The 71,476-nt window shown below is 40.3% G+C and overlaps 2 protein-coding genes across 2 annotated transcripts in view; one reads left to right on the forward strand and one right to left on the reverse strand.

Annotated features, from left to right (window-relative positions):
• The first annotated feature begins 3,325 nt into the window (after positions 1-3,325).
• On the forward strand, positions 3,326-55,797 carry TBC1D9 (TBC1 domain family member 9). The gene is made up of 21 exons (XM_071555705.1): positions 3,326-3,763; positions 20,707-20,817; positions 26,825-26,943; positions 28,373-28,601; positions 30,085-30,346; positions 31,436-31,643; positions 34,319-34,525; positions 36,201-36,371; positions 36,820-36,970; positions 38,450-38,664; positions 40,415-40,532; positions 41,428-41,713; positions 42,409-42,538; positions 43,438-43,536; positions 43,650-43,718; positions 45,058-45,298; positions 50,019-50,084; positions 51,345-51,431; positions 52,304-52,378; positions 52,516-52,616; positions 53,564-55,797. The coding sequence occupies exons 1-21, from the start codon at positions 3,637-3,639 to the stop codon at positions 54,287-54,289; spliced, it is 3,798 nt and encodes a 1,265-aa protein (XP_071411806.1). The 5' UTR covers positions 3,326-3,636; the 3' UTR covers positions 54,290-55,797.
• Positions 55,798-60,688: 4,891 nt separating this feature from the next.
• Positions 60,689-71,476, reverse strand: part of ELMOD2 (ELMO domain containing 2) — a 10,806-nt gene continuing 18 nt past the window's right edge. Inside the window, exons 1-8 of the mRNA XM_071555706.1 lie at positions 71,137-71,476; positions 70,011-70,039; positions 69,315-69,409; positions 68,421-68,550; positions 67,366-67,499; positions 66,724-66,792; positions 65,442-65,575; positions 60,689-65,038 (exon numbers count right to left, since the gene is read on the reverse strand). The exon at positions 71,137-71,476 is cut by the window's right edge and continues 18 nt beyond it. Coding sequence (XP_071411807.1) covers positions 64,881-65,038; positions 65,442-65,575; positions 66,724-66,792; positions 67,366-67,499; positions 68,421-68,550; positions 69,315-69,409; positions 70,011-70,039; positions 71,137-71,281 — 894 coding nt within the window. The 5' untranslated portion in view covers positions 71,282-71,476 and the 3' untranslated portion in view covers positions 60,689-64,880. The remainder of the gene's footprint in view (positions 65,039-65,441; positions 65,576-66,723; positions 66,793-67,365; positions 67,500-68,420; positions 68,551-69,314; positions 69,410-70,010; positions 70,040-71,136) is intronic.

Genomic DNA, 71,476 nt, shown 5'->3' on the forward strand with positions numbered 1-71,476 from the left:
CCTGGATATATATGTCTGCTGTTCCAACCTGAGCAAGGTGTGCATTTCTCAAAGATTATATTTCAACATTTGGATATTTTATCTTTGCTCCTAGTCAACTGAATGGCTGTCCTGAATCACCAGAAAATGATAGTTGGCTGCATCTAAAGAGGAGGTCTGTTGTAAGAAGGTCTTCTGGGGAATAAATGGTAAAATGTCTGCTCTATTTCATCTTTTTGCCTGCTGGAGTAGTGTTATTGTCCATTAGTCTGATGATATTACACAGAATGTTGTCCTTCTAGAATCATGTTTAATTTCTTCCCTGAGAGGCTTATCATTGCATGAAATAACTCCTTAGTTTTTATTGATAGCTGCACCTGATATCTTTAATTCATTTTTCAAAACTGAGTGTATGTTGAAGTTTCAAATCTAGTGGCATAGAGAACTTTTAACAGCCCACATACACAAACAAACACATAGACAAGCACTTTGCATGAGGGATAAAAAGTATGTGATGAGTATGCGGGAGGGGGTGGTGGTGGTGGTGAAATTACTTCAACAAAAAGGACAGCCATGAAAGCACAACACCTATTTTACATTACAGTGAAAGCAGGTAATGTTTCCATTTAAATGCCTTGACACTGTCTACAACACAGCAGCAAAAAGACACAATACAATCTCATTTTAAATGCCATTTACTTGAGTGATGATAATTTTTTTCTTTCCAGTTTTATTCTGATGTTCTATAATGCTTAAAGGAAAATAAATAGGAAATGTGTTAGGAGTTATGCTTTTTTTTATACCAGTAATATATGTCACCCTACTGGCATGTAAAACCAACTCATTGGCACTAATAAGGTGTTTTCAGTGCTTACAGTTTTCCATTCATAACTGTCTGTGCCCACTGCGGAAAAGCAGTTTAAGAATGGGATGCAGGAGAAGTGTCCAGCTTCTGATAAAGCTTTTTTTCCTTCTTGAGGGAAAGTGTACTGTTCACAAAAAAATGACCTTCCTCACTGCCTCCCACCACAGCAGAGTATCACATGCTTATTCTTTCCTAAAATGTTGGTGTGGCTTTAGTAGTTCTACTGCAGGTTGTTGCCAGTGCTGACATCACTAGTAGAGCCATCAGCACCCCAGGAGAACATGGGAGCATTGACAAGCCTTCTCTGTGTGGCATCCTGCCCTTACTAAAGGAATTTACCTGGAACTTTTGCCACTAATTTCAGCCAGGATAGAATTTGACTTTCAAGCTAATAGGCATAGAGTTTTTAAGTAGACTTCATTTAAACAAACAAACAGATGAAAAACACCCACAAAACCAAAAATCTGGAATTTTTTCTCAAAGCCATAAGAAACTTGCTTCAAAATTTTTCTTTAAAAATACTACCCCTAAAAAGGCGTTTAAGAGCAAGGTCATTTCAACAATGCAAAAATTCAACATAATCTCATTCTGTTTTAAATGCAGAAAGGGTGAAGAAGCTCTTCTGCATTCCCATTCAAAGACCAGCTGCCCACTAGCAATGATGATGGATATTCCCCATGGTGCAATGGAACTGAAAGAAATACTGGCAATTTTAAAGTGTCTATCAGAGATGATCACTTCCTTCCCCTGAACTTTTTACCTACACAATAACAGCCACATGACTGCTACCTCAGACAAAGAGTCATTTCTCCCATGATCACGTGTCCATCTCCACAGGATGAGCACTGGGCACCAGCTCCATGCCAGCACCAGTTGATGAAGGGCTAAGCATAGTGAAGCTACAGCCTGCTGATAAGTAGTACTTGGAATATGGTTTTGTTTCCTGTGGGGCTCAATTTACTCTTCTCCACATCTCTAACAAACCAAAGATAAGTATCTGACTGGATAGCAACAGTTTTCTAATTAAAGGGAGGCCAGTGAATCCAGTCCTTTCCTGACAACTTGGAAGTCAAACAGTGTTCAGAGTTGCAAGGGTAGAAGACATACGTTACCTATACTTATTACTGTTCCCTTTGACTGTGCCTGGCATACCTGCCAACTATACTGGTTTATTTTAGGGCTTTTCAGGCCCTCAGAAATTACCGCCATCTTAAGCAGTAGGCACAATGTGGTCTTCGGCAGCAGAGGTGAGTTTCAAATGTGGTTATGGGGCATAGCAGAGATGGGGCACTTCAAAGGGACTGCAGAAAGAGGACGATCTCACTGCCTCTGGTGGATGGTTTCCTTCAAAGCTGAGGCCAGAGCCCTCATTTCCTTTTAACACACTTCTCTGAGTCACAGGATGAGAAGGCCAAATCTTTCAAGGCAGGCAATTAAGAGAGGGAATCACAGAATGGTTTGGGTTGGAAGGGACCTTAAAGATTATCTAGTTCCAAGTCCCTGCCATGAGCAGGGACACCTTTCACTAGACTAGCATCGTCCAACCTGGCCTTGAACACTTGCAGGGATGAGGCATCTCCAGCTTCACTGGGCAACCTGTTCCAGTGCCCCACTACCCTCCTACTGAAGAATTTCATCCTAGTATCTAATCTACACCTGCCTTCTGTCAGTTTGAAGCCGTCACTCCCTGTGATACCACTACATGACATTGCAAAATGTCCCTCTCCTGCTCTCTGGTAGAATCATAGAATCATAGAATCGATTGGGTTGGAAAAGACCTCCAAGATCATCAAGTCCAACCCTTGGTCCAACTCCAGTCCCTTTACTAGTTCACGGCAACCAGTGCCACGGCCAATCTCAGTTTAAAAACCTCCAGGGATGGGGAATCCACCACCTCTGTGGGCAGCCCATTCCAATGCCTGATTACTCTCTCTGGAAAGAATTTTTTTCTGATCTCCAACTTAAATTTCCCCTGTCAGAGCTTGAGCCTGTGCCCCCTTGTCCTATTGCTGAGTGCCTGGGAGAAGAGAGCACCCCAGGTACTGGAAAGTGCTCTAAGGTCTCCCTGAGCCTTCTGTTCTCCAGGCTGAGCAACCACAACTCTCAGGCTGTCTCCACAGGAGGCTGGATGCAGCACCCCAGGTGGGGTCTCACCCGAGCAGAGGGGCAGAATCCCCTCCCTCGACTTGGCCGCGCTGCTTGGGATGCAGCGCGGGATACACTTGTCTTTCTGGACTGCGAGCCGACACATGGGCAGCTTTTCGCCCAGCGGCGCCTCGAGTACCCCTCGGCCGAGCTGCTCCCGCTCGCACCTCCCTCCCCGCGGTGTCCCCGCGTATCCGTGTCTGTGCCCGGCCCCTCCGCCCCGCCCCCGCCGCAGGTGGGACCGTGCCCGTGCCCGCGGCGCGCAGGTGCGGGAGCGCGGGGCGCGTTCCCCGCGCGGCGGGCGGGGCGAGCGGCGGCGCGCACGGCGCGGGAGCGCGGCAGTCCCGCGGGCTTTGTGCGGGAGGGAGCGCGGAGCTGATGTCACCGCTGCCCGCGGCGCTGCGGCGGGAGCTGCCGCCGCCCCGGGCCGCTGCAGCCGCCCCTCCGCGCCCGGCGGAGCGCGGGTAGGCGGCGGGGGTCGCGGGGCGGTGCGGATGCTGCCGCCGCCCCTCCGCCCGGTGCCCGCCGGTGCCCGCAGGGCTGCGCCCACGGCCGCGACGGCCGGGCATGGTGGCGGCTGATGCGGGCGGTGCGAGCGTGAGCCGCCCCCGCAGCCCGCCGGGCCCTCCTTTGTCCTCGCCGGGAGCATGTGGGTGAACCCCGAGGAGGTGCTGCTGGCGAACGCGCTGTGGGTGACGGAGCGGGCCAACCCCTACTTCATCCTGCAGAGGAGGAAGGGGCACGGCGGCGATGGCGGCGGCGGTGGACTGGCGGGTAAGGGCGGCGGCGGCGGGCCGGGGTCGGGCAGGGCGGGGTGCGAGACCCTCGGGGGCTGCAGGGGCGCTCCCCGCTCCGTGCGGGACCCTCGGGGGCTGCAGGGGCGCTCCCCGCTCCGTGCGGGACCCTCGGGGGCTGCAGGGGCGCTCCCCGCTCCGTGCGGGACCCTCGGGGACCTAGGCGGGGCTGCAGGGGCGCTCCCCGCTCGGTGCCCTCCCGGGAGGGGGCTCCCCGGGGTCCGGGCTGAGGCCGCTCCGCCGGTGCTCAGGTGCATGGGATACGCCGACATTCCCCTGAGGATTTACGCGCCGGAGCTTTGTGCGGGCGACTCCCCGGCGTTCGATGGCTCCGTACGTCGGGCTGTGACTTGCCCAGGTTCTGGGAGCGCTTTGTTGTTGGACCTCTAACACCTTTTCTTTAGGATATTTTAAACATCGTGCTGTAATTCACAAATTGGAAGATGTTTGCTTCGGCTTCTCCGTTTTCTCCACGATGTCCTTGTGAAGTATGTTCCCTGAATGCTTTGTTTCCGGCTGCTGGCAACTGGAGACGCTTTTGTAGATGTTTGGGTCAAATCACACACAAGTCTCAATAAAACTGTGTATATAGATTTGTCGAGACATTCCACCCTTTTTTAGGTAATGTATATGCATTTATATGTAATTGGAGATACAGAACCCAATGGTCTTTCCACTGGTTCTTCTTGAACTGGTACAGAATAGTCAAATTCATTCTCTGAAAACCTGTTCTTTTCTTCTTTACCCGCTTCCATGACAATGAGTACTTCAGGCTAAGCAAAATAAACATATGGACTACATCTGTATTTTGTTCAAGGTTCTGTACATATTTACCAGGAGTTTAAGTGTTTCTTCAGCCTTTGAATGCTCTGTGGACTTGTAAACAATTTATAATCTAAACTAAGGCATTACTGTGAAGTGTGTTTTCATGTAGACTGCCAAGGTCTTCAGTTACTTCAGTTCTGTGTGTTGATAAACCACCTCATTCTTGCGTGGGAAGTGACCAACAGCCACTCCACACTGGCTATAGATTTTTAAATCTTTTGAGTTATGGACAGGGTTATCAAATACATAAAAACATGTTGTGCCTTGAAAGTTCAACCCTGCTCTGTTTATTGAGAAATTCTTTTCAGGCTCTCCTTTCATGTATGAGATACTCATCAATTTTCCAGTCATTCCTGTTATTAGGGAAACATTTTGAGAATTTAGGGTGTTTTCTTCAACCTGTTTGCACAGTGCATATATACCTAAGTCTTCTAGCTGTGGTATGTAAAACAGTCTGATTGGTGATACCACTGTACAGATGGAGAGATCACTTTTGAAGATTTTGTCCTTGAGTGGGAGTAGGATTCATAAAATGTGCACTGCTTTTTTTGTGAAGGCCAGAAAAACCAGCAGCATTTGGTAAAAGTTCAGAATACAGAAACAGTTCTTTGTTTCTGCGTTTCCTCCCTCCCACTTGGAATGTAAATATTTGTGCACTGTATCCATTATTGTAGTATGTGAATGAAGTCTGTATAGTGAATACTATTTAGAAGACCAAATTTTTACACCTATTTTGGAAACTCCTTTCCATGTGGCTTTTATTAGTTCCTGTGCTTTGCCTGGAATTGCAACAGCTGTGGCATTAAGGTAGTAACCAAAGCCAGTTTCCAGGGGGTTGGTAGAGAAGGGCCATAAAAAAGTTGTAGCTTTTTTCAATATGTTGCCAAAACCATAACTAATCAGCCCCCCATTATTAAGTTATTGTGCTGTCAGTATTTAAAGGGCTGTGTGGGAACTGTTAGACCATGTGCTAAAATGGCAAGGTTTTTTGTCACAGTGGTCAGTAAAAGGTGGGAGAAGAAGAAAGAAGGATAGATGGATGGATGGAGAGTGTCCAGGCCAATCCCAGCTTGATGGGCACAGTAATAAGTGGAATTTAAGATTATTTGTTTTTCATGGAAATACTGGAATTTTACACTGGCTGTTCTAACAGCTGTGGTGTGCCCATTGAAGGCCAAGGCAGGTAGGGAAAGCCAGTGGATTGTTCTCAGTTGGAAAGACTGGTTAAAAGCAAGGTATTGAGGGTCCTAGCTGATGGTGAGGGTTCAGAATTAATTAAAATATCTGCTGAAACAGTAACCAGGATACATAATTTGCAGTAATGATAACATTTAGGGTGACCCTCTGCAGGTTCTGTAGATGATCATGATACTGTTACTGTCTCAGAGGTGCAGGTTATCTGGTCAAAAGTAAAGAAACGGGGGAAAAAAAAGAACCTTTTGTGGTTGGTGAGCTGGGGGGTTTTTTCTTCGTAAGTTTCTTTTCTGTAGTGACAAAATGCTAAAATTTGGTCCAATATAATCTAAAAAGTTATCCACCCACGAATGTGGTAGAAAACTTGTCCTGGTTGCACTGTGGGAAAACCAACTTATGTCCTTGAAAAAGGCTAGAAATACTGTATGAAGGACTTTTTACTGTGGTGGGGATGGTCTGAATTCATATATGCAAGAGAGGATGTAAATACAGCTGGGTTTTTTTTTGTGCTCTAACTTTTGCTGACTTGTACTTCTTCGTTATTGACTCGTGAAGTCATTTGTCCTGAACAGTAGAATGACAATTGACTTTAAAATGGATGAGATTATGGGGCTGATGATATTACATGGCTTTGCTGTGTAACTTAAGCAGTGGGTAGACAAGGAGAAGCATTGATTTACTGGCAGTGCCCTCAAATCTAGGTTTGCTTTGAAACCATCCCATCAGAAAACTCATCAGGGTTAAGTGTAATGCCCTTCTCTTCATCTGTGATTGTGTCAAGCTTCAAAGAACTTTAGTTGGGGCTGCTCTGTAGCACAGCTGAAGGAAGAGATTGAGTGCTTTCCTGTGGGTGAGGGGGAAGGAGAGGCCAGGACTGGGAACAAACCTCTCCATGGGTGGATGGAGTGTTGTGACTGTGAAAATGAGGCTGAAAGTGTTTGCCAGGGTCTCTGTGTTACCTGTTTTCAGGTCTTTTGACATGTCTCAGTGTAAAAGCAAGTATTTTATGTAGCCTTGGGGCTGGGTGACAGTAATTCCTGTTGGGTTTGTGTTGGAGCAGAAGAGCAGGACCGGTGTTATCTGTTCTCCTGGGTCCACTCTGAGTGCCGCAATCCTTTGCAGAAAAAGGATTATCCTTTGCTTTGGGGGAAGGGGTGAACAGTGAGCCCCTTCTACACTGGTTCTCTCCTCTTGGCCTTGGTTTGTGTAACAGTTGAACAGAGAAACACTCTTATTTAAATACTTGTTTGGGCATTGGAGACATTTTCCCCAATTATTTTAATATTGTATTGCAACAAGTTAAAAGAATTATGAAAATCTTTTTATGTGTTAGGGCAGTGCTGATTAGTGAGTGTTTAGGAGTCATCTCTGCTAACAAAATATGTTTGATAAACGGTTTATTCATAGATTAGACTATAAAAATCTTACTGAAGTAAGGTCTGGTCTCATTTAAATTATTGTGTCTTATGTCAGTACTGCTCACATCAATGTGACCTTTATTTGTAAGCATACCTTAATTGAAGGGTTGCTTGGTTTTTATTTTTCTTTTTAGCAAAAGGAAAATAGGAAAGACTTGTTAATTGGATTTTAAATTGGATTTTCATAGCTTTTCTGCAAACTTACATTGTCTTGTATCATTGCATTAATCTTCCAGGAAAAGACCAAAAAGTGTGCTTTTCTACTTTGAAAGTATTTGATGGTTGATGAACTTTCTCCTAAATTAAATTGTTTCATGCCTTGCACATAATGCCATGCCTGTATTTTGCTTCTCTGTGACCCTTGCTTGAGTGTTTCCCCTTTTATTCACCAACAGGGGAAAAGTATTTTCTTTCTTCTTATTAGTTTTCTCAAAGGTTCTCAATGTTTTTAACCTTCTCTCCTTGGTACATCCTCTGCTTGCTTCCCTGGGCAGCCTGGTAGTTTGGCCTCTATGAAAGAATTCCTTCTCCAGAGGAATCTGGTGTATTTATTTACACAGCAACCCGCATCAGCTGAAGCAGAGGTGTTGGGAGAGGATATGCACCCAGATCTCTGCCATCATTTGGGCACTATGGCCTGTGTGACAGAATTATTTCCATGGATGTAAGGATCTAGAACATAAAGTTTATAAACAAGTAAAAGACTCATGTTATTAAAGTATCTTGCATTCAGATGCAACAAATAGGTTTAAAAATGCCTCTAACTGCTTTCTGCTGTACTGTCATAATGTTTGCCAAACTCTTCTACCTGGAACAGTATTCCAAGGAATTGGTGAGACAGTGAATGGCAGTGTTATGAATTCACTTAGAGCTTCAAGGAAGAGAGACTGAGGGTGTGGTACAATTAACTTGTGGCTACTGTGCTCCCTTTGCGTGACAAGGCAAATAAATTGTTCTTAGCTTGCAAGAACTGTTTTTAGGAGTGAATTATTTTGCAGACAGGGTATATTTAATGCTTACAGCTGGGACAGTGCATGTGTGAGAGATGCAGTAGGAGTTTTTAAGTTTGAAATGTTGCCAAAGATGATTTCAAATGTTTAAGCAGAAGAGAGCAGATGGAAATTTGCTGGCTTCTGGTGATAAAAGAATCTGATGAAATACTGTCTTTCTCCCCAGATATTTTTGCAAAAGGAGTTATCGTTTAATTTCCACATTGGAATGGCAGAAAGGAGAGGTTCTGAGCTCTGCTGGCTTCTGTGAGCTTTCAATGTCAGATCTAATAGGATTTTTAATACTGTGACTGTTCTAAGTTGAAAGACTTTTCTGGAGCCTTGCTGGACAACACAATTAGTAGCTCAAAATTTGGAGATGGATTATGTCTTGCTCTCAACCTGTCAGTTCAGGGTTGAGGAAGAGGTTGCTTGAAAACCTGTTCATACTTAAAGTTTAGAAAAGCTTTTGGCCAGCATATCATCTGTCTGAACAAAGGATGGTACATGCTCTGACGGACTTGGCACTTTCTGCCCCTGTTGACTCAAGTAGTGAGGATTTTGCTTGGTACACTTGAGTAGAAAGCATGTGCCTTCTGATACTTGAAATGTAGCCTTTATCCAAAAGGATGCAATTAGCATAACAAATAGGGGTGATCGGCCTGTCTGTCAGCTCTCCCTGTTCATTTCGGCTCAGGGAGTGGAAGGGAGTCTCTTTGGTTCCACTCTGTCGGCTGGCAGCACACCAAATCTGCTCTGATGCTTCTGAGCTTTTCCTTAGGATCTGCTGTGGGTGTGTTTTCTTCTTCACACTAGTGGATTTCCACTTCAAGAGAACATGCAGATGTCTGGGGTTGAACTGCTGTTTGATTCACCAGTCTCTCTGTTGAATTCACAGATGCTTTCCCGGTTCCTCAGCTGGAACGTGTCTCACTTCCCGTGTTAATGTTTCTCCTGATCTCCAGTTCTTGCAGCAAGGCTTTGTTTGCACAGATACAGAGCCTGAGATGTTGCTTTGCTTTCTCTACTGTAATGCCTCTTGGTCAAAGGCTTCTCTTGAATGATACTTCACCTTCTACGCTGCAAGTAGTGTCACCTCTCAAGGCTTCTGAGCTGAGCTGTCATTTGCCACTTTTGCCTTCTGAAATGATGTTACTGCTTGACACATGGAATTCCAGGATGGAATCCTGCTGTTTCTCCTGAGATCTGTTTGTGGGAAACCCTGCTGGAAATGTCACACAGGATCAGAATAAAGCAATAAATGTCTAGGCCTCTTAGTGATTTCCAGCATTATACCAGGGTTTGTATTGCTTACATGGTTTTTGTTGTTGTCCTTTGGTCACACGCTGAAAGGTGTAGAAGTAGCACTTCTTCACATCAGTTTCCACATTTCCATCACTCCACTGTCCAGTTCTGCATCCTTGTAAGAATATATCATATTTCACAGAGGTTTAGGCCCTTGATAGTTTCAGTTAGAGTTCTGCAGAATTCAGAAAGGTTTCACAAGGTATGCTAGTATAGACTCAAATGCTTTTGGAACTCCATTAAAACACGTGTTCCTATACGAAATTTCTTGTAAATACTTGGTACAGGCAGAATCCCTTCATCTTTCTCTGGTTTTGCCTAGGATTTGTGAACTCTACTTGGTTTTTTTTCCTTCATAGTATCACAGTACATAAGCTTTTTCTTGTAACAGACAGGAGTTGTCACTGATTTTACTGAAGTATGAGGATAAAAAGTGTATAAGGAGCTGTAAGCATTTGGCTGAAATCATGCTTTTCTCTCTCTCTTTGATCACTAATCCTACTCCTGTTGCTTTATCAATGTTGATATTCAGAAATTACATCTGCATTTTGCCTTTAAATCTGGTGCTGAGATAGGTTCACATTCTGGAAGACTTTTTAGAAATCTTTCATTTGTTTTCTTTTCAAAGGATTCATTATAAGCATTTTCTAGGCCTGATTTCTGATTTTTTTTTTAGCCTGAAGTTTCCTAGTAAGGTTGTATGAATGTCTTCTACAGCAGCAATTTTAGTTTCAGCTGGTAAATTTTTATTTTTTAAATGTTCTTTCTTCACAGTCATGTCTTACGCTTCTCCTTTGTGTTTTCCAGTATTTTGTTAACCAAACTTAGTGCCATTTTTTAGTTCATCATCGCTCATTTCCCTGGTAAATTGCCTCCTCTAATAGCTTTTTGAAATCTCATCTATCTGCAGGTATTGAGCCAGAAGAGCTAGAATTTAAAGTTCTCTTTTTCTGGTGCTATGACTTCTTTTCAGGTTTAGCTTGTATTTGACCAAGCTGTGCTTCAGAACTGTTCATTTTTAGTCAAAGCTGAGTTTACTGTACACACTTCAGTTCTCAATTTATACCATTGATTTTGCTGACTACATTCAGTTTACAGTAATTTTTCTTAAGTTAGCATTGGTGATGTTTGTTTTGGGTTTTTTCTGTTTTGTTGGGGGGTGTGTGTTTGTTGTTGTTTTTGTTAAATGGCTCATCCTTAACTTGATTTGTTCTTTATTCTTATGTAGTTTCTCTGAATAGTGTATAGGTGGAGATGGAGTCGGTTTAGAGTTTGCTCTTGGATGAAATCTGTTTCTTTGCTTCTGCTACTCTGAGAGAATGGGGATGCTTAAAAGAAGTAATTTTGAGTGAAGTTCAGTGACTTCACTGCTGCTGTTTTGGTTACTGATATTTGATCCTGCTGTTTCTAATTGTTTGTTGTTTTTTTAACAAGCTTATGAGTAATTGTTTATATTGGACCTAAAAGGCATTTGTTAACTCCATTTGTATTTTTCTCACTATTTCTCCCTAATTTCATACAGTCTGGTGTTATTGATATGTAGCATGAAATTTATTTTCAAGAGTGTGGTTATTTGTTTGGTGTTCTGTCCAAATATCAGTTTCCTCTGTGTTGTAATCCTTCACATACTTGGAACTTCCAGAATGTCTTGTCAGTGCTCCTCTCTCTGTGTTCTACTTATGCTGGGTTTTTGTTTCAGTTCAAGTCTGGTAGGTTTGTTTCTGGGAACTTACTATTTGGATATATTATTGTGGGAGTTCTGCACGTGGACTTTTCATCTGCAAAACTGAGCCTCAGTGGAAATTCATTTTGCTTTTTTTGAAATTATTTTGCTTTGTGGGTATGTAGTGATAGACACAGACTGTAATGCACCTTCTGATTTCTTCTCTGTTGCAGAGAAAACCAGCAGATGTTTACAGCCTGGAATACTTTTGCTATTGCTTAGTAGATAACACGGACAAATATGGTTATACTTAGACTGCTTAGGGCCCTTTAGCTTGGCATAAGTTACAAAAAGTTCTAAAAGTGGGAAATCAACCCCATGAAATTTAGTTTCGAGTTAAGATACAGGTTTTTTACAGGGATGGTGACGAGTTGTTTGGAGACCTTGATAAGTACTGTGGTAGTCATTCAATTGCTGATCACTTTTAAATTAATATATTTGGAAGATAATCTGGTTCAATCACAATTGTTAAACTTGTAGGCTGGCTGAAACCTTTATTGTTTGTTTCTGCTTTTATCCCTCAGTAGTCAAGCCAGATTATCACATTGAAGAGCTTTTTTTTTTTCTATTAAAGATTAGTGGTTAGGTTTTCAGTCTTCCCTCATCTGTGTTTATCAGCCTGAAGAGAGAAAAAGCAAGTACTTGTTTTGCTGCTTTTCTTGGTAAATATCAATAGAGGGAAAGTTCCTCCTCAGTCAGTTGTGCTGAACATGTTTGAAAAGTTGTATGCAAGGGAAATGGTGGCTGAACAAATCAGTGCCCTATAGAACTGCATTAGTAGAAAGAGAGAGCAGCAAAGGCAGACATTGGAAAAACTTGACAAATCTTAATCTGAACACCTTAAGTTCAGAGGAAAAAATTCTTTTTCGTGATACCACATTACATGCCCAGATAAGCCAGTGCTGTATAACCCACATAGGGAGACAGTTTTGAAATAAGTCTTTAATTTTACCTTTGTTTATGTGAATGAACATCTGTTAAAAACCCCTAACCTGTATAACCCTTCATAAAGTTTTGAGGGCAGTGTTCACAATGGAGAGGTTATAGTCATACTTTTGTGGGTATTATTAACAGTACTGAAGGTTTAACACTGTAATTATTTTTGAGTGGTGTATAATATTTACTATTCTTATAGACTTTCCCATGAAATCAAATCAAATAGAATTGACCTCCGTTTGGAAAGGATTTGTCCATAGTGTTATCCACAGAGTTCAGATTGTTGCTGTAGGTTGAGTTTTGACAGACAAATAATTGGATGATTTCATCCTGTAATAACAAATGAGAGCTAATCACATGAGCTGCCTTGAGAAAGAATGGAAGAGTAATGATTCATTATAGCTACTAGGAAAAACAATAGCTTGTACTGTATGTTTTAGCTGTGTATTCTTAGGAGTTACTGTTTTTAGAGTCCAGGAAGTAATGATTAAACTTTAGGAAGAGTTTATTCATTGTCCAATAGATCGACATAAAACTGAATGCTCAGGGTGCAAATATGACTTAAATCAACCCTATTGATTGAGGCTTTCTTGGAAATCAGCTGACATCTACAGTCGAAATAGTTCCCTTGGGTGTTTCAGATTTATGACCACAGCTCATTATGTGTCTGTCTTACTTCAATGGAACAAGTAGGAGGTCATCATCAGCATACTTTAAATACTGAGACCCTTTACAGCAGTATGTTTTTGGTTCAGTGTTGGAATGTCACGATGCCTGTTTTGAAAACTTCTTACTGATGACACATGTGATGTTGCAAGTTTTCCCAGCTGTGGTGTTGAGCTCCTACACAAACAGGCTGCTGACATCCACAGGATTACTTGAGTGGCAGCTCATGAGCATGACTCCAAGAGTCACAGACTGACCTGTACTGTAGCTCAGGTCTTTTGCAGGATATACTTTTGTATTTCCTCTATAAAAAACATGTATGCTCTTTGTTTAGGCATTTTCTAAATAAAAATCTCCTATCAGAAGGTGTCTTGAGGGACTGTCAGGCTGTAGATTGTGTTCATGTAGATCTGGGAGAAGGATATGGGAGGGCAGGGCTCTGCTCCCAGGAGCCAGGTGAATAACACATCTGTGATCTGCCAAACTGGGTGGCAGCCTTGGGCACAGCAGTGGCACGAGCTGCAGAGTGACCTCCTCCCAGCTCTGGGCAAGGTGTGACCCAGGTTGCCATGTCACTGAGGAATGGATGGATCAAGGTCACTGCTGAAAGCGGCCCTGCTCCGAGGTTAAAGCTGAATGGGAAGCATCCCTGTCTGATACCGTCCCAAGCTTTTTGATGGTGCTTGCTGTGCAACAAAGCCCTGGCTCTTAAGCTTTGAAGTGTCATTGTTTATTATAATTCATTGGCTTCAGTGTTTTAATAAGGTGTGCCAGAGGTAATACATAACCCAGGTCCTCACTGTTGAATATGTAATCCAATTTACTTTGAGAACCTGGTGCATTTTAGCAGGTAAAACATGGAAAGCTCACAAATATAATTGTAACATTGCTGTCAGGGAGACTGTAGAAGGGTGATAAAGACTACTTAGTCTTTGTCTGTGTTTTATTTAAATGAAAATGTGACTTTCTGTGAGAAGAGGGTTAGTGTTTGTCATAAGAAAATCCTTTGGAAAAAAAAAAGATTGTTCCTGTGTACAGTGCATAAACTTCCTTTAAAAGGACCAGTAATTGATGTTTTCCAAAGAAACTTCCCTGTGAAAGATAAAAGAATAATCACTAGTTATATTGTAAAAGAAAGAAAGAGGAAGAAATATTCCTGCAGCAGAGATCTATGCCATGGATATCCAAAGAATCACAGATATTGTGACTTACTACAGGTATTTAAGCCCATGTGCTCTAAAGTATGTGTGTTTTCAGTGGGAACTTAAAATGTACCAGGCTGATCCTGCAGCAAGTCATCCCTTGATTTCACTGCTGTTTGTGGGCAGTTTGTAAGCAGACTGTAAGCCACGTGGAATGCTGATCTCCAAAGACCAGGGAGTGCAGTGGTGCTTGGAAAAAATCTGAACTGGCTGAAGCAATTGGCTTAGTTTTCAAACCAAGGTGACCTACCTTTCTGGAAAATATCCTTTAGTGAGATTGAAATAATTTGGCTTAAAAGAGGTCTGTGTTATGCAGGAGGTCAAGGCTTCATGTGATCATAATCCCTTCTGCAGAAAAAGAGGTTGAAAATTGGTTGCTAGTGTAAGGATATGAGTAGAGTACATCATAATTTAATGTGTAAATGCAGAATACTAATCTGTGCACTTTCTACAGAGGTTACAGTTAATGACTAAATGGGAGCCACCACTGAATGTGGTTAGATAAGTAAAATGTAGTGTGATTTCTTCCTTCAGCACAAATTGCATCAGGTAACTGAACCCCTTTCCAGTAATTCCCTCTAGTGCATTGTATGTCCTTCCAGTAACACAATTCAAGAGCAATTGTCCAGGCCCCCAGCCAGTTGTGGCTTTGTATTCCCTGGTTCCAGGTATTGCATATCACTGTTTTTCCTCTGCTAATGTCTATGTTTTACAGAAAAGAAAGAGAATATTAAGCAATTTTCTGGACCTTTACTTTAAAATTCAAGTTTGCAGAAGAGGAACCCAACTTTACTAAAAAAGTTGTGTCAAGCAAAATGAAGGTGTTATCCCTTCCTTTTCCCCTCCTGCCTCCATTATTGGTATGGTTTGGTTTCTCCAGAAATTTGGCAGGTGTCTGATGGGACCGTTCCTCAATACTTGGCTCCTTGGGCTTGAGTGCCTTCAGGAGTGGGGCTGTCTTCAGTCAGCCAGATGCCAATCCTACAAATTATACTGTTTGCTTTAAAACCTTTGCTCATGAGAACATCACGGTACTGAAAGGGCTTGCAGATCTACTATTGTTACACTGGGAATTTCTTCCCTTATTTCACTATGTAGTCAGAAACCTGATGAAATTATGGGAAAAACTTTGCAATCAGTATAGTCACATGATTTGATTGCCTGGGTAATTTACTGGCACTTGCCCAAGGACCTGTCTAATCTAAGGAATATGATTCTTTGTTGCCTGTTCTGTTTCTATAGAAACTCTCAGTTACTTAATTGCATCTGAAAAGGTACTTGCTGTATGAAGCATTAGTGAACTAATGAACAGCATTAAAATGCTGTTAATAGTTTTATTTTTTTTTATTTTCATTTCTAGTTCATGTAGAAATTCCTCAAAAAGATTATCAGCATGAACTGCTGTGATTTCGTTCTGGTTGCATCACATGTCTGCGTAGGAAAAAACCCATCATCATCATCATGGCTAGGCTCCACGAAGATTTCAGAAGGGCACTACCCACGCTTGCTGCAAGCATGCTGGTGGCTAAAAAGACCGATACGGGATAGGCAGGTCCGGTCACAAAAGGCACAGCAGAACGTCTCCCTAGGTGATATTGGCAAGGAACGGTTCTTTCTGCGTTGTCTTTTCTCCTCAAGACTGACTCTCCGTGCATTCTCAAAGAATGCAGCAGCATCGTGAATGGTGTGTCTCCAAGAATCCCAGTTGGAGGCCAGAGTGGACCATTGGTGGCAGTCAATATGGCCAAGGCTGAGGTGTTGTTTCAGGGAGTCCTTGTATCTCTTCTTTGGGGCTCCTCTCTTGCGGCAGCCGGTGGCGAGTTCACCATAGAGCACAATCTTCAGAAGGCAGTGATCCTCCATCCTGGAGATGTGCCCTGCCCAGCGCAGCTGCGTTCTCATCAGCATGGCCTTGATACAGCTGACCCCTCCCTGTTCAAGAACAGACATATTGGTCACGTAATCAGACCAGTGGATGTTTAGGATTGAACGGAGGCAGCGCTGATGGAAGCGTTCGAGAAGCCGCAGGTGGTGGCGGTAGATGACCCAGGATTCAGACCCATATAAAAGAGTAGACAATACAGTGGCTCTGTAGACACTAATCTTTGTACTTTTCTTCAGGTATTTATTGGACCAGACTATTTTATGGAGTATTCCGAAGGCTCTGTATGCCTTTGCTAGTCTGTTGTCTATCTCTTTGTCAATCTTACCATCTGAGGAAATGATACTTCCCAGATAGGTGAACTGCTGGACTGACTTAAGCTCTGAATTGCCTATGGTGATGTGAGGATGATGGAAGACTTCTTGAGGTGCAGGTTGGTAGAGAACTTCCGTCTTCTTCAGGCTGACTTCCAGCCCAAAAAGCTCAGCAGCCTCTGCAAAGCAGGATGTTAAGCACTGCAGAGCTGCTTCTGTGTGAGCGACGAGGGCGGCATCATCAGCAAAAAGCAGCTCATGGACAAGGTGATTCAGGGTCTTGGTGTGGGCCTTCAGTCACCTTAGGTTGAATAGGCTGAATAGGCTTCCATCAGTACGATATGGAATGTAGATGCCATTTTCTTCATCGAGGTCTGCTGTGGCTCTTTGGAGCATCATGCTGAAGAAAATTGTGAATAGAGTTGGTGCAAGAACGCAACCTTGTTTCACACCATTGGTTATTGGAAAGGGCTCAGAGAGTGCATCGCCATATCTGACTTGTCCACGCTGATCCTCATGTAGCAGGATGATCATTTTGAGGAACTTGGGGGGACATCCTAAACGTTCCAAGATCTGCCACAGGCCTTTTCTGCTCACAGTGTCGAAAGCTTTGGTGAGGTCAACGAAGGTTACATAGAGACCTTTGTTCTGTTCCCTACACTTCTCTTGAAGTTGTCTGAGAACAAACACCATGTCTGTGGTGCTCCTATTGGCTCTGAAACCACACTGGCTTTCAGGTAGAAGATCTTCTGCAATAGTGGGTACTAATCTGTTCAGAAGTATTCTTGCAAGGATTTTACCAGCAATGGAGAGCAAAGTAATACCTGGGTAATTTGAGCAGTCTGATTTTTCTCCTTTCTTCTTGTACAGGGTGATGATGACTGCATCACGGAGATCTGGTGGTAGTTTGCCTTGTTCCCAGCAACACACAACCCAATCAAAAAAACCCAATCAAACAACAAATACCCAAACTCAAAAAACTAATGCTGACCTAACAATACAAAACAGAACAGTTTCTGAGGGCAACAGACAGGTGTAACTGCATGATTCCTCAAGTAAATATTAACTTTTGTAATATTTAATGTTGTAAAACCACATAATTTATTTTTTAAAATCTCACATGTATCATCTATCATAGAATCATAGAATCGATTGGGTTGGAAAAGACCTCCGAGATCATCAAGTCCAACCCTTGGTCCAACTCCAGTCCCTTTATCAGATCATAGCACTCAGTGCCACGTCCAATCTCAGTTAAAAAACCTCCAGGGATGGGAAATCCACCCCCTCTCTGGGCAGGCCATTCCAATGCCTGATTACTCTCTCTGGAAAGAATTTTTTTCTGATACCAACTTAAATTTCCCCTGGCAGAGCTTGAGCCCGTGCCCCCTTGTCCTATTGCTGAGTGCCTGGGAGAAGAGACCAGCCCCCACCTGGCTATAACTTCCCTTCAGGTAGTTCTAGACAATAATGAGGTCACCTCTGAGCCTCCTCCAGGCTAAACAAAATAGCTATTATCAAAATAGCTATTTCATGATATAAGTAAAATTTTACTGAAAAACTGTCTGTTGCATTTATATTAGTAAGTTAGACTTTGAATTTCCATGGGATCTTCTGGAGTTCTGTGAATTTTCTTCTTTAACCTCACTACGTGGTTATTTCTATGACCTGTTTCCATTGCTGAAAAGCCTCTGGGCAATACCTACTTACTGCACCATTAGAAAGTATTGTTTGTTTTCTTTTCCTTTCCTACTTCCCATCTGTTGTTTCAGTGCTGACTTGTCTCTTTTGTTGTTGGGATTTTTTTGGGGGTGCAGGAGAGGGATTGTTTGGGGTTTTTTAAATAGTGCACTCCATGTTTCTTGAATACACTGCTCTGTCTTACAGTATTTGGTGGTACAGGGGACTGTTCCTCTCCTGTCTCCCATATCCAGGGTAGAAGGAGGTAGGATGGGAAACTCTTCTGATCTTGATGTTGCTGCATAAGTCAGTAGGTTTGTTCTGACTCCCTGACCTCACCTGCATATCCCAGTTTTCACAGCTGCTCAGCCCTCCTCTAACTAGGGTCAGAATTTGTTGGCAGGACCACCTACATGCCACCAAATTTGGAAATACAGCAGGAGGAGAAAAACAAGCATATTTTTAAAGAATGCAGGGAATGAACAGTGTTTCTCTACTTCAGAGAAGATTGCATTAGGCCAGCATACAACTTTATTTAGGTATTACATCATGCCTATTGCATATTTAGTACTGTCAGTAGTCATGTGAAGCTGAAAAGCCTCAAGAATCTTCGGCATAAGCCCTGCTGTGTTTGCAGCAAACCCAGATGATGAACACAGTGCAGTGCCTGCTTGGTCTGCACTCCTGAGTTCACTGCCAGCTTTGAGTGTTTGAGGGTCTTTGCCCTTGGCTGAAGTAGACATGAAGCTTCCTGGACCTGGGCCATACTGGGGCTGTGAAGCTCAAATGGAGAGTATATTGAACTGGAAAAAAAAATTAAAGTACCATTATAACCTACTTCATTCTCCTGAGTTTGGAGCGAGTCAGGGTGTGTCTAGAAGGGCTGGTGGAATTGTTCACTGGCAGCTTGTCAGTCTGCACCAGTAACCAAAATGTGTGAGGCATGAGGGTTTAGGTTGGCAATAGGAGCAACTAAAGCTAGTTAAACTAAAGAACATTGGGATATTTTGTATAAATATTAATTGGCAGATATTTTGTTAACACACCTTACTAATGACCTGATGCTGCATACAGACTTGTTTTTTGTGTATTTTAGAATTCTTGTATTAAAAAGTGGTAGATATTAATGCATTGGGCAGAAAAAGGTTACAATTGATCTGGTCTGTGAAGATTTGTATAAACAAAATAAAAATAGAAAACATAGAATGGAGAAATACAAAATCACTGACAGGTGATATAAGTATCAGTTTCATTTCAGGTTTAAGGGATCTACTGAGATGGAAAATGGGTAGTGCTTTGATATCTTTGTGATACATAATGCAAATCTGAAAAGAAAAACAGTGAGGGAAACAGTTTTCTATACCAGTTATGACAGCGCAGAATGAGGACCTAATAGTACTATGACAGTAAAAAATGAAAACAGCCACTTGAAAGGAGAAGAAAACTTTAAGAGGAGTGTTTTGATATGTTTTTTGGTGCATGCAATTTATTTCAGCTGTTTTTAAAAAATCCTCAATTTCTACCCCAATATGCATTGCAGAAAAAAATATTTTGAAATTCATCTATCTGTTTTCAATGTGTTTGAAATTTTTTTCCAATCAATTGAAACAATTTGCTGAGATTTTAAACATGAGATTTAAAATCTAATATCTGCAGGGGAGGTGAAAATTCTTTGTGGAGATGAAAAGGGGGAAAACTATTTCTTAAAAAAAAAACAACCACCTCTTTCTTGTGGGAGAAGGTTTTGGGGGGTTAGAGTTTTGTTTTGTGTGTAGTTTGTTACAAAAACAGAATCTAGACTTTGTGGAAATATAGTTAGGAATTATTGGTAGCTTTTGGTATGCAATTGTCGGTGGCCCCCTCAGTAGCAAAGAATTTTTAAAGCTACTTCTGGAAAACAGTATGGCTTTGTCCTTCCCTAGTATCCTTTCATGTGAAAAACAGCTTGACTCTAAGGCATTTGGATCCTTTCAACTCTGAAGAATCAGACTGTTAAGTAGCAAAATTATTTTTGCGGGAAGTGTTAGTTTTTCCTAGCTGACATTCCACTTCTGAACCCTTTTAGGATGTGTTGTCTGGGGTTTTTTGTTGGTGTTGGAGGAGAGGATTGTAGTTGGTGGGTTTTTTTCCCCCGAGGGTTTCAACAGTGTATGAAATACAGGAAAGAACTAAATAATTTAAAAACATTATTTATAACACAACTACATTCTGCTTTGCTTCACTTTGTCTGTGGTTTTGCTAGAATGGAGGTACATTTCAGAGTTGAAGTCCTGTTGAAACGGAGCCTTTTTCCCTCTTGAATCACTTTTCCTCTTTACAACATAGAATCACAGAATCGTTTGGAGTGGAAAAGACCTCTGAGATCATCAAGTCCAACCCTTGGTCGAACTTCAGTCCCTTTACCAGATCATGGCACTCAGCGCCATGTCCAATCTCAGTTTAAAAACCTCCAGGGATGGTGAATCCACCACCTCTCTGGGCAGCCCATTCCAATGTCTGATTACTCTCTCTGGAAAGAATTTTTTTCTGATCTCCAACTTAAATTTCCCCTGGCAGAGCTTGAGCTCGTGCCCCCTTGTCCTATTGCTGAGTGCCTGGGAGAAGAGACCAACCCCCACCTGGCTAGAACTTCCCTTCAGGGAGTTCATGAGACAGCAAGCATGGGGATGAATATATAGGTCTGTATTTTGCCATGGAGGGTGAAATGGAATGGGGAGGAACTGCAGAGGCCCTTCCTGTGGGATCTTGTGTGGTCCATCTCTGTGTATTCACCAGAATTTTCTGTTCCATAGGTCTCCTTGTGGGTACTCTGGATGTTGTGTTGGACTCCAGTGCCAGAGTGGCACCATATCGAATCCTCTACCAAGCACCAGACTCCCTGGTCTATTGGACTATTGCCTGTGGTAAGGACAAATACACTGACATGTGGATTTCTATTCTTCCTGGATACTGTGTCACACAACTAAGAGAGCATCCTTCCTGCTGAGCACAGTCATTTCAGGACAAATAAATGGGTCAGGATGAAAACCTGCTGTAGTGGTAAAACTGAGTAGCTCCCGAGCTTCTGATAGTCAAACCTGAATGCCAGTGTGTTGTGTACAGTGATAGAATAAAAGTAGAAATGGCCATGGAGTAGGGACAGAAGCCTCTGTTATTTCCCACTCTTCATCTCCCAAAGGTGTTCCTGGACAAGCAGTATCCATTCCTCCTTCTTGCATGCTCTTCTCCATGGCCATGACTCGCTCCTGCCACACTTCTAAAGTGCAGCATTCCTGGGTGATGGGGTGTGTCTAAAGAGGATGGTGGGAGGGGTACCTGGGTTATAGGCCCCAAATTACCCAGACAGGGCACCTGACTTCCCTTGTAGTGGTAACCAGGAAAAAAGTGCAGCCTCAGTGCTCACCTGAACACTGACTAGCAAGCTGTATGGCATTTCCTGGATAGTGAGCTCAGTCTCCTCCAGGATAAACACCATCTTGATCCCAGGTGTCTACCTCTTGGATGTTTATTTCAGACAATGTGTGGTCCTTCTAAATATGATATACTTAGAAATTCAGCAAGGTGGTAGCTAGGTTAGAGTTAAATACAGAAGTGTTATATTTTGGTCATTAACTCTCTAGTTTGGACAGATCTAACAGTAAGACTGTTTCTTCTGTCATTATAGTAGTTAGTGAAAACAATTGAGTTGGTATTGTCATACATTATATAGGATTTTTGCGTGCATCAGATCCAGTACTAAGTGCTTATTTCTGTGGCCAGGTACCTATTGCAAGTAGCATAAAAGAGAATGTAGTTAGTCTCATGTTTTGTGTGCTGGTTTTGTGTCTGGAGTTGAATGCAGAAGGTCAAGGTCTTTTGGCTTTGATTGGCCAAGCTTGTAAGGTCAGATCCTCAGTTTGTTAGTATTTGCTTTTCAGTCTTAGCAATACTTGAAAATTGAAAAGGAAACATTTCAGTGCAACACCTCTAGCTCAAAAGTTTCAGATGCTGTTTTAGGCAACAGCTAAAACTGTTCATTTGAAGGAAAGTTGAGAAAAAGGACAAATGAGGGGTGCACACATACCTGTCTTGTCTTTAATGGCCTGGTAACCTCTAGCACCCCCAGTGCTGCCTGGCATTCAGAAATACTGGTTAATGAAGCTGTAGGTTTCTTCTGGCCTAGCAGTGCTGTCTCTTCAGTGCACATTCTCTCAAGAAAAATTTTGGCATTTAGATAATTTCGATGACTTTTCTTCCAAACAAATCCCTTTTTGGGAAGGGAAGAAGAATGAATGAGGGTTTGCTATAGATGTAATCATTTTAGCAGTTCTGAGCAGGCTCTGTTCTTAGAAGCATATGATTTGTGTGTCTGACAAAGGTCATATCAAACCTGTGTCATGTTCTGAATCCAACAGGAAGCTTTTTAATAGCTTGTATTAGCACAGGTATTACTTGCTATTTTTGATAGTACCAGACCTAAAAGAAGGCATCAATTTGAACAACTTTTTCCCCCCTCTATATCTATTAGTACCAACTCCCTGAGGATTTTAAAATTCATATGACATAATTTGCCTTTAGTAAAACCAGATGTTAATGGAATTGTCAGTATTATGAAGGATTTTTCCAAATCTTGATTTGGCTGCTTGCTTTGTACTGTCATCTACTTTACTGTGACCATAAGTAATGCAGGTCAGCTTTCCATGGATCTCAGTCATGGGAAAGAAGTTTAAAGCACTTGCCTATGTGTTTATTTCCACTATTGGTGCACAAGTAGCAGTAGTTGCAAGTGCACATACAATCCCTTTTTCCCATCATCCAGATGTCAGTGTGCAGCAATTAGTAAGCACTTCCATCTCATCAGCTTGAAAGGGGGAGTGGAGGACACAAGTTTTCTTGCTGTTTGCAGACTTCCTTTCAAAGAAAATAACTTCGGAAATTGATCATGTGAATTTTCTTCAGGTGTTTTTGCAGGTTGTTTTCCCTATAGACAATGACTATAATTTTATACCTACAGTGTGTGCCCTCAGGTAACCAGGGGCATAAAATGGAAGGCAGATGAGTTATGGCCCCAGAATAAATGAATGTACCATTCATGTAGAAATTTGTGATGTTGCTTAACTGTGAGAGTTTTTGTTTTCTTCTGTGACAGATATTGCAGATTTTATGTAGAATTATGGTACTGTGTTTAAATTTAAGCTAGTGTTAAAAAACATGCTCTTCATCTGAAATTAGCTGAAATTGCTAATGTAGTTAATGTATATATGTGGGATTCCCTTTTGTGGAGTGTTTCTTGAATTTTTAGTCTCCTAATATCTGGCTGATGGCTTAGTTATTTTTGTTAAATTATAAGACTGCACAGCTTAGTCTTGTCACCTGAGGGGAATAGTGTGGGTTTAACAGGGAGGTAAGATTTTATAGAAAGCAAACAACTTATCTACATAACCTTGAAGCTGAGGAGCCCAGGGTCCCCTAAGGCTCTGCACTGTGGTTATTTTATGAATTTGCAACTAAAGCAATTCTGTCTGAACTGATCAAGGGTTCGTAAAATTATAGAGGTTACTAAGGAGTTTGGTTGCATTTAGCTATGCAGCTTGGATTTGTCCTGCATTGTCCCTCCCTGTTCCCTAAGGGTAGTACTGGTTACTTGGTACTTGTAATCTCTTACTCTTGTAGAAATTTATGTTTTTCATTGCCAGCAAGTCAAGGGACGTGTGTCCTTCTCTGCTCTGCACTGCTGCACATTGAATATTGTGTGCAGTTTTGGCCACCACAATATAAAAATATATTAAGCTCTTAGAGAGCATCCAAAGGAGGGCAATGAAGATGGTGAAGGGTCTGGAGGGAAAGCCATGTGAGAAGTGGCTGAGGGCACTTGGTCTGTTCAACCTGGGGTAGAGGAGACTGAGGGGAGACATCACTGCAGTTACAACTTGCTCAGGGTCAGCCAGATCTCTTCTCTGTGACCAGTGACAGGACCTGAGGGAAAGGCCTGAAGTTGTGTCAGGGCAGGTTTAGGTTGGATATTAGGAAGAGATTCTTTATGCAGAAGGTGATCAGGCACTGGAACAGGCTCTGCAGGGCAGTGGTCACAGCACCAAACCTGACAGTTCAAGAAGCATTGGAATGATACTCTTGAGCATGTGGTGTGACTCAGGGATGGCCCTGGGCAGGGCCAGGAGTTGGACTTGATGATCGTTGTGGGTCCCTTCCAGCTCAGCAGATTCTGTGAGTCCATCCTCTGGGCAACATATTTCCACAAACTGCTGCAGTGTGGGTCACTCTTCCACAGGGTACAGTCCTTCAAGAAGAGGCTGCTCCAGTGTGGATCCCCCCCAGGGTCAAACATCCCACCAGGGAACCTGCTCTAGCATGGGCTCCTCTCCCCACAGGTCTGTGCCAGCAGCCTACTACAGCATGGCCCTTCCAAGGGATCACAACTTCCTCTTGGACACCCACCTGCTCCAGCATGGGCTCCTCCACAGGCTGCAGGTGGATCTCTGTATCCCAGTGATCCTCCATGGGCTGCAGGGGCACAGCTGTTTCACATCATCTGCATCACAGACTCCAGAGGAACCTCAGCTTTGGTGCCTGGAGCACCTCCTGCCCCTTCTTCTGCACTGACCTTGGTGTCTGCAGAGTTATTCCTCTCATATTCTCCTCTCTTCTCTGGCTACAATTAGATCTGTGCTAAACCCCATTGTTTTCCTCTTCTTAAATATTATCACAGAGGCATTACCCATATTTGTGATGGACCCAGCCTTGGCCAGCGCCACGTTCATCTGGAAGCCACCTGGTGTTGGCTCTGCCAAACATGGAGGAAGCAGCTCCTCTCAGAAGCCACCCCTATAGCCTCCCAGCTACCAAAACCTGGCCATACAAACCCAAGACTCTGTTCAATTATTTTTGCCCTGCCTTGAGAGTTAGAGGTATTGCTTAATTTACCTAAAAGGCCAATAATGTCTAAGTGATGAATATTTTAATATGCTAAGATAGGCAGTAGCAGAGATAAAATAACCAGTAGCTTAGAATGTTGTAGCAAAAGTGTTTTTTAATACTGAGTGAGCAAAGCAAAGAGAAAGACCTAGCCTGTGATGATGAATTTTGATGAGGACTGGGGTGTAGGTTTGGGGCTGATTTCATGATCTGCTGTGAGTGAGACGTGGAAGAGTAAATAGTAATATAGTGGAGACAAAAAGCAGTGAGAAAAAAAGGGATGGATTGTTACAAGTTGAAAATAATCAGCCAAAGCACACCCATAAGAAGTGATGAAAAATAATTGATGAACCACAAACCAGAAACAGACAGCTTTAATAAATAGTTCATCATGATGTTGTGTCTGCATTGCTTGTCACTGCTCTTCAAGAGATAAGCGATTTTTCTGATGACAGCCTAGTTTTTATATACATAGTTCATGAATTTCATCATTGATTTTTACAGCAGTGTAAAAGCCAAGAGGAAATCAAATAGCCTTCAGACCACCTCCTGAGTTCCAGAAAGGTCTAGTTATATCCAGTAGTTTTAAGGAGAAGCAGCAGTGGTTCTGAAATATTGATTACATGTGTAGGCTGTTCTGCAGCTTCATTTATGTCTCTGTACTATGACTAGAATTGTGAAATTCCCCTGGAAGTTGCACAGAATATTGCATTCTGTTGCCTTCACTGGAGCTGTGTTAAAGCTCTGACTCAATATTGCTCCCCATCATTTGTTCTTTAAGTAAGCTGAAAAGGTTATTAGAAGCAGCTTGCTGCGCTTTGACCTCTTTCAGTTGTTTCACATGAGCTCTTCAGTTTGTTGAGTTCTGTAGGCATTAGCAGGCAGGTGCATCTACTTGCTAGTTCTGAGATAAACAAGTCAAATCTGTGATTTGAATAAAGAGATGGCATAGTGTTGATGCTATTTTCTACCTGTACTGGGATACTTTTAGCAAAGCTTTGGATGTTCCTGTGTGATCATGTAGTGTTTGTTTTCTGAAACTACTTAGAAGTCCCAGTTTTGACATAATTCCCTCAACATACTTCTTTTGGGGAACAATTATTTAATGAATACTTGAATTTATTCTTCACAGTGGGCACAGAGAGATACTGAACACCAACAACTTCATTCTACGATGCTGAGAATGGGATCAAAATGGAAGTTCTATTTATTACAATCCATCTGAAGTAAAACACAAACAAAACTTTGCATATATAAACTCTAGTTCATACATGAAACTTTTTCATCCCTGTTCCATAAGACTTTACAGACTATATGTATGCTGATTCCTCAGTGTCAGTTATTTCACTTGACCCCTGGTGGTCTCCTAAGGAAAAAAGGGTCATCAAAATTTAGTTTTATTATTTCATCTTTAAAAATAAACCATCTCTGACAACCCTCTTCGCCTAAAAGGTGCAGCTTTCTTATAGGTCTTTCAGCACTCTTCTTTCAAGGAAGGGACATTATAATAGAATTGGCAGGAAATTATCCTTTTTAGCTATTATTCTTGAAATGTTATCATTGTTTCATAATTTCTAGATGTATTTAATGGTGAAGATTTTATGAACCAATGGTAGAATATACAACTGTAGGGCTTGTATTGTCAGTTCCTAGAAGATACAGGTAATACCTTTGCTAACTTTCAATGTGACATTGGGCAGCTCAGTGTCGTTATTGCAGTTAGAATTCTACATTGTAGGGGGCTTTTGCTCATGATACTGACATAAGTAGTTTGTGCTTCTCACAGAATAGTCTTGAACGTTGCTGCCTTTCTATTATGCAATTAAATACAATGGGAGAAAAGTTTGGAATTTCCAGAGGGACAGCTTTTAGTGAAATCCTGCATCTCCAGTTACTGGCAAATGTTCTCAGAGTCTTCTGTTTGTGATTAAGAGAACACTGACACTGGTGAATTATTGCTTTTGTGACTTTTGGTTGGGTGTTTTTTTTTCTTTACAGGTTGCTCAAGGAAGGAAATCACTGAACACTGGGAATGGCTTGAACAGCATTTGTTGCAAACTCTTTCAATCTTTGAAAATGAGAATGACATAAATACATTTGTCAGAGGAAAAATACAGGTAGTGTATATACTGCTGTAAATCTTGTTAATGATAAGTGTAACTGTGGAAGGAAAACTGATGGGAATTCTAAGCAAATTTTACCTGGTAGTCCCTAGGCTGCTCTGTGTTTTTGAAGGAAAACCAGATGCTAATTACAACTTATGTGTAAAAGTTAGGGAAAATGGGATTAGTGCACATAACTATAGCAGTGTAATTTTTAAAAAAACATATAAATGTATAGGAAGGGCTTCAGACATTGTAAGTTCTAATATTAATTGCACTGTTTCCTGTCTTAAACTTTGACAGTTTTCTATGTAACTACTTTTTCCAGTGCAAAGCTTAATTTTTTTTTCATGTACTCATAATGTCTCCTTCCCCTCTTTTGTGTAGTTAAATCCTGTAGTTTTGGCATTTACATTTCATGTATTAGGGGTTGCTGGTTCATTGGTTCGGTTGGTTGGTTGAGGGGGGAATGGGAATGTTGGTTTCCTCAAGGATTTCATTTCTGTTTATAGGAGAGATAGTAGCTGTACTGGTGAGAAGTATTTTGTCTGTACAAAGAATTATCTAAAAATAAATACTGGGTAAAAGATTGATTGTAAGCAAAATAACTTTATTTACTGGGTGATTCTAAGCACTGTCTTTGTCTCGTTCCTCTCTTAACATTTTATGTAGTAAGTCAGTTGTCTTAAGAATCCCCCAGTTGCTTGTGTTTTACTAGTGAATGAGGTGTGAGGGCTATGGATGCTCACGGAAACATATGAAAAGACATCTGTCTTGTGAAATATAATCCTGGAAGGAAATTGTTACTTCTCAGGATTGGACAGAAATGTGAATTTAGTCTTATACTACTAAATGTTACCTATAAGTAGTATGACACTACTTCTTTTACTAAATGTGAATTGTCTGTCTTATGCTCTGCATTCCATGTAAATATGGAGCCCGTTGAGGGCAGAAAGTGTTTCCATTTTATAATCTTAATATAAAAGGGAGTAGAGATTATTATAAAAGTCATTGTGAAAATAAGTGAATAGACCAGAGCTTCAGTGTAGAACACAAGGAACTGCAGTCTTTGAGATACCAAAACGCAGCTTTTCATCAGACAGTTGCCACTTCAAATTTTATGAAGATCATCTGCACCTGAAAGTGGGAATAATTTTTCCATGGTGACAGTTAATCTAATAGATTTTTTTTTTTCATTTTGCTCAAGGTCCAGTAAGATGGGTCACAGAACTTGTTTGGTATTTTCCCTAATGAATGACAGATCCTTTTTTCCTTTTACTTTTGCTACCCTCTTCGATTAAATATTCTGGTGAAATCCTATCCCTGTCTCCCCAGGGAGCATATTTATGTGGAGGAGGAAAATATTACAAATCAGAATGGTAATTAGGTTATCTGGTACCCCATGGCAACTAACGTGATGTGTACTTCTTTCACTCCCTACTAGGGCATCATCGCTGAGTACAACAAAATCAATGGCATCAAAGAGGATGACGACACAGAAAAATTCAAGGAAGCCATAGTGAAGTTTCACAAGCTCTTTGGGATGCCAGAAGAAGAGAAATTAGTGAACTACTACTCCTGCAGCTACTGGAAGGGGAAAGTGCCCCGTCAGGGCTGGGTGTATCTCAGCATTAATCACCTTTGCTTTTACTCTTTCCTTATGGGCAGGGAAGGTATGTTTTTGGTGAAATGGTGATCTGTGTATCTAAGAACTGTTAGGAAATCTGTAGTTTGTTACTGTTCACTCCCTGAGCACTGGGAGTACAAAGACAGTGCTGAGGAAAAGAGGAGTAGGGAGCTGATTGTCATGCTGCTTGACTGTGTGCTTTAGTTCCCTTGTTTGGTTTGTATTTCTCAAAGTAGTTCTCTGTAAAACAATACCTGTGCATTGTTTAGAGACATGGTTCACCTCAGGGACTATGCCCAAAAGGGAATAGGGACAAGATCACACCACTTTGACTTTTTCTGCTCTTATACAATCCTCCAGTACTTCTCTGGAAGACTTTGTAACCTGAAATGCCACATGTACTCTTGTACAACACCAGAACATCATAAAAGTCTCAGAGGAGACTCAGAATGATCTACACAGAGCGGATGCAACTAGTCTGCTCTAGAGGGAGTTAATTCAAAGCAGTGTGGAGGTGAACGAATCTACAGTACCTGGTGATAGGCAGTGGATCAGTTGCAGGTCATAAATGGCTGGATTTTACTTTTTTTTTTAACAAAAATAAATGTCAATTTAGCCTCTGTTTTAAGGAGACAACCTATACTGGTGTCAGAAGAAAAGTGAAGGGTATGTCATTGCTGTAATAGTTGAAATTTCTAATTGTATAAAAATAACACAAGCCTGTCTGATGTGTTTAGACTGTGTTTCCTTGCTTCCATAGGAAAAGAGGACATCAGAGTCTCAGCAAATACTGTGGCAATAAGTTAATTAGATCACCCAAATTGTGGTGTTTTGTAAATGATTAAATTTCAGTTCAGAAAGGATATTGAGGTGCTGGAGTGAGTCCAGAGAAGAGCAACAAGGCTGGTGAAGGGACTGGAGCACAAGCCCTATGGGGAGAGGCTGAGGGAGCTGGGGTTGTTTAGCCTGGAGAAGAGAAGGCTCAGAGGTGACCTCATCACTGTCTAGAACTACCTGAAGGGAAGTTCTAGCCAGGTGGGGGTTGGTCCCTTCTCCCAGGCACTCAGCAACAGAACAAGGGGACACGGGCTTAAGCTCTGACAGGGGAAATTTTGGATATCAAAAAAATTCTTTCCAGAGACAGTAATCAGGCATTGGAATGGGCTGCCCAGAGAGGTGGTGGATTCACCATCCCTAGAGATTTTTAAACGCAGATTGGACGTGGCACTGAGTGCCATGATCTGGTAAATGGACTGGAGTTGGACCAAGGGTTGGACTCTGTCTCAGAGGTCTTTTCCAACCCAATTGATTCTATGATTCTATGAAATGATATTTAAACTCTGCTGATTGCCAAGTGATAGTATTTGTTTGTACAAGCTGTGTCTATTAATTGCTGAGCTCCCACCTTTTCAAGATACAAGAAAAATTCATCTGAATGCATTTTATAAGAAAAGGAAGAGAAATGTTCTTGAACATGCTCGTTTCTGTACTAAATCTGTTTGTTTGTTTGTTTGTTTGCTCCTGCTCAGCAAAGCTAGTTATCCGCTGGGTTGATATCACTCAGCTCGAGAAGAATGCTACACTGCTCTTCCCTGACATGATCAAAGTGAGCACAAGGTCAAGTGAACATTTCTTCTCGGTATTCCTTAACATCAGTGAGACGTTTAAGCTGATGGAGCAGCTCGCCAATATAGCCATGCGCCAGCTTTTGGACAATGAAGGGTTTGAACAAGACAGGTCATTACCCAAACTGAAAAAGAAATCCCCCAAAAAAGTGTCTGCACTAAAACGGTAGGTAGCACAGGCTCCTAGTCATTTGATCCTCCTCAATCCTTTTACTTCCCAGGATTTTGTCCAAAAGTTTTCTAATGTTGCTACCATTTACTGTTACTCCAAAAGGAATGGGTGATTCCAGCAGTGGCAAAATGTGAATATTGGTGACCTATTGGAATAGGAAAGGGAAGACATTTGAATATGAACATACTGGAAAAATAAAAGAAACCTAAATCAAGCTCTCATTTGTTCAGAAGCTCTCCAGAATATCTCTTAACACTGGCTGCATTAGGGAGGTATCTGTTGTAAGGCCATTTTATGTCACCAGCGGAAGGCAATAAAGTGATTTAAGTGTTATAAAGAAATGTGCCCAAGGTTCATACTCGGCCATATAACTGGGTTTGAAAAATTATTCTAGATGATGAGAACTTATTTTAGGTAAGAGAGATACAAAAATTGACATAAAAATCTAACAGATGGAGAACTATTTGGAAAATATTTCTGCTTCTTTTATATCACACTGCAATTTGTTAGTTTCTTTTTAGTTTTTTTCATTATACATTGGTCATGTTAGTGAATCATACAGAACTGTAACCTTTGCTTGTTTATATTTCTCATTACTTGGTGATATCTAACATGCAATATATCACTTAGGTTTGTCTTTCTTAATAGTGTTTTGCACTGAATGTGTTACCAAGACTGTGTTGAAATTGTTAACAAACTCTAACCCTAAAGATTCCATCAAGTTAATAGATAAATCTCAAGGAAGCATTTTTTTATTGGTATTTAATAATAAAATGGGTTCACTGTATATATTCTCAGAAATATGAATGGCTGAATATGAGAAGATCACCTGGTCCTTCCCCTCTGAGAAGTCAGGATCAATGTTTGTCATTCACGACAGAATTCTTTTTCATGTAGTTTTAGAACCTTCCAACAGAAGACTGTAACACCCCTTATATGCCAACTATTTCCACTGTTTTGCTGTGCACTCCATACTTAGCCGAGTTATGTGTTGCAATTAACTTGCAATGATTTGCCTAAGAGATGTCTTAAAATGCATTATTTATTTCTTAAAACAAGAGAATCCGTCTGTGGGTTTTTCAGGGATCTTGATGCCAGAGCAAAGAGTGAGAGATACCGAGCATTGTTCCGACTTCCCAAGGATGAAAAATTAGATGGACACACAGACTGTACCCTTTGGACTCCATTCAACAAAATGCATATTTTGGGTCAGATGTTTGTTTCTACAAACTACATTTGCTTTACTAGTAAAGAAGAGAACTTGTGCAGCCTTATTATCCCTCTTCGAGAGGTAAATATTTGCATTTGTAAATTTATAGGGCAAATAATGCAGCAGTATCCTCTGGGATATTGCATCCTAGCTTTGATTTTTTTAAATTGTTTTGGAGAACAACCTTTCATCCTTTAAATCTCTTGTGAGCATACTATTTTGATGTGTTCCAAGTAATATTTAATGATTGTGTATCTTAATCCATGGTTTCTACCACAAAAATTCACGTGGAATTCCTTCTGTCAGATTTCACAACCCTGGTGAGTCATTCCTATCTCTGTATTCTGATTTACAGCCCAACTGTACATGTTTGGTGCCTCATAGGGATGGACTGAAATTTCCTACATCAATGAGTGAAAATTCTGTTAAAAAGTCTGTCAGGAAAGATTTGCTTTTGTCAGGTGTAAAAAGATTAATAGTCCTAAAGTTTTGAACTGTCTCTTCATGCTGACTTGCAAGTGCTTATTCCTGTATATGGAAAATATTTGTCCGCATTTTTCAGATTGGTGTGTTTCATTTTTAAAGCTGGTCACTTAAAGAGGATGTTCAGTAAAGAATTTGTTTGATGAAATAAAAAATAATTATGTTGAGGAGGTTTTTCATGGTTGACTTGATTTGTGGGTTAATGGAAAATTGTGTAAAGTTTTGGAAGTAGTAGCAAAGCTGATGTAACCAAGGACAGTTTGGCTTAACTGAAGAACCATTGAATATTTCAAGGCACTGTTTTTCCCCACAAATAATTAAAACAGTATTTTTTTTGAAATTCTGAAGTACAGCTTCTTCACGGCATGTTGCAATGCCTTTGGTTATTTGAGATAAGACATTCAATTATGGTTGCACTGTCTGGGAAGCAAATCGAACAACAGTCCTTTAGGTAAAAGTGGTGGAGAAGGAGAGCAAAGCTTTCATTTTACAGGACCTCTTTTCCTGGATGTAGATCCAGCAACTGTTTTTGATAACCACAGCTACAGAAACACAGGATTCAAAGCAGCTCTAGACCTTTAAGAAATAGCTAAAGTGTTTTTGTGTGAACAGGTTTAAGCCTCAGCAGCAGCAAGGGGAGTAGTAACCCACTGGGTAATGTCAGACCTCAGAACAACTGATCAGTACCCTTAATAATTAAAGGAAAGCTTTCTATTTAATTACAGCTTTAGATTAGACCCTAACCTAATTCCAGTATTCTGTGGCATCCTAGAGATGTTTTGACAGTTGAGACAAGACACATCGATTCAGAAATTATGATCAGAAAAATCACTGCACCTACAGTAGGTGCACTCTCCATGAGCAGCACTTCAGGTATATGTGTGAATAGAAAATAAGTGGAGCAGAGCATGTTTGGTGTGATGTCTGTCCTGTGCCTTTAGAACTTACCTGTCTTTTGTGCTGATTGCACTGAAACAATTTTCAAGTGGAACAGAAAAACAGCATGGGAACACCTTTTAGCTAATTTCAATATGCTGTTACTGAAGATCCTTTAAGGTAGCAAGTAACTAATAGATTTCTATTTAACAGAAAAATAAAAGGAAGTGGGTAGAGGAGTGATTTGGCACCTGAGCTGTGCACTGCAGTCTTTAAATTCATCTTCAAAGAAAATGTGAGAGAAATGGTTACTCTCCATTTAGCTAGAGAGATATTTATTGTAGCACTAATGTCTTACCATTGATTTTTGTTTTTAAAAGGAGCAAATCTAAAGGTCCTAGCAAACTGAAACGTGCCCCTTTCTGGTTTGAAGGCAGTAGGTCAATTTTCATCACCTAAGAAATTGTTTAAAGTTGCAAAAGCAGTGGTTAAAAGTATTTACAGTTGTGATTTGTGTTTTGTTCAATGTATCAACTGCAATAAACTTGATAGATTGATTTGTTTTTAAGGCTAATAATTGATACTGTTTAGAGCACACAGCTGTTACATAACCCATCAACAGTGTATGACTTAGCCCTGAGATTTCTTTGTGTTAACGTGCTTTTCCGAAAGCTGAGGGAACCAGTTCCCTGGACTCAGTAGATTGTGGTATTAGTTCTGTTTACCACTTTACTAACAACCGAAAGCCAAACAGAAGCCTCCACCAATGTCAGATGTTTTCCTTTATAAGGGAAAACACAGGGTTAGTTTTATTTTGTTGAAAGTTTTCAGAAGCCTCCACCAGGGTTAGATGTTTTCCTTTATAAGGGAAGGTATGGGGTTAGTTTTAATTTGTTGCAAGTTTCTGTGTACTGTGAAAATACAGTTGAAATAACAGTTGTTATCACAGTATGATGTAGTAGTGCAGGAGTGTCCTCTCAAAAATGGCTTGTGCACATGTACTGGCAATAAAAGGTAAGCAAAAGACTTTGCTGATTCAGCCTGTGCTGGTGCTGAGAACCAGTAGAGGGATTTGGGAGTCCTACAAAGAGCCCATAAATCTGCATCCCACAGGTGAAATGCTGTTTTACTGATTTTTTTTTAAATAAAGCCTGAGGAAAATAAACTAAGTAGTTCAGAGATGTTTTGATGGAGAATGTACTGAAGCCAATTGATTGAGGGATGAGAGCCTTCATCTTTAAGTCCTTGTATGCAAATCATGTTTTCTGCAGAGGAATGTCCATAGTGACTTGATGTAAGGGCAGAAGAAGCATGGGTTTATTGTCTTAAGATGGTTTCTAAGACCAAGAAACTTGATTAATTAAAGCTCTTAAGCTCTAGCTACTGTTTCTCCCTAGGTGACAATAGTGGAAAAGGCAGACAGCTCCAGTGTGCTGCCCAGCCCATTGTCAATCAGCACGAAAAATAGAATGACATTCCTCTTTGCCAACTTGAAGGACAGAGACTTTCTTGTACAGAGGATCTCAGACTTTCTGCAACAAACCACTTCAAAAATCTACTTGGAAAAAAATATTTCTGGAAGCTACATCAGCTCAGATGATGAGGTATGTGGAGAAACATGCGTATTTTACAAGAAGGGGATTTTAACTGGTGTGAGGAGAGAGAAGCCAGGTGAAAAGCTAAACCTTTGTACACAGAGATGTTACCTATTTTGCATTAATGCCTTTTAGTTTCCTTAAGCTGCAGTGTTTAAATTTTGTGATTAAGATATTTATTTTTTATGTTAGACCTAAGGGAAATCATTGTTGCTGATGAAAAGCTGCTCTAACTCCTGCTGCCACATTCTGAAGTTACAGTATATCTTCTTGGAAAGTGTCATTTTTAGTTAACTGGTTAATTGGATGTCATTTTTAATATCTATTAACTTGTCCAAGTCAAATGCTATTGTGGAATTTTAATAATTTGAAGAAAGCAGTTGATATGAAACTCCTTTTATTTAAGACTTTAGCTGCTAAATCCTGTCCTTTGATTCTTCTGAAAACAATGTCTGAGCTGAGCAAGTTTGCATGTGATGGCTAATGAACTTTGGAACATTTGAAATAACAAAAAAACCCCTGCCCTGTAGGGGACATCAAATAACCATATTCTGAACCACTTCCTTATGTACATGTGCAAAGTAAATGGTTTTTAAAAGACACAATAAGGTACACTTAGGCACTTTGAATGCTAAACCATCTGCTGAATTCCAGATTTTATGTATGAAATGCAGGTGCTTCATACTATAACCTCATCAGATTTGTTAAATCCAGCAGAGTTTAGTAATTCATATCTCAAAGCAGAAAAGGTTCTTGTGGTGTATCATTTTGGTCTTATGTAGGAAGGTCTCACATTCTGGGTCTGCACTAAGCCATACCTTAGTGTTGCACTGGACATCCCTGCCCTGTTTCCATGTATATCTTAATGGAATTTGTTTTTACTTGCTTTGTTGACGGTGAGGTTTAATTACTGTGTTGTTGTATGCCAGAGCACATAGGCCTCTGTAGTGCTGAAAGTAGCTTCTGCTCTTGACTTTTGCCCTAAATGGATCTAAGTAGTCTACCTACTGAATTATAAACACAAATTAATAATTGTAATACATTAATAATATGACAACATAGACATGCATGACTACTGTTTGCAATTTCAGGCATTTGGTATGAAGTGCTCTATGATATTTTGCTGTACTAGAGTTTCAAAGATGTTTGAGATGTCAGAAAATCTTTTTCCTGTGAAATATTTTTCTTCCAAATCACAATCTGACAATGTTGACTTTTCTGTAGAACATTTTTTTAATCAAGAGGAAAAATAATTTATTTTGTATATATCTGTGTAAACATACATATAGATGTAAATGTGTGTGTATATGTGTACACACACATATAAAAATATATATTATATATAAATCTTATTTTCTGGACAGTCATGGAGCCACCCATGGAGTTAACAGTCAGAGATGTTGACAGGAGACCAAGAGAGCTGGTTCAGTTGCCCACGGCTACTTAATGTTACCCTAGTAATTGTAATCATTGAATTTGATAGTGTTTCAGGGGAGCTATTGAGAAACTGGCAGTCATTTCATTGTTCTCTCCTGGTTTAATTTCTGCTGCCATATGTTCAGCCTGTACATGGGTGACTTTTTGTTAACTGTTAGTGTATATAACTCTTTAGAGTAAAATAAACCATTATGTCCAGACTCTGGCTCATCCCCATGTCTGTGTTGCTTGTGACTGCTTTCTACAGGTGTTTACAAGATCAAGTAGTATCATTTCTGGCAGCCCTCTCAAAAGCCTCAGCTCTGAGTCGGAGGGAGAGCGACAGTTCAACCTCAATGACAATGGCATCCCGACAGCAACTCAGGCTCTAATGACCATGTATCGGCGCAGGTCACCTGAGGAGTTCAACCCTAAGCTGGTAAAATACACTCCCAAGTGCTGTACCTGACTGAAAAAGGTGTTAAATTATGTTTTCTTTAAAACCCACATTTCTGACTCAGGAGAGTTTCATCCTGCCAGAGTTAATAAGTGGTAATTTTCACAGAAATAAAACATTGGACATGATGTTGCTTTACAAGTAGAAATAACTTCACTACAGAAAAGAAAGCAAAGCTGGATATAAATCAAGGAGAGGTTGTATTCCTGTTCTTTAGTACAACTGCTTCAATAATTTTCTCTTAACAGCAAGGTCTACTGGAATAGAAACTGGGAAGCCCACTAAGAAGAAAAATTGGACTGTAGCCAAGTTACTTCTTCTTACCTTGGAAAGTTAGGACAGTCTAGGCTTTTTAGCACTTCAGTTTTCAGTGAGGCAGAGAGCTAGAAAGAGAAGTTGCATCTTTATGCCTGCCTTTTTCTCCTTTTAGGCTAAAGAGTTCCTGAAGGAACAGGCCTGGAAGATTCACTTTGCTGAATATGGCCAAGGAGTCTGTATGTATCGTACAGAGAAAACCAGAGACCTCGTGCTGAAGGGCATTCCAGAAAGCATGAGAGGAGAACTTTGGCTACTCTTTTCAGGTAGGTATTCGTTTGAATGTAAGTGTGGGATTTAAGCAGAAGCATGAGGGGAAAAAGGGATTTCAAAGATGATTAAAGGTGCAGATATTAAGTGAAAATATTTAGAGTGAATAAGGCTCTGATTGTTAGCAGATACCAGGCAGGTTTGGACAAGAGTTCTGGTTCGACCAGTAAATACCCTTTCTTCAAACAGGCTCCCAAAGTTAGGGAAGAATATAAAAAAGCAGAATGCACACTCTGTTACCAGAAGCCAGCAGCCTAGGGGCCTCCTAGTTGTTTAACAACCACCAGCAAGCCTAATTCCCATTTATTTACTGATTTCTGAATCCAATTAAGCTTTTGGCCTTCACAGCAAGTTGTTGCAAGGAATTTCAGAGTTCAAGCATGTTGCGTGGAACCGCTTTTTTTGTTAATAATACAAAAAAAAGGTACTTTATCACTTTATTAGGTGCTCCCATTATGTGAAAAATAGTGAGCAAATACTTCTGTCCATCTTCTGTGCCATGAGGGATTCTCTGTGTCACCTCATGCATTTTTCAAAGTTGAAGAATTTTATTAGTTTTACTATTAGTTACGTGGAAATCAATCCTATCTCAGTCTTTCTTCTTAACCTTTCAATTACCATATGCCTTCTCTAGCTCTGCCCCACTCCAAGATAGTTACCACAGCTACCCCCACCATTTAGGACATGAGCTCACCAGAGACTTTATTTGATGCTTTCTGGTTTGTTTTCTATTTCTTCCCTTACAATACTCAATCATATACATCTCTTTGCTGCTGGGCATTAAACAAATGTTTTCAGAAAATATATACAGGAATGCACAGCTCTGTTTTGTGTCTGATTAACAGCTAGTTTGGACCAATTTTCACAGTCTAATTGATATTTTCCGTTTGTGCTACTGATGCTTGATTTTCATTTCCAAAGAAGGTTTAAAGTCTGTAATGAAATCTCATAGCAACTCTGCGAGCATGCAGTGATATCCCTAAGACAGACCAAGTGCTCTGCCCAAGATGAGAGAGTCATTTTCAGAAGCAGGAATGTGAGTTCCTGTCCCCTGCTGATGTATCATGCTTTCTGCAACCAAACTTCCTCCTCAGGGCAAGTAGCTTTCTTAGAGACATGTTTTGGGTTATTTAGGATAGCCAAACCCACAGCCAGTTGCAGAGGGAGCTCATGATACCATGTGACTGCATAGCTGGTTTGTTCTCCATGCCTCATTTGTTGTTCTGGCTGAGAGACAGGCTTTAGCTTCTTTTTAACCTCAATATAAAATTGTCTCTAGAGGAAAAGACAAGAAGGGCTGATAATCACCTAAGCACATCCTTTTTATTACCTTTACAGAAATAGCATTTCATATTTGCTTTCGAAGTGCTTGGTGACATTCAAGATGAAAGGGCAGCAGATCATCAAGTTGGAATACTGTACCTGGTAACCCTTCCTTTTTAATTCTGGTTTTAATACTGTTCTCCCACTCTCAGGAGCCATTAATGAAATGGCCACTCATCCTGGCTATTATGAGGACCTAGTGGAGAAATCAATGGGAAAATATAATCTTGCTACAGAAGAGATAGAGAGGGATCTGCACCGCTCCCTTCCGGAACACCCTGCATTCCAGAACGAGATGGGTATTGCTGCTCTGAGGAGAGTCTTGACAGCTTATGCTTTTAGAAACCCAAACATAGGATATTGTCAGGTAATTAAAACACCCTGCACTCCTTCAGTTTCTGGAATTCCACTTCTTTCCTTGTACTCCTGTTCCTTCAGCCCTGCACATGAGTTTTGGGCTGTGTGAAGTGCACTGGTACGTGGGTAATGCTGTGAGCTGACAACTCAGAATGGCAGCGATGCTGAGCTCAGAGGGACTTGACAAAAGGAGCTACTCTAACAGCAGCATTAGCAGCACATGTTGAGAGATGTGCAGTTTTGTGTAAGTGTATTTTCTGCCCATAAATCCAGAAACTGAACAGAGGATAACAGAGCTGTCCTGAAGTGCATCTACAGAAAACAACAAATGGACCCTGAAGAAAGTTTCTTTTTAACATAAGAACCAAAACACTTTGTGTTCAGCCTTAAATTTTTACCTAGTTATTCAATGTATGAGTTGTAATAACCCTCCACTTGACAAAAAACAAAGCATTCTAGAAGATATTTTATCACTGTGAGCCACAACCATGTATCCACAGAATTAATGCTGACCCCCTTGTGTGGTTTTGAAGTTCTCATGCCTGTAATTCAGGTCACTGTAGCTTCTGGTCCTAAATCATTCTTTCTTGGTATATAAATTTGGCTTAGCACCTGGGCATTTTTTTGCCTTCCTACGTATTTTTGCAAAAAGGAAACTTAAATTCATGAGTATTAAAAAGCCTGATTAATGTTTGACTATTAAGACTTCTAGATACAATATGAGGAAGTGCAAGCAGATCTAAGAGATACCATCATAAATTATTTAATAACTAATGTAATACTAAGTAATAGCTAGAGCAACTTTTGTAAAGGTTGTTTAACAGAGGAACAGTAGAAAGACATTTTAGTTCTGGTCCTTAAAGCTGTCACAGTAATTAGTAGCCTTGAGATTTGGTCCATGGCATTCAGAATGCTACAATGAGAGTTCAGGCACTGAAGTATTTTATATATGGTAGACAAGACAAAAAACACACTTTGACAGAGTTGTAACATTGTTTGGAGTTTCAGCTGAAACCATAGTTGTTGTTTCAAACAGGTAATGATCAAGCTGGAGTCTTAATGCTATAGGATTTGAAATGAGTAGCTAATTCCTTGGGAGACAAACTGAGAAGAAAATAATACTGAAATACTTCATTTCTTCAGACTAACAGCAGTCTGGTCAAAGGCTGTAAGCAAGCAATTCAGAGGTCATTGGACAGTGCTGTGATGTTTGAAGTAGAGTCAGACAGGTCATGGAAGACTATCATGTCCACAGTCAAATATGGACAATGAGCAACAGGAAGACAATTGTATTTCACTGTGCTCTGGTTGTTTGTGACTGACACCATTGCAGGCATTTCCCTGAGCTCACAGGTGCTGTGTCCTGACCTTTTCTTGGGAGCAGAGAGCATGGGGAGTGCAGGCTGCCTCAGCAAGGGGTGCTGGGGCGTCCTTAGTGTTGCAGAATGTGCTTTGGCTGCACCACACCCAGATCTCCTGCGAGCACTTATGGCAGAATATCAGAATCACTGTAATGGGGTGCTTGCAGACCTGATTTGGGTCTTGGTTACGAAAAGATTTAAGACCCCAATTTTTTTTGTGTTTATTTGAGGCTTTCTTAAGCCTTCCTTTGAGCACTGGGAAAACATTGCCTGCTCTTTTTACAGGGAAATACTTGAGCAGTTTGGGGTCTATAAGGGGGAGATGTAGCTAATTTCCTAACCACTTACCTTCCAGGAACCATGCTAGGCATTGAATCATTGTATTTCTCTTTCTTTTAGGCTATGAATATTGTCACTTCAGTGCTCCTCCTTTATGCAAAAGAGGAGGAAGCTTTCTGGCTGCTGGTGGCTCTGTGTGAGCGTATGCTACCTGACTACTACAACACAAGAGTTGTTGGTATGTTATGGGGACATTTTCTAAAATGACTGTACAAAAAATAACCAAATTAGTTGGTGGTTTGTACTGAATCAAATGTATTTGTGGCATAAATAGAACTGTGAGTGCCAGTGACAAGACAGCTTCCTCAGGAGCTCAGAAGCAATTCCCTAAACATAGGCTGTAATAGTTAATAGTTCTTTCAGTTAGTATTTGATGGCATTCTAAAGTGGGATTAAACAAAGTAAATTAAAAAGAGATGTGAGGATGAAATTTGAATTCTAGATGATGCAGTTATCTCATTAAGGTAAGGTGGAAACAGGAGCTTTAGCATTCTGCAGTAGAAGCCTTTGTGCCTGTTTACCTGTAATTTGAAAGGGCCCAAGTATCTGAAAGCTGTTGTCAGAAGTTTCCTTGTGTATGTGGAAGTGGCTTTTCAATTTATCATGGAAACTATTTTATTGAGGCTCACAAAACCTTGAGATACTCATTCAGCCCTAGAAATGATTTTTTCCTGGCCTGCTTAAGACACTGATATCATGGCATGAAAATGTATAACCTAAGGTTCTCTTGAAATAATTCCAAACCCTTACAGTTACTCTGGCCCCGTTCAACAGGTGATGCTGAGGTCTTATCCCAATTAGTAATGGTAACTCCCAAGCCACCATTTAATTTCTGCAGGTGCTAGACCGAACTGACCCCTTGTTAGCTATTATGAAGTGTATCATTAAAACAGAAAAACTGTATTGCAGTTAAATTTCTATGTATCTGAAAGTGAGAAGATGTGTGTAGGAATCATGTAAAATATTCATAGGCTTTGTACTTATAGAATATATGTATATATAGTTTTTTTCCCCTAAATGGCAATGTGTCAGTTGCTCCCAAATTAATGGACATTCAAACTTCTTTTCAACAGGAGCATTGGTGGATCAGGGTGTCTTTGAAGAGCTGGCTCGTGACTACATTCCACAGCTTTATGACTGCATGCAGGACCTGGGTGTAATCTCCACCATTTCTCTGTCCTGGTTCCTCACTCTTTTCCTCAGTGTAATGCCTTTTGAAAGTGCAGTGGTGGTTGTGGATTGTTTCTTCTGTGAAGGAATAAAGGTGATATTTCAATTAGCACTCGCTGTCCTCGAAGCTAATGTAGACAAGCTGCTTAACTGTAAAGATGATGGAGAAGCCATGACAGTCTTGGGAAGGTATTTATTGCAGAAAATAAAGTATCTTAATTTTGTTCTTCTTTTTGCTTACTTTTCTTATTTGTCTTCTATGTTGAATACTAAACTTAAAGCAGAACAATCAATATGTAAACCTTTTACATCCTTATAGTCCCCATTCATCCATATAAGATAAGTCTTTATATTATCTTAAAATAATGTTGTTACCAAGAAGATATAAATTCTTCAAGACAATAAAGTAAACTTCCCAAACCTGGTTATAGAAACTTAATTTATTTGATTATTTTATTTGCTTACAAAGGCTTTGTTATTTCATCTTTTGCTTCCTACCTTTTAAATGTTACTAAGATAAAGACTTGATGTCACGGGAATGTACCAAATAGAACTCAGAAGGTATGATCTTGAACGAATCTTCACCTTTCAGTGAAACAGATGGCTGATAAATAGAGTGGCTTGAGTCATTTAATAGAAACCTTTATTGCTCAGTGTAATCTCTGATTTCTTCATGTTTGATAGTGGTGCTTAGTTTTCAAGATGCTGTTGCAACTTTGGATTTTTTTCATAATAAATTTCATTAGTATAGCCTTACTCTTACTAGAGAGTGGCCTGGTATTTTTTACATTTAATACTCTGTATGTGACCCTTATTCTGTTAACCCTCAGAAGGGAAGGGTTACAATTGTGTCTTGAATTTCTCATTTTTTTCTCCCCCACCAGATATTTGGACAGTGTGACTAATAAGGACAGCACTCTTCCTCCCATTCCTCATCTTCACTCACTGCTCAGTGATGATGTAGAGCCTTATCCTGAGGTGGATATCTTCAGACTAATCAGGTCTTCCTATGAGGTAGGAGATTTCTTAACAGGCACTTGCCACTGCACACACCTTCTGCTTCAGAGACGAATTTGATGCTCTGTAGTTTGGCTTTGCTTGAAACTGAAAGAACATAAAAGAAATACAGACTCATCTCAGAAGGCTGAAGTGGGGCAAGGGAGAGGGGTTAGATTATCTTTTAACAAAAACCTTTAATTGGAGCTGTTTTATATAGAAGCCTGAGGCCTCAAAGGAGAACATCCTACAGCCAAAAACAGATTTATAAACAAAAGGCTGGACTTGTAATTTGAAAAAAGTTAATTCTCATCTCAATTTTTTTTGTGCTTTTCCAAACTTAAATATTAGAAATATTAGTGAAATCTGTATGATTTCTGAATACCTTTCTGGTTTTTTTTTCTCAGCAAGTGCTGATTATGACCATGGGCGACTATATTCTCTACTATCACCACAACTAGAAAAAAATTTCAAGTAAAAGGCGTTTCTAATAACTCACAACTATACAGTCTCAGCCATTAGAGATTCAGTTAGTTTAAATATCCTCTCTGTTATGATTCTGAGACACTCCAGGACAAATTGAAATAAAACCCTGCAAGTGGAGTAATGAAACAGTCTATTCATAGAGATTTGCCAGGCAAGAAGCTTCTAACTACCGAGATGACAGTATGAAATGTGAGAATTTGAAATTTAATAAAGACCTCTTCAAATGAAAGTAAGTTATTGGGAAAAATAAAATCTAGGGATATATTCCTAAAGTCTTCATAACTTTGTAATGTGTTAGAAAAATGCCTTAACAGCAGTTTCATTTGTGGCATATCATATAATTAAATTAATTTCTCAAATGCATTAAAGGCAAGCTAAATATTCTGAATATTAATACAGAGATTATCCTGTACTATTTTCTCTCTTTTAAGAAATTTGGAAGTATCCGAGCAGATTTAATTGAACAGATGAGATTCAAACAAAGACTAAAAGTTATCCAAACCCTCGAAGATACTACAAAGCGTAATGTGGTAAGTACTGCAATAATGCAAATATTAAGATCAATTAGATTCTGAAATTCACACTAGTTTTGCAGTGAGATGTGGATTTCAAGTCTGTAACTGTTAATGTTGTGTTTCAAAAGGTACGAACTATTGTGACAGAGACTTCTTTTACTATTGATGAACTGGAGGAACTGTATGCTCTTTTCAAGGTAAAGCTAAGTGAAGATCAGATCCTGTGCCTGCAGGAAGTGTAAACATTTGGTTTTGATATGGGACAGTGTCTTTTCTAAAGACCAGGTCAAGCCTGTGAGTTACTGTTGGGCATTTTGATACAAATTTGAATTAACTGCTGTATTATTGATATACAAAACCCAAAAAAACCCAAAAAAAGAAAAACACAAAGACAAGAAACGAGCAGTTATTAAAACATCAAGAAATGAGTAATACATTGCATGATTTGTTCATGGAAAGAATGCATATACTGATGAAAACCATTAAACAAAAAAGTGAATAGATAGAGGCTTTTGATCAGTCTTTAGAAGCCTGATATATGTCTCTCTCTACCTGACCCCAGTTTTGGAATTTAGTACAGAAATACCTTTATTATCTCAAAGATTTAATACTTTTGTAATCACAATAGCTGATTTTTGCCATTGTTAATGCTTTAATGCATTACATGGGAATTTAGTGTCACAAAGTGGTATGTCTTTGTAAGTTGATTGTACAGCAATGCCATTAGATCCAAACATTTAAAACTGAGCAGTTAAATGCTTTAACTTCACTTTTATGCACAGTGTCTTAAAATAAGATACTTTCTTCCTCTCTTTTGTTATAACAAGGATTGTTTTATATACTGTGAAGAATTTATTTCCTTTTGATTTCCCATCTTAAATGACAAGTCTTGCAATTGTCCAAATCCCTCAGTATCTTCTCTCAGTTTTTCATGGAATCAGAGAGACCAGGTCAGACAGTGCTGGTTTGATCACTGGGTAGTGCTTGGATCTTTTTTCCTAAGCTTCTGAATTGTTTTTAATTAGATGCTGTCAAAATCAGCTCCAGAACCTTCACTGCCTTCAGTACATTATTCAATATTTTTTAGAATCTGTAGTTCAACAAAAAATATTTTAAATAAACAGTGATTTTTATATGATCAGAGATTAAATAAAGATTTCATGAGACTCCCCTTTCTGACCTGACTGTGTGATGAGAGTGAAGAAGGTGACTAAGCACAACAAGCCTGTGTATATATGGAAGTTACAGCTGCTTACTGCTCTGTTCAAAACAGGAGTGTCATGTTTTGTCTGCCTGGGAGGCAGAAGAAGTTCTGCTTTATCTTCTTTCTTTTAATAGAGGGTTGTCTTTTTATACTAGTTAGAGGAGAAACCTCTTCCAGAAGTAGAAGGGCCAGGAAAATTGAAATACATTTGCTATCTTGCATTGTTTTAAGAATGCATGTGTATGAGTTTTGATTATTTTTTTAATCATTGATAGTGATGACTTGTTCACAGAGGTGCTGACAATCTCTTGGTACTTACTGTTTCTGTTCAGGCAGAACATCTGACTAGCTGCTACTGGGGAGGAAACAGCAATGCCATTGAGAGGCACGACCCCAGCCTGCCCTACCTGGAGCAGTACCGCATTGACTTCGAGCAGTTCAAGGGCATGTTCGCTCTCCTCTTCCCCTGGGCATGTGGAACTCACTCAGATATCTTGGCTGCTCGCTTGTTCAGGCTGCTGGACGAAAATGGAGACTTGCTCATCAACTTCCGCGAATTTGTCTCTGGGCTGAGTAAGGAGGATTCACTTCCAAAATAACGGGACCAGTTTCTTTCTAAAAGGGATCCCATCCTTCAGAAACACTATCGGATAATGAGTTTGATATATGTCAATTTGCCTAAGTTACCTTTGTTTTGAGAGCTGTTCATGCTACTGTTCAGTTCATTTTATCGTGCCTGTGAGAGTGGCTCCCACTGGGGTTCAGGGTGGTCTCAGCTGGTACATCTACATTAGCCAGTGGTGTATCACTCTGGGGTACATGGACAACAAAGACCTACACATCCATTAGGATCTGAAGATTTCCTTCACTACTAACTCAACACAAAAATGAATTGCAACTTGTGTGCTTAATGGTGTTATTTCTCTTAGTCAGAGTATCCCCATTGGAAAAGCCTTTTGTATGTTCTTGTGTAGTGTTCTTTTCTCAGTGACACTGCATTTCATTACATGTTCCTTAAGCTTTTCCTGGAAGATGGGAATTTTATATCATTTGTTAATGCTTCTGGAAAGGTGAGAGAGGCAGCATTTACTCCCTTAGTGGTTCATGAAGATTTTTGAGAAGTTTGTGTGCATACATAAGGGACAGAGAAAGAATAGAGTAAGGATGCTGGTTTTGCCCCTGTATAAAAGTCCTTTTCTTTAGAAGTTTGCTGATGTGCCACATGTGTGTTCCTGCGTGAGGGGAAGATAAGGCACCCCACAGTCTTTGCTGTGGGAGGTATCACCTATATTACTTCTGAAATCAGTAACCAAGAGTGCAGGCTCAGAGCAGGATGGAAGTCACCTGAAAAGGAGAAAGTGGAGTTGCAGGTCCAAGAATGAGTTTGAATGTTGGTGGTGAAGGTTGTGGCCTACACAAGTCCTGAAGAAGCAAGATTTCAGGACATGGAACTCAGTGTTGCCACAAAGGGAATGGTGTGAGCCCCAGGACTAACATGAAGAAGCAAAGATGATGTGGGAGCTGGCCACTCCTTTTTTGAATAAAGCAGGAATTGTTTTCTGTAAAAGTGATCAGCATCTCACCATCTATCATATATTGATTCATAGCAACCTTGCATTTTTTCCAGCTTTAAATTTTGATCGTTTTTAAAAGAGAAAAAGTTTCCCAATATCTGGCTTTCAGCAAGTCTTTGTAGCAGTATATTTTTAAGTGTTAGGGCTCCAAATGCAGCCTTGCCTTAAAACCTCTGTACAGTAGTGGTAACACGTCCCTTTCACACCACCCAAAAACCCCAGTGATGCAGTGATATGTATTTGAGGAACCGCTTCCCAGGTAACACTCAATGGCCTTTTGGTGACCCATGAATTAAATGCTCCTGCTGTTTACAGGATGCTCTTAATAACCATCAACCAGTTACTGACAGAGACACAGTTTTTTGGAACGAATAATGAGTAATAAGAACAAGGGCCAGTGTTGACCTCTGTCAGCAGAAATGAATATAAAATGCACAAATGTGGCTATAAGCCAACATGACAGAACTAAAATCTTCAATGGGCAAAACAATCAAAACTGTTCATTCTGCAAACCCACTTTTTTTCAGAAACTAAACCCAGTGTGGGCTTGAAACTTCTTTTTTTCCTAGAAAAAAAAGTCAACCCTGCCATCCCCTTTTGTTTAAGAAGCATGTGTATGGTAGAAAGGGCAAGACAGTCAACAGAAACAACATTAGATCTGTTTGAGCATATTTCATCACGCCCCAGGACTTGGAACAATTCCACAAACATCAGCTGCTTCAGTCTGCCACACCAAGCTAATATGCCTTTGCTAGGAAAGTATCCTAAATGAGGAGTATCTTTTGTTGGAGCAAGATGCATGTGCTCCTGTCACATTTTCCTTGGCTGTCCTGAAAAGCATGGTCAGAGGATGGGCATTCTGGAGGCACTGCCCTCGCTTTCCTTACTGAGTCCAAGCAGCAGAACTGAACTCTGGCCCTAATTACTCAAATCTGTCCTTTCTAAAGGAAGTGTCTATCCAAGTACTTCCTAGGCATGGCCCACTTTGGCAGATGCTTGCCGTGGCACCAGAAGCATTTCTGTTTCACAGCTTTCTCTTTCAATAGACTTATTCTATGTAACCTTAATGATTTGTTCCCTCAAAACCTCTCTTTGATGCCACTGAGTTCTTCTGGTAGCTTCATGAGGAGGAGGTGAAAAGGGGTGGTGCTGTGTGTCCCAGCATGAGCTCATGGCCCTTTCTTCCATGTCAGCCTGAAGTCCTTTTGGATATGAGAGTGCTATAATTGCAGCTGTGAATCTGTTTCCTTTTCACTGTTCCTGGAGCAAGTAGCTCAAGAACCTCTTAGTTCACATGTCTCTAAGGCCTCAGCTGAGCAAAGATGAAACAACCTGGCATATTCTTCTGTACCTTTACCCTGCATTGTGTTACTGCAAGTTCATCTACTTCCTGTGCATCAGTTTCTGCCCGTTGCCCCTTGTCTATTGCATGGCACCACTGAGAAGAGCCTGGCTTGATCTTCTTGGCACCCTCCCTTCAGATACTTACGGACATTGTTGCGGTGTTCTCTATTGTCTCTTCTCAAGGCTGAACACTCCCAGCTCCCTCAGCCTTTCTCTGTAAGCGAGATGCTCCAGTCCCTTAATCATCTTTGTTGTCCTCTGCTGAACCTGCTCAATGAGCTCCATATCTCTTGATGAGCCCAGAAATGGACACAGCACTCCAGATGTGGCCTCAGTGGAGCTGAGGGGCAGGATCACTTCCCTTGATCTGCTGGCAATGCTTTTCATAATTCTGAGCAGGAAAAGGACCTGACATTAGGATGCATGCACAGGTTCATCTCTGGTGAAAAGCAGGAGCAATTGAGCTCTTTCAGTTCTCTTCACACCTCAGGGCAGAGAGAGGAACAAGCCTATGTGTCTCACCCTGTGCCCTGGTGACCACTTCCTTAGCTGTTGCTGGAGGATGCAGAACTGCAGCCCATTCTGTGCTTGTTTCAAGTTGCCTTTAGCAGTGGGGCACTTCATGTGGTACCTGGGTGCATAAGCTAAGACGTAGTTTCAGAGAGATGGGCTGATTCCAATGGAATGAAGTTCAATAAGGCCAAGTGCCGGGTCCTGCACTTTGGCCACAACAAACCCCTGCAGTGCTACAGGCTGGGCACAGAGTGGCTGGAGAGCAGCCAGGCAGAAAGGGACCTTGGAGTACTAATTGACAGGAAGCTCAACATGAGACAACAGTGTGCCCAGGTGGCCAAGAAGGCCAATGGGATCCTGTCCTGTATCAAAAATAGCGTGGCCAGCAGGACCAGGGAAGTGATCCTTCCCCTGTACTCTGCATTGGTGAGGCCACACCTTGAGTGTTGTGTTCAGTTCTGGGCCCCTCAGTTCAGAAAGGATATTGAGGTGCTGGAGCGAGTCCAGAGAAGAGCAACAAGGCTGGTGAAGGGACTGGACCACAAGTCCTGTGGGGAGAGGCTGAGGGAGCTGGGGTTGGTTTAGCCTGGAGAAGAGGAGGCTCAGAGGTGACCTCATCACTGTCTAGAACTACCTGAAGGGAAGTTCTAGCCAGGTGGGGGTTGGTCTCTTCTCCCAGGCACTCAGCAATAGGACAAGGGGGCACGGGCTTAAGCTCTGCCAGGGGAAATTTAAGTTGAATATCAGAAAAAAATTCTTTCCAGAGAGAGTAATCAGGCATTGGAATGGCCTCCCCAGAGAGGGGGTGGATTCACCATCCCTAGAGATTTTTAAATGCAGATTGGCCGTGGCACTGAGTGCCATGATCTGGTAAATGGACTAGAGTTGGACCAAGGGTTGGACTCGATGATCTTGGAGGTCTTTTCCAACCCAATCGATTATATTATTCTAAGGTTTTGTGCTTAAAAAGGGCCAAGCTGAAAGCTGGCTAACGTAGATGTGCTTAATCCTTTGGCCTAACATCTGTATTTATTGTAGTGTTACAAGAGACTGTGATTGTTAGTATTTGCCAAACCACACACTGTGGTTTGCATAGCAAAGGTAAGTTGACCTGGTCACCTCGAAGGTAAAATAAATGTCTGCATAACCTAATTGTTGTAGGTGAATGAATTTGTTCATGAATGGTATGTCACAACAAGTTAGAGTTATGAAGAAATCTGATTATTGGTTATTTAATTATTTTAAAATGAACTACTATCCATTTAATTAATTGGAATGAGGGGCTACAGTAGACTGCTTGAGTTTCATACAGCTAACTGTAGTGTAGACAAGAAAGGAATAGGGGTTGATGTGGGTAAATCAGTAGAAAGTATTGCCTGAACATCAGTTTAGTTCATGGCTAAGCTGTGATCGATGCTGTTTACTTGAATTTCTTTTTGTTTTTGTTTTTTTTTGTAAATATCTTATTGCTTTGAGTCATGTGATGTTTGTATTGGATCCTCAGATCAGAAAGTTTGAAGTCCACACAAAAAAGTCTTGTTGACTTTCAGCTGGAGGCCTTTCTGAGTGGTTTTGCCATGACCATAGGTTATTTTTGAACATTAGAAAATAGGCATTTAATGAAGGACCCAAGGTCAAAGTACAAAATTCAGGGTAAATTGGTCAGTGTTCTTTTGCTATTTCTACTGCAGACTTACAGGACACTTACATGTCAAGTGACTGCCTTATGATTTCAGGCTGTGAAGGGAGTACAGTGCTCCCCAGAGTGAATGTAGCAGCTTCTAAACCAAAATACTGCAGCAATAATAAATAAAATGGCATTGAATGCTGAGTATTAATGTATTGTATGTAATGCTGTTTAGGTGCAGCGTGCCATGGAGATCTTACAGAGAAGCTGAAGCTACTGTATAAAATGCATGTTTTGCCAGGTAAGTAAATGATTTAAAATAGCTGTTGTCTTGTTGAGAACAGGTATTTGGAGCACAGTTGTTTATGATTAGCTTTCCCAATTAAAAATTTATTTGTGGGAAACTATTGTAGCTGTTTATTGTAGCTTCTACCGTACCTATACACAGATTTGAAAAGTCTGAAAGCACCCACACAGCTCTCTATTGCTCTGGTGACAAACAGGTGATTTATATGTGTCTTTTGCCTGTTAAGCTGGGGTTGGTGATATGCCCCATGCATAAATACAATATTCTTCAACCTTTGTTACCATAATGCACTTTATTTAATAGCAAAGCTAGTTTGTAATGTTTCTGCCTGCTCTGGTTCCTCATTTCTGTTGCCAGGCTTTCTTCTTTGTCCCCTCTGGGCTGACACAACTGTTTGCAGAGGGAAGCTCCAGATGGTTTCATAGATGTGTTTTCCAGGGAGCTGTACAAACTTGGACTCAGCTAAGTGAGAGAGGCAGTTTAGGGTGGAGAGGCGATGAAAACCTCTCAGGACAGTTTTGCCTTTGAAGAAAATGACATCCTGCAACTGTATCCTCTCTCTTGTCACGCAAGTGCCATAAAGAACCCATTGCTGTCCTCACTGAACCTGCAATTTTAAGTATGTTGCAAGTGCTTGGGTAATTTAAATCTTGTGCACATTTACATGCTCTGGTTAAGATGTCTAAAAGCTTTAGGAGGATATTCACCTTCATGTGCTTTGAGCATAAGACCCTGATTGCTCCCAGCTAGCCTTGCTTGGAGGTAGGCTTGAGTGATTTATTAATTAAACAGGGAAAAGAAAATCTTAAAATATTTTTAAATACTTAAAATTTTTAAAAAATACTGAATTGTAACAGAATAGATCTGTTTTTAAAAATGCAGCTTCTGGTATTTGGGGACTGATAAGCTCATAATTAATCATGACAGACTGTTTCCAGCTAGGGAAGAGTTCACACCGTGCTTAGAACACACTGAGCTGCACAGAAGAAAGTAATGGAAGTAGACAGGGGAGGATGGGTAAGCCAGCCTCTTAAGGCAAGCAGCTCCTTTTCAGACAGTATTGGATTCTGGGGAGAAGAATTCAGGTCCAGCTGTTCCTTTCCTGTGATCTGAAAAGAGATGATTCCTAGCCCATCACATCCTGATACTTTTTAATTCTAGAAACTGGCATTCTAAAAGTATCAATGGAAATATCTTTTTGGTTTTACTTAAAGGATGGAATTTTTAATGAAAGAATTTTACCACATTCCTTAGATCCATCCCCTGAGCAAGAAGAGCCAGACTCTGCTTTTGAAGCTACTCAGTACTTTTTTGAAGACATCACACCAGACTGTACACACGGTAGGCATCTTTTGTCTCGGGCATGAAAAGATGAGGTAATGCATTTCAAACAACATATGCTACTTTTTAATTAGACTAAACTTTGTATGAAGTATTCTTCATAAAAGGGAGCATGAAGTATTTGTATATATTTTTATAACCTTAGAGGTGCAGGCATGAGTACACCCAGAACCACCCTGTACTTTGCATTGCAGAAGTACTTGCAGAATCATGTCATCGAGGGTGTTGTAGTATAGTTTTGTGATAATTCCAGCATATATGTCTTGATGGAGAATAAGAATATATTGGCTTTCAAGATGTATTTGGATCAGAACTTAAAATATTCTATAAAACTGAGACCAAAAGTTACATCAAAATGTAGTTCAGCAGTTTGAAATCTTTTTGTGCCCTAATGAGAGCCAGTGTCTCATTGCTGTTGCCTTAAATGGCATTCTCTTTCTTAAGATATTTGATGTAAAGTTTCTCTGATTCAAGAAAAATTCAGGTCACAAGGGGGAGGAATGTTGTTTGAAAATACAGGGAGGAGTGAATAGACTAGAAATGGCAATTTTATGTCCTGAGAGACAAGAGAAGATGCATTAATATAATCACCAAACAATCATCATGCCATAAGTTTTTTGTGTCGTGGTAACACAGGCTAATCACTGTACTACACAAATAAAATTTAAGATGGTCCAAGCCTTATTAGTGATGATATAAATTATATGGAATATGTCAGCAGGTTTAAGAATAGGTAAAAATCATCTTTTATTCCTATAATTTTTACTCTACATTTTCTGCAGTGTAAATATTTTCTTGTTTTGCACTGTACACATGAAATGTATCTCTCTAAATGCACACTGATCTCTCTCCCCTGCCCCTCCACTTCCTAGTTGTTGGCCTAGACAGCAGGAACAAACAAGGAGTAGATGATGGGTTTGTCACAGTGAGTCTGAAAACAGACAAAGGTATGCATGGTGTCTCCATGTGAGTTACATCTTTTGTTTCTTACAAAGATGCTCTTTTTGAAAATGGAAAAAAAGGTATTAATTTAAGGTTTCTTCATGGACTTTTCCTGCATCTGTGGGAAATTTGTTGACAATAGGCAAGAAGAGCTCACAAGACAATCGAAATTATCTGAGAATATGGAGCCAAGAGAATAAATCCAAAGCAAAAAACACAAAGGACTTGCCCAAACTGAATCAGGTACTTCTGCTGGCACTTATTTTTCATTAACATTAAACTTTCTTCATATATGTATAAATATTCAATATGTAACACTGAACAAAGGTTTTATTTTGAGGCAGATACTTTTTTACCACAGAGCAGCAGTGAGCTGATTACAGAAGTTAGTTGTTTTCAAAATACCATAACTGGCATCCAGCTCCCAGAACATCCCAAAAGTGAGACACACACATATAGGAATGGTAACGTATTAATTTGATCTGCAGACAAAGGGTGATGAGACATTGAATATCACCAGCTAGCTCGTAATGTCTGATACACATAACCTGAAAGAAGCATTTTATGTTTTATAACTTACACTGCTGGTCTCATTCCCCTTAGATCCACAGCTGCTCAGGAGGAGGAGACCCACTGGGATAGCTGTTTCCTCCAGAGCACATAGGGAAGGTTTATTCCCTGTAGAACAATGATTCTTACTTAAGGTAGCCCTGAGCAAATGTCCTTCCTATTTAATTCATGAGTTTTGAATTTATAAAGACTGGCATCCAACTAAGTTAACCCTGTCAGAGTGCTGCAAGTCTTATTTAATTTTTCATTACTTCTCATTAGTTTTAGCAGACCCCTAGTCATACTGAGCATCATTCCTACAACAAAAACCCACCAAAACGAATGTTAAGTATCTCACTGCTCACCCTCTGATGCCCTCCTGTGGCTGCAGGGAATTATATTTGTCATGTGTTGGATGAAACATCCAACAGTTTATTCTAAATAGCTTTGAGAGAGGCAACACATCTGACTGCCAAGTCATGGAAAACGCTTTCTAGACTGCACCTGGGCTATTTCCAGTTTCAGTTTAATCACATAAACTGTTGTGTCATGCCTCGATTCCAGGCTCTTAAAACTGATTTAGTAGATGTCAGTCTGATTCATTCCCTGCTCTCATTAACATTTCCCCCCTCTGTGTTTAGGGGCAGTTCATTGAGCTGTGCAAGACGATGTATAATATGTTCAGTGAAGACCCCAACGAGCAGGACCTGTACCACGCCACGGCTGCTGTGACCAGCCTGCTTTTGGAGATAGGTGAGGTTGGCAAGCTCTTCAGTGTGCAGCCCACCAGCGAGGCAGATGGCAGCAGTAGCAGCTGTGGCAAAACTATCCAGAGCGAGCTGTTTCAGAAGAAGGAGCTTCAGCAGTACCCCCTGGAGCAGCACAAGCCACTCCAAAGCAGCCTGGCTGCCAGCGAGGAGGAGGCTGTTTGCCCCGACAGCGCCCTGGGCATGCAGATGGAAGACATTAAGCTTGACGACTCTTCTCCCAGGGACAACGGAGCCTGTTCTTCCATGCTCATTTCTGACGATGACACAAAAGACGACAGTTCGATGTCCTCCTACTCGGTGCTGAGTGCAGGGTCGCACGAGGAGGAGAAGCTGCACTGCGAGGACATCGGTGAGGACACGGTGCTGGTGCGGAGCAGCCACACCGCTGCCCTTCGCAGGAGCACCAGCATCGACAGGGACTGGGCTATCACCTTCGAACAATTTTTAGCCTCCCTCTTGACTGAGCCAGCGCTGGTTAGGTACTTTGACAAACCCGTGTCCATGATGGCTAGGATTACTAATGCTAAAAACATAAGGATGAGGGGCAGACCAATAACCTCGGCCAGCGACTATGAAATCTCTACTATGTCGGGATAAAAGGCAGTCGGGTTTTTTATTTCTTTTTTTTTCCTTATTCTGTATTTATTAGTACCTGGCACAGGCCCTGGTATTTTCAGAACATGATTGTTTTCACTAATGTGAAAATGTTGGGGTGCAAACTTAACTATCTTGAAGTATAATCACTCTTTCTGTGGGAAATGTTACACAAATGCAAATTTTATTCAAAATACAGAAAACGGTTGTCAGTGAAGTGTGTGTATAATTAACCTTGCTGTCAATATATAATGGTAAAGTTAAGTTCTTAATTTCTAAATGTAAACTTTATGCCAATATTTATGTGCATTTTTAAAATAGACATATATAGAGATCTGATTCTTGGGAAAAAAAGAAATTAACAAAATGGGAACAAACTAAAATTCAAAGGGATGCCATCAACCTGAAAAGGACCTCAGGTGAAATTAAGTTCCAGGCAACATCCCTGAAGGATAATTTTATTTCATTTTTTTTTCAAAGAGGTTTTTTATGTATGCTTTGATTTTATTTTTTTGAATATACAAAAGACCACTTCAGTGACACCTGCCTGGCTCATAACTTCCTCTGCCTGAGGCTGGTATGCTCAAGTAAAAGAGAGAAGTCCATCCCAAGCCTAACTGGCACATCAGGCAAATGTTGATAAATGTGATGGTTTCTGCTCTGATGGAAGGCAGAGCCCTTTTGCCTTTCCCTGGGTTCAGCCTAGTAGAGAGAGCTTTTTCCCAGCTGCAGCCACCAAAGAAAGATTTCCAGCATGACCCTGCCCAGAGCTGTATTCCTAACCAGTGGACTTGGAAGCTTTGCTGGTGTGCTCCAAAGACAGTGTATGCAGGTCCCAGAACAGATTGGTAGAGTCTCTTTTTAAAATTTGAAATCTGTTTTTTTTAAAGTTAAAAAATATATATATACTTCTAAGGCTGGATCTACAGCAAATATAGCTTAGCTCTTAAAACTAACCTTTACCACCAACCTATTATATCCTTGTTAGAGTAAGAAAATGAAAGCCTGTATTGCATACGTCTTTATTTACTACAGTGTAAAGTAGCAGTAATGAAAAAAAAATCTGCAAGATAATGTAACTGAATGTTTAAGTCTTACTGAGAACACTGTCACTTTATATATAAAGATGAATAGTATCCTGTATTGACTTACTGAATAATATGGTAAAATGAAAACTGGAGCACCTGCACTTTGAATCCTTGCTTTTTTTATACAGAAATTTGGGATTTTTTTTTTAAATTTTGTTAGCTGTTTTTTAATTGATATTTGTTTGGTTCAGGATCATGCCTACATGCCTAATCTTTATTTGCTGTTTTGAGAATATTTTCTGTAGAATACTGTTGATTTTTTTATACTCCTTGTATAATATTGCATCCGTGTAATTTACAGATTTTTTTAGCACAAGCTATGTTTAATTCCTTTGTTTTAAAAGAATGCTTTTAAACTGTCAGTTGAAGTGGTTTTTAACCACAAATAGGTAATGTGAACAAATAAAGTACACTCTGCACAGATTTGATTTTTAACTATTAAAGTCATGCTAGAGGGAAAAAGATGGTTGTTCTTTATTACAGATAAATTCAAGTATGTATACATGTAACATTATATAAAAAAGCACTATAGTCTTTCGGTGTAGGAGACTGTGGATTAGCTTACATGTGTATCAGATAATGATATTAATTTGAAGCCATAAGTACCATTCTGAAGACTGACTTTCTTTTAACTTAAGATGCCAAGTGGGGTGCTTTGTTGTTATGCCTGGCAGCTGAATAAGCTACAGTGGAAGTCTTCACCACTAAGAGTTAACATCCTCAAGTGAACTACTGACCTTTTTAAGTTTGCAGATCCCTGAAGTATTTCTCTTTTAGGTGTGTTATGGTAAAGTGAATTTAAGCCTATCAGCAAGCTTCCACACAGCCCTAGAGATGCACAGGCTGCAGCTCAAAAACCTTTCTTATCTCAGAAGAGCTTGTCAGTTTGTTCCACACCCCACCTGCAGGGCAGGGGATGCAACGTACCATAATTATTTTGCTGTTACAACTCCTGTAACAAGAAGATGCATCCACGAGTGGATCTCTGGTGTAACAAGAGCCATTTTATAAGGCAGTTTCTTTCTGTTTCGCTCTAGTAGCCTTCCTTACCTTTGTGATCATGTCAGCAAAGCTCCTAAGTGTGAGCCAGGTCATCTTTAAGACTGGCTTTGCTATAGGTAGCAGCCAGGTGAGCTGATTTGCTCCAGGTTTTTTTGGATGAGGTTGCTCACCTGATAGGACCACAGCAAAGAGCCACTTGGCAGTTGCCTATTTGATGACAAGATCTGCTGTGACCTGTTCTTTAGTAGCTGGCTGAGAGCTGGTGAACAGAAAGGTACAAGAGTTCAACTGACCAGCACACAGGGACGTGGAACCTGTGAGAAAATGTGAGTATTTTTAAAGAGTAATCTGTATGTGCAGGTGTCCTACACAGAGAGTATGGTTTTAGAAGTACCTATGCCTTGTGCTTCCTATGCTTGGAAATAGCCTCTAATGTGTGAACAGTAGAGTTCAGTTGGGGCTGGTATTTTGTAGAGCTTTTTTAGTAAGTTATTTTATAGAGGTTTCTCTTATTTTAGAAAAAATTCAAAAAACAAAAGGGAAAAAAAACCCCTACCAAATTTTCTTCCTGTCTATCTTTCACCTTAGATGCTGATAACACATGGAAGTTCTGTGGCACTTATTTCCTTCATTGTAGCATCTTAAAGCTCCTGAATTCTGGGTGTTAGAGCCTAGGGCTGTGTTTGAGACTTGTAGAGGTTTGTTGTTACAAGGAGTTGTGTTACAGACAGGAAGCTCCATATGTGATGTATTAGACTTACCAAAAAATTAACATCAAATCTGTTGTAAAGAGAAAAGCACCTTATGAGTTCTTACACAGTGATTATGGAGCTTCCTTTAGGATAGATGTCGGGTGTTGTGTCATAAATTTAGGCGGCAGATGATGTGGTATATATGGTATGACATGTAAGAGACTGTAGGAGAGAAAGGGAATAGCCTTAAAGCAGTTGGACAAGCAGAGGCAGTGCTTTTGCTTGGAAGGTTTTGTAGCCAGGTCTGGTTCCTCGGCTGGGCACCCTGCAAGCCTCTGGATTCCTCCTGTCAGAGGGCCTTTGATACTAATCTTTAATCTTGGAGCATCGTATTGAAACACTGGCAATTGGGTGTCAACAGTAGGTGCAACACAGTAACCAACAAGAAACTGTCAGGAAGAGTTCTAATTTCATCAGAATGCTCAGAGCAACAACATGAAGCTTGTGCATGAACACTGTAAACCTCCAGCCTGCCTAAATGGAAAAGCAGTAGGTCAGAGGAGGCACCTGTTGCTGTCCCAGCGTATTGGAGGTAGGGAGAACAGCTCGCAAAGTCCCTGCCGGTCTCGGTTGTACGTGCCTCCGTGAGTTCCAGCACTGTTACTCTGCAAACTTCTGGCACTCCTGCGAGTGACAACCATGATGCCACCTCTGTTCCAGTTCATGAAAATTCAGTAATAACAAGGTATGCTATAGCTAGAAGATACGTTTTATCAGAAATTAACAGTAAAAGACAGTTGATGCAGTTGTATCCATTTTTGTAAGAAACATGGACTAATTGGGCTTAGAGTAAAACATTTGGAAAAAAATTGGAAAATACTGAGGAATTGTGTGCGAGTTGGTAGATTAGCTCAGACCCGGCCTTTTGCTTAGCTAGAGTTCCAGTGTCTGGGGTCTTCCTTCAAATCCTGATGTCGACACCTGCTGCTATGGAAGAAGGCCAGTGTGTGACTAAACCTTAACAGTTTAGGTACAAGCAGACGTAATTTGGTGAGAATGAAAGTGAAGCAGTTGTGTCTGTTACTGAGCTTTATCCTCTGGTTGGAAAAAAACGTTCCTTCTATGCTATTTCTGTTTCTTTCCACTAGGAGACAGTCTTGAGTCAAGTGTTGCTTAGTTCAAGTGACAACTGAGACTTGTAAGGTTGTGGTTTAACCCTGGCACAGCCACTCATTCAGTCCCCACCAGTGGCATCAGGGAGAGAATCAGAAGGGTAAAAGCCAGAAAGGTCATAGGTGGACATAAAGACAGGTTAATAGGGAAAGCAAAAAGCCACACACACAAGCAAAGCAAAACAAGGAATTCACTGCTTCCCATGGGCAGGCACATGCTCAGCCACCTCCAGGAAGACTGGGTCCCATCATGTGCAAAGGTTGGGAAGACAAACACCTTAATTCCAAATGTCTCCACCTTCCTCCTCCTTCCCTCCACTTTACATACTGAGCATGTTTATGGTCTGGAAGATCCCTTTGGTCACTTGGGGTCACCTATCCTGGCTGTGTCTCCTCCCGGCCTCCCATGCACCCCAACTTCCTCACCAGCGTGGCAGTGCGAAAAGCAGAAAAGCCCCTGGCTCTGTGTGAGCCCTGCTCAGCAATAACAAAACCATCTCTATATTATCAATCCTGTGTCCAGTACACTTCCAGAACCCAGTCCCACACCAGTCACTGTGAAGAAAATTAACTACCCCAGCCAAAACCAGCACAATTTAAAATGCTGATTTATTCAATAGCAAAGCCAGAAATTAACCTCAGAGCAAACAGTAAGAACAAGACTGGCAGTGACCGTTACACTGGAAAATAGCTAATAATAGAAAATTGTGGTGTGCTGGTACTGGCAGCATGGCCGTGCAAGAGTGGTTGAGACCTGGGAATACAAGGGATGAAATACAGGAAGTGAGTCTTAACTGCAGTGCAAGATGTTCCTGATAAATGATGGCAGATAACATCTCTGGGCACATCACTTCAGAAGATAGTTTAATTCTGGTTCTTCTCGTTTCTGCAGTACGGAATCTCTAGGTTTGAATTTCCTGAATAATAATAAATTTCTAAAATAATGCATTTGCATAACTGACCAACCTGACATTTGGGGTTTGTAGGACTGGGATGTTTCTGTAATGCAGGACTTGTTCTATGCTTCTGTAGAAATAAAAGGTGACATCTTTTAGTTCTCATGTAATGGCACTTTGGTACATTATTAGAAGTGTTTGGTCTCCAAAATTCAGGAATAGAAACAAACATTCAGAGACAAAAATGAACTGAAAAAAGTAAGAAAATTATTTAACTTAGCTTGTATGGAAATGAAGGCATGCCAGCACATATAGAGGTTTAAAAAAACCCAAAAAATCAACATTTGAGGGTTTCTCCTTCTTGCTCCAAAAGTGTTCTCCAGAGTTGTTTTCCAGCACTCAAATTTTGTTCTTGGAGTTTTGCTCTCCTCAACAAAAACAGATTTCAAGTTGCCTTTGAGAGTTAACATCCAACAAAATCGTTCTTGTGGGATGTTTTGGGGATGGTTGGGGTTGGTTTTCTGTTTGTTTCTTGTGTGTGGTTCTGGTTTTTTTTTCATAGAAGCCTAACCCAGAGCTTTACAAGTGAGGATTTAAAAAGCAACTGCAAAAAAAGCAGCAATAAACCTCTACCACTTGTAGCGGCCGATCTGTGTAATACTCTCTTATATTCTGAAATCAAAACTCTGCTGGAAAGCAATGTAGCACTCCAGCTAAAGGAACTCAGCAAAGCCCCTCTGGCCTCTTCCACCCTGCTATGCAAGGAAGTGAGCTCTGCTTTCTGTGGCATGGACCAAAAGAATGTGCCAAAGGGATGCTGCTGCCTTTCTGATCGAGTGTAGAACAAAGGGAGGTGAGGGCTGGGAAGCCCCTCTGCAAAGCCAAGCAGGAATTGTCTCCTCTGGCCTCACAGGAATGCTGTTGGTCTGTGCAGCAAGGCACTGTACCTGAGGCTTCATTCAGGGGGTAACGGGGAGTGAGGGAGTGTTCCAGGCCATGATACTTGCAAATTCCTGATGTATCAGACTTGGACTTTCCCACTGCACAATTTCCTGTTAGACGTAAGATACCAAGTGGACTTGGTGCAAGCATGTTTGTCTGTGGTATCAGACTAATCCTGAGAGGTAAAAACAAACACCTTTTTTGTGGATCTCACAGTCAGATTTAAATCTTACTCCTTTCTCCTTGTGTTTGATTTAAGGTACACACCTTGGGATGCAGATCTCAAACCTAGGAGTTGTGTGTGAGCCAGCTGTTGTTGCACTTTCTGGTTCAGCTCCCGTGCACACAGATTTTCTGCTGCCCACCACTGGTGCTGTAGTATTATTTCCTAACAATTTTCCTAGACACAAATGCAAGCCTAGTACAAGAACCAGAGACCTCTAAAGTCTTGGAGCTGGAGGGGAGTGGAAAGTGAGGGGAGGAAGAAAGGGAAAAAAAAAGGCTACGAAAAAGCTTTCTCATACCACAGTGCAGGTGCCTAAACAGACAGCACAGCTAAGTGAAAACTGTTACATTTTCTAGCAGACCAAACACAGTAATGTCGACGATATTTTGTAATAACCCGTTCTTTATTTGCTACCATTGTAAATGTCTCTATTACACAGACATCACAGTTTACGTTATTGCTTTTACATTGTGGTAAACAGGAATTCCTATTAGTACGCAGCTATCTAAGCACAGTGTGATAAGAAGAAACTGCCCACAAGCTGTCTGGGCTGGTTTGTTTTTAATTCCCTAGAGAAAGACAGTATCTAGACTGGCACAAGAAACATCAGTTCAAAGATTGGTCACCATTGTACTACAGCAACACAAACAAGTATGACAGAAAGAAATCACAGGTTACATCTTTACCATGCATTCACTAGCAGTATGTTCAAGAATACTGACTGCTCAACTTCCACCTAACTAAATACATTTTTTTCAATCATGGTAATTCCTAAAACAAGGCTAAGTCATTTTTTCATGAATTTTATTTAAACTGGGATGGAAAATCTGGAAAACCACTGTTTGGGGCTTTGTGTGGGTCTGTGTAATTGCTGTTTGCATTTGTTTCTTTTTTGTTTTGTTTTTCAAAGAGTGAAAATCCAAAACTATTTATCTGAGGTGTTTAAATTGCCCCCTTTTGCCATTGTCCCTTAGGACAAAATGCCCTATCCTTTCCTGGGCTGTATCAGATGACAGAAGCACAACCAGTTTAAAAACATTTTCTTTCTTCCTAAGTAGCACGGCCTTCAGATCACTTTGCAATCAAGTTGGTTACTTATGAAGCAAAGTGTTTACTTAGTGAAAGACCAGATTTTACTTTTGCTTGTGGTAAATTTCTACTTATCTTCAGATTAATTTGTTCATAGAGTGGCACCATGTTTCAAGTATACACGAAACAACAAAGTGGAGGTAGTTTGTTAAACAGTTGCTACAAGAACAACAACAAAAAATACAGAGAACCACCTTGTTTTTCAGTGTCTGAATGTTTTTCTTACATTGCTGTTGCATACAAGCTGTCACAGAGTGAATGCTTTAAAGAGGCAGCAAGTTAGAAAACTAACAGCACTTGCAAATTGTAAAAAGATAGTATGTACTTTAAAGCATGACAGTTAATAAATAAGAGAATTTACCAAGTTTTTAAGACTCTTAGAATAACCTGTGAGCAAAAAATTCTCATGTTGAACAAATTGATTATATCAACCTTGCAGAGAGGTGGCCGACCTCCATTTCCAATCTTCCACAACCTCAGGATTGTCACCCTACTACAGAGTTAGCATAAATTAGCACTGACTAGTAAAGAATCGTTCTTCCCTTCCCTAAACACAATTTTACCTTTTTCCATATATTTTCTATCTACCACCATAATACAATTAGCCTACCACTGGTGCAAACAGGGACACCCAGTACTAGTCTACATACAGTAAGTGACTCCTAGACAGAACTTCTGGGCTTGTTGATCATACAAAACTACATGCAAACTCTAACTCTTTACTGGGAAGGGGTACTGGAGCCCAACATAAACATTCACATTAATGACTACATGCAAACTAATGTATTCCCATATGTCTCACTCACATGATGGTTGGGTTTGCTTCTTCCCCTTGTAAGCTGCCACAGTTTAGTCCCAGATCACCCACTGATTTAAAAAGAAAAAAGCTAACAAAGATGCATCTCATACAAAGTTTCATCTACATTCTACACTGAAACATCTCAGTTATGTGATAAGAAATTGATGGCTGGGCTTTAGAAGCCTCAGCAATAGTTAAACATCAGTCTCCCAGGGAACAAGGAGCACAGTTAAAGTTTCAGTGCTGGAAAGACAAAGGTGTACATTATTTTTGCAACTATTGCCAAAAAAAAATAGAGCTTGCACACATAGCTCAGGGGAGTGTTTAGAAAGATGGCGCAAGCAATTTCGTTACTAGCTGGTAGATGAAAATAAAGAATAGGATCTCCTTTCTTACTGCTGCTGCCAAATATATTGGGGTCACTTCTGAAATTCAAAGTCAGTCTTGTGTTCCTCGCAAAGGAGTAGCAAAAGTTATTAATGAAGAAAAACTCAACAGGAACTGGGACTAGAAAAGTACACAGGGAAGAACTCTGTTTTCCACTTGCTTCCTCAGATTTTATGCAGGTCCAGTGTCTGCAAGGGTCAGAGAAACAGTTTCACTGCAGGACCTGAATCTCAGAACGGATCTCACAGGATCTCAGTTTTTCAGTGGTGAGAATGACAGGATCCAAGTACCTGGAAGTAGCAAAAGAACTGGGCTTCCCATGGCCAGTTTTGTATCTAATCCAATCAGTTTAACTGTTCAGTTTACAATCCAGGGCATAACCATTAATAGTCTCCATGGGAGCATCTTCACAGTGCTTTTTATATTTTATTTCTTTCCAGTGGAACAGCATCCAACCCAACAGAGGTGAGATGAGCCCTTCTACACCCTGCACACGTTAAACTTGTTTGATTCTCATCTATACCTACAGTACCATAAAAAGAAAACAGAACTGTGTTACCTCCTACACATGTACTGTCTACCCTGAACAGGAGCTTTCCCACAAGCAAGAGATGACCAACATTTAAGGGATCAAGAGCATATGAGTGGATGCAGCACATCAAGTCACTAGTTACACAACAGACTCACAGAACTGCTGAGGTGGGAAGGGACCTCTGGAGATCACCAAGTCCTGCCCAAAGCAGGGTCCCTCCAAGCAGGCTGCTTAGGCCCATGTCCAGTTGGGTTTTGATGATCTCCAAGAGATGAAATATTACATATTATAAAAACGTTCATACTTATGTAGTGTAACAATACTCATTAAAAAGGGATTTGTCTATTTTGCCTGCATTCTTCAGGAATCTCTTCATGACCAGTCATTGACTAGAACTAATTTACCTGAGATGATTAAAAAAAAGTCATGAAAGCTTGTATTAGCATACAAATTTTGTGCCACTGTGAGCTCCTTAGGTACATGCTGAAAGAATCTTTCTCAAATAATTGAAGTTTCTAAGGCTGTGATCTAGTTACAGAATCAAAATAAAAAACAGATTGAAAAAAGCAGAAGGCACTTATTTAATAGTAGTTCTTAGAAAATTAAGTGATGGTCATGCCAAATCCATATAATGTTGCTCTAAGCAATAATTAGTCACAATATAGACATGAAGTCCTATTGACTAGATTGTCTGAGGATGGCAAGATTTAAGGAACACATCAAAGTTGCATCCCTTCCATGGAAAACACATCTTTGTTAGAGACTTTTACTCAGATGTGAATTTAATTTCAAAAAATAAGGATTGCAGCTGCAATAAACACTTTTCTTTAAACTTTATAAAAGGGCTAAACTAGATCTCTTGTACTTCCCACTAACCACACCCCATTAGCTGCTAGAAGAAAGGGCTGACAACAGATTCAAAGTCAACCATCCTGAGCATCTGAAGTCAGATTATTAAGGATTGAAAATTTTACAGCAGGAGTACGTTTAGAAGTAGTAGCTTTAGCCTGAGAATCTTACCCTCATGCTGATGACTTGTGGTTCTTTTGCTTTGTTTTGCAAACTAAACTTCTTCCAAGCATAGGAAGTGGCTGGTACAAATCCATAGATGAAAAACTTCCTTAGCCAGAAGAAACTTCTAGTAAGTACATCAATATGGTGATGGACTAAGCCTCTGCTCCAAAATTCTAAATGGTTATACATCCTCTTTGTGGACCTCTTAATTGCAAAGAAATTTAACACTGGTGAGTGAATGATGCATTGCATGTAATGGAAGAGGAACACAAGAAGTGTCCAACTAGAGTAATTTCGACTAAAAATTGAGCATAACTTCAATTACTAAGTTAAGAAGTTGGAATTTAAGTTCAAAATTGAAAAGTTGATCTTAAAGTCTTTTAAAAGACAATTCAAATCTATTCACAGAAAACATGATGCAGCATAAATACCTGCTTCATGTTCCTGCACAGAGAAGTATAAAAGAAAATGTGAAAGCAAGTGATCCAGAGGCTCTTGAGATTTGTGGGTTGTTTTTAGTGTTGGTTTGTTGGCTGGTTTAACTTTCTTCATAAAAAGCTGCCCTTTGGAGAATAGCATATAAATACCTGTAAACAGAGGTTGATTGTACAAGCTTTCTTAACTGAATTTTGCTAATTTTTTTCTTTTATGTAAAAAAAAAGTTCTATTGTTAAACAGTTTTTGGTGAAACTCAAGACTTCAGTCCAAATGCATCATGCAATTTTTGATGCAGAATCTCTTATTCTGGAGAGGAGTCAAGGTTTCTTTATATCTTGTAAGGTCAGTACCACACTGCAATCCAGCAGAAGTCCCTTAATTTTTTCATGGAATTTCTCTCTGTACTGGTTGAAGTGCATAATGCTTTCTGGTTCTTCTTCAAACCAGAACTTGTCAAACTCGTAAACTAGATAACCTGTGAAGAAAATAAAATACAGATCTACAAGAATTACCTCCACAATTTCCTGCCTTGATCTAGCTAGTCCTAGAATGATGCCTTAGACATTCTTCAATCCCTTAAAACAAGGACTGTCTCATCCTGAGCTACAGCAAACTTTTGGATGCTGTAATAATGAATTAAAAAAATAAATGTGCAAATATTGAGTTTTCAGACTGCAGTCTCTAATATATAGAAAGCCACATAAATTTAAGTGTACATTTCTGTAGTACAATGTTTAAGCATCAGGGGCATTTTCAATACCTGACCAAGAGGACAAACAGCCTGCTCTGGCAAATGAGAAAAGAGTGGAGCACACCCCAAACCCCTGAACTCCATGTTGTAGCCCCCCTTGGTAGCCTGTACTAAAGAAGCTACTTACAGTAAAACTGATGGAAGTGCTCCATCTGCGGCAATCCAGAGACTGTGTTGTACAGCAGAGACTTCAAAGCACCATTCTTGAGCAAGCTGTATGCCATTTCTGTCAGATTGATCCCAACTATTGCATAAGAGTATCTGCAACACAAACCGCAGGGCTCATTTTACCTTATGGATTGAAAGTCTTAAAAGCTCCCCTGAAAGAATCTGCTTTAGGATCGCTGGAAGACTCAATTTGCCTTGTGATCCTTGACAAGCTGACTCCAGCCTACAAACCATTCCCTGGTGCATCCAACTATGTAAAAGCTATTTAAAAACAACAGGCCTCTATACAATACTAGGCAAATGCTTCCACTGGGCAACATTGTCATGACAAGGCCATCAGCATTTACCTCAACTTGCTCATTAGAAATCCTCAGATCTGCTGGAATATTAAAAATTGGATGTTAAAACCCTCTTATGGTATAAACAGGATGGCTGCTGCAACCTGCTCTTCAAGCTGAAAAAATCTGGGTTTCTGTTGCTTGGTATAAAAAGCACAAGAGAAATTCTTAAAGAACAGTAAAGTGTTTGTGGAGGAAAGAAAAATAAAAATGAGCTTATTTGTGTCAGTCATATCATTATTTATTGAGCAAAAAGTCTCAGATATCTTATTCAGGACCTACTTGCATAGGGTAATATTATTTACAATTGAGGTCATGAAAGACTCTTGTTCTTGGTATGTCACTGAGTTAACTGGGGACTAGATGGATCAGATTATTTTATCTGACTGGTCTTAGAGTATATTTCACTGTAAAATTCACTAAATTTAAATATGCAAAGTTTTCAAAAACAAAGTTAAACAAGAACAAAACATCTGTTTGCATACATTTACTACCGTAGAGAAACTTAGCAAAAAAAATGACCTTTAGAGATAATCTATACCATCCCAACATAGGTTCAGTAAAAAGGCAAAGAAGTATTAATTTCTAAGTCTAATCTAAGCCTATTAAAAATAAAGAGAACTATGATGTTAAAGGCATTCACTGTATTGACCAAAGACAGTATCTTGCAATATTTCTGTCCCAACAAATCCATTCTGGAAAAAAAAAAGCTGCACATAGGTTTCAGCCCAAAGTTGGTTTTTATGTTCAGTTTCTCACACCTTTCTCTTTTGGCTCTTTTTTCATTCTTTAATGGAAAAAAACCCAGAAATATTTTCCTCTTAATTTTCTGGACACGTACTTGGCAGTCTTCATGTGAGCTCTTACACAGAACAAGCCAAAAAAAATCATATAGTGACTTACCCCAGCTTTGGGTGATTTGAACGAGAAAGGATCTGCCGAGCTTCGCTGGTGTAATGCTTGCTAAAATACCTGTCAGTGCAACACAGGATCTTCTGTTGCTTTCAGTTCATATTAAAAATATTGTGTTCAACATTAAAATATGTAGCTCTAAAGTAAAGCTGAATACTACTCTGTACTGAAAAATGGCACACAATGAAAACCAAGGGAAAGGCAGCAAATTAAATGTTTGGCATGAACTAAAACTAAAAAACTAAAAATCATCATGATCTGAACATCAAATATGAAGTTCTTCCTAGCCCACTAATTAACTAGCAAAGGTATGTAAACTTATATATTTTTCTTGACAAACAATAATTAATTTGGGAATTTTTAAAGCTTCTGACAAGTTAGTTACAACCTTCCATCACATGACAGCAAAAAAATAAGGTGTCTTGGGCAAATTTGGGTCCTTTCCCTCACTTGTTGTCTTTACCCCAACCACATGTTTAGAGATGTGCAGTCGGTAGAAATGTTGGCTTGTTTAGAACATACTGGTTTCTATTTGCCTCTGTTCAGTTTTTATTAGAAATAGCACTAATGAGAGAAAATACATAGATACTGAAAATCAGTTACCAAAGAAATGAAATACTTCTTTTCACTTACACCAGATTCACTAATCCCAGCAGACCCATTCCCCTGAAGTCTGTTTTGGGATCATCGCCTTGGAAGCCGATGTCACACCACTGCTTGCTGATTCTGGCCTTCAGATTCTCATGAGGCATCAGCAAATTCCAGAGCTGCACAAATATGCTCCATGTTACACACAGCTGCCAGAGCATTCCAAGTCACAGAATTCAGAACACTTGCTGCTGCATGTGAGAAACCCTTCAGCAAGGAACAGGATACAATCTGCATGATGTTCTTCTCTGTTAGTGCCACAATGGCTTACTTCAGAAACTATGAAAATTATTGTATTTAACATTAAATGTGATAATTTCCCTTCACAAGGACACCGTAACAATAGTAAAGGAACAAGACTTGTTACACCTCAGAAATTAATTTGTGCATCACTTTGTGATAGGACAGCTATAAACTGAAATACAAATTCTCAGTGAGTACTTGCTTAACATGTCAATGGTGGGACTTGCAGAGCAAGTTGAGATAATTATGAAATGCTACAAAAATGACACATTAATATATTTGCACAGTAGAAGCTATTTAAAAAAGCTCCAGCAGTATTATATTATTTGGTTGATATTATTTATTGTTACCTGAAATACAATACTGGTAGTTTTTATCTTCCAGCATTAAACTATCACCTTTGATGTTGACTGGGATGCAGTAACAAGAAAACATCAGTGTCTTTTTTTTTTAATTTGTAATTAATGGTTTACAAAGTTACACATGTGCATAAGGCTAAATATCTTTTTAGTGGCAATCCTTCAGTGACCCACTACAAACCTGTTTTGCTACTTATATGTTGCTGTTGTCTGATTTCACAGAAAATAAATCCAGTGCAAGGAACTCTAGTTTATTAATTTGTTTTGCTTTGAAGTTGTATTTTAATATGTCACTTCTATAATAGCTTAGTAGTTTATAAGGAGAAAAGAGCTTTAAATAGCTGCTAAGAATACTACCAACAAGTTAATTCAAGGTGTTGGAGATGGAGGGGGGAAAACCCCACAACAAACAGCTCTTGTATTTAAAAAACATTTCACCTTAATTAACTGTTCTTCATGTTCTTCATTTTCTGAATCATATGGGACCTTCCGTAGGTTTTCCACATTCAAATACAGTTTTTTATAACCTGATATCTGCAGTAAGGACAGATGCAGATTTTCCTTAAACCTGAAATAATAACAAAACACCACACAGAAGCTATTAAACAGGTTTAATTGGCCATAAATTCCAGCTCGAACTACTAGGTAAGACCTTTCTTATGTTAATGCAAAGTAAACACTAGAATTAGGAAGTGCTTTATGTTCACCTTACAAACTACAGCATATTCCTTACATACACTGCCACATGGATCTCACATACTTAAAAAATCTCTAGTCAAACCCTGTGCTGCAGTCTATGAGCTAAAATTATGGAAATGAAAAAAGAATAACTTAGCTAAAATCTGCTATGACACAGAACTACATATATCATCCTGACCACTGTACCTTCACCTACCCCTAAACTTCTTGTAAGTCTTAAAGTCAGACTTTCAAAGAATCATTTCATTAAACTTTAAAATTTTGACTATTCACTATTTTCCCTCTCTTTTGCTAATTACTTATGCAAATATTAACCAGGCATCACGATCAAATATATCTATGCAATTACAGGGCTCTTGTAATCCATCTATGCAATGATCATATTAGTTAAAAAACATGAAGTAACCAAAGGGACTTGCAAAATCCAAAATAATCCTAAATCCATGTCAGTTAAAATTTTGCAATGTATTTTCTAGAACTGAGAAAGATATAACCACACCTTATTTTCTAATGTCATTCTAAATAGTTGTGTTGAATGGCCTAAATATTGCATAAGATTAAGTAACTGCAAGAACATGATAAAAAGTGAGAGTTATCTGCCATGCAGAATCCATATTTGGTTTCCAAGCATACCCTGTATCCTGCTGTTCGATTCTCTTTTCTTTCATTATATCTCTGACACACTTCTCCACTTCAGCTTCTTCAACATGTACAGCATTTCTTAAAACCTAGGAGTTTAACACAGTAAACAACTTCACAAGGAATGCAGAAATCATCTACTTTGTTATTATTTCTCAGCTTCTGTATACCTGCCATGTATGTACAATTTACTGTAAAAGGAGTCAATTGTTTAGAATAAATTGGCTCAAATTGCATATAAAAGATCTGCAATAATTACATAAAAGCATAATTTGTAACTTTGCCAGACTGTAAACAACAATATTTATCCAGGAATTCCATAAAGAATAAATAAAAAGCTGGAGAATTGTTTACTCTAGGATCTTGTTTGCTTTCAACTGCTGAACTGAAACAGGTTCTTCCTATTCCAACTGAAACAAACACAGCCAAGGAAATAATGCTTCAGAATTAGGAGCCACAGAGCTAACAAAGCTGAGGTTTCAATGGAAACAAACATTTCAAGGGACATGGGGCAATTTTTGAGAAACGCCAACTAATTCTAGCATACAGAATCCAAAATGCTGTTTCTCTCCTCTCTGCCTTTCATTCATTTACAGTTCTCCACTCTCAAAGAGTAAATGCACATGTTCTTCTTCTGGGATCTGTCTCTGAAAGAGAAGAAACTATGGCTTCATCCCTAGTATCTCCTACCTTATTCTTTGATGACTCCAGTGAATGTTCTGCAATACAAAAAAAAAAGGACATGTCACAGTCAAATTGAACTGCTTTAAACAATTGACAGTAGGTGGTCTTGCAGCATGCAAGTATTACAAAATTTTGCATCCCTTTGATACAGGTAATAAAAAATTCCTCTTAAAATGAACAGCTATCAGGTAAGTGAAGGTCTTAAATCACATAATTTTTTTTATAACCCTTGAGCACAATGTTGAAAACAGACTTGGATTTTTAAAACATCAAGTACATGTACAAAACAAAGAAAAATCTGAAAGGGTGTCAAGACAAAAATATATCTCCTGATCTTTTTCTATTTCCAGAAACTTTTTTGTATTTATTACCGAAGAATAAGGAAGTGAAAGGTCACTTCCACAAGCTACTGTGGAAAGCACAAAAATGTTAACTAGTTTTCTAAAATGCCATTGCTATTTCAGACCAAAATTTTGCATCAAGCAGAACTGTAAGGTAAATCGTTCTTCCTCTCTCAGCCCAAAGATATGCATTTACATCTGTGTGATTTTTTTTTTAAAGGAAGGTTAAAAACATACAAAAAGCGATGGGAAGACTCTGGGGGAAAAGGTATCATTTCTGATTCACTTTTTGAAGAGACTGGAATTCCCTCAGTGAGCAGACAGGGAAACCAGCGCTGGCGATGTCATTTAAAATTCCCATAGGATGCCTGGGATGAAGGGAGAAAACACAATGCAGGGATGCACAGATTGCTGGGCACGGGCACGACTTTCCAGAGGGCTGGGAGGGGAGGAGCTCTGCACGGCCCTGGAAGGATCTGACCAAGGTCGCTCTCTTCTCCCAGGGAACAAGTGACAAGACGAGAGGAAATGGCCTCAGGGAGGTTTGGGTTGGCTATAAAGAAAAATGCCTTCACTGAGAAGGTTGTCAGGCACTGGAAGAGAGAAATGGTTCAGTCACCACCCTGGAGGTGTTTGAAGGACGTGTAGGTGTGGCACTTAAGAACACGGTTTAGTGGTGGGCTTGACAGTGCTGGGTTAATGGTGGCACTCGGTGATCCTGAAGGTCTCATCCACCCCAGAGGGCTCCGTGGCTGCCGCTCCGCAGGGCGCTCCCCCCGGCCCCTCATTACCTACGCTCAGCGTGCGCCGCGCCCCGCCGGCGGCGCCGCCCAGGACGCGCTGCAGCTCGCACTTCCCGGTCAGCAGCCGCAGCACCCACTTCAGCCAGAACCGAAAGTACTTGCTGTACAGGAACCCCCAGATGCGCCCCCACATCTTCGGCGGGGCCCGAGCGCGCCGTACCCGGCCCGGCCCTCTCTGCCCCGACCCGGCCCCCTCTGCCCCGGCCCGCCCGGCGCCCCCTCCCGGCCGGGGCCGCCGCAGGGCGCGGGCGCTCAGGGCCCTCACGGCGCGGAGGGGACCCGGCGGTGCCCGGCCGGCCCCGGCATTCCTGCCGGAAGCGCCCGCCCG

Source organism: Pithys albifrons, chromosome 5, assembly GCF_047495875.1.
Source record: "Pithys albifrons albifrons isolate INPA30051 chromosome 5, PitAlb_v1, whole genome shotgun sequence".
NCBI lineage: Eukaryota > Metazoa > Chordata > Aves > Passeriformes > Thamnophilidae > Pithys > Pithys albifrons.

What these genes read in the sequence shown, in the direction of transcription:
- TBC1D9 (XM_071555705.1), top strand. Translation starts at nt 3,637, where the DNA reads ATGTGGGTGAACCCCGAGGAGGTGCTGCTGGCGAACGCGCTGTGGGTG. An exon ending in CGAATTTGTCTCTGGGCTGA is followed by an intron (nt 45,299 to 50,018) that starts GTAAGGAGGATT and finishes AATGCTGTTTAG; the next exon opens with GTGCAGCGTGCCATGGAGAT. An exon ending in CACACCAGACTGTACACACG is followed by an intron (nt 51,432 to 52,303) that starts GTAGGCATCTTT and finishes TCCACTTCCTAG; the next exon opens with TTGTTGGCCTAGACAGCAGG.